The sequence below is a fragment of the Gossypium hirsutum genome, chromosome D01 (assembly GCF_007990345.1).
Source record: "Gossypium hirsutum isolate 1008001.06 chromosome D01, Gossypium_hirsutum_v2.1, whole genome shotgun sequence".
Classification (NCBI taxonomy): domain Eukaryota; kingdom Viridiplantae; phylum Streptophyta; class Magnoliopsida; order Malvales; family Malvaceae; genus Gossypium; species Gossypium hirsutum.
The window spans coordinates 61,108,608-61,163,628 of NC_053437.1; the positions used below are offsets into that span (position 1 = coordinate 61,108,608).

The window sequence follows — 55,021 nt, forward strand, 5'->3', positions numbered from 1 at the left end:
TCAAAAGCTGAAAGATTTGAAGGAAAGAGAATTATCTATTTCAAGCATTAGATCGTTCAATCCTTGAGACAATCCTTAATAAGGATACATCCAAAAGTATATGGGATTCTATGAAACAGAAATTTCAAGATGCAACAAGAGTAAAACATGCACACCTATAGGCTCTGCGAGAGGAATTTGAGATTCTTGAAATTGTTGGGTATGGGTCCCACTATGTGGGAAACCCATATTTTCTGCCATAATGTTTTGTCTTTCTATTATTATTGAGTGTCAAATTCTCAATTTAAAAGAGAGAAAAAAACAGAGAGTGAGATTGAAGCTCGTTGGAGAAAAAGAGAGAATAGAAAAAAAAAATCAGTTTTTCAAGCTTGGTGCAGCAGTGATCAACTCCTCGATCGAAGGTCCATCCGTGGTTCGATTGAGCTGATTTTTGGACAGCAGCTAGGTGATAAGGTGTTCTTGACTTTGTACGGTCGGATTTTTCATCCGAGACTTGTAGCGTCGGAAATACCCATTTTTCAGCAGCTACGTTTTTGGTGATATTCTCTCATTTTTCTCTCTTTTGCTAAAGATTACATATTGTTAGCCTTGTCGGAGTTGAATGCTTGTTGTAGGCTTGATATTGTGATCTTGTAGTTGAACATTTGATGATAGTGGAACTCTTGATCGGACTCTAAAGTCCCGTGGTTTTTACCCTTGATTTAAAGGGGTTTTCCACGTAAAAATACCGGTGTCTCTATCTATTTATTTTTGTTGTGGTTGCATTAGTTGATTTGTGGTTGATTAAGGTTGCTAGAGAACATATATTGTGCTATTGTGCTTGCCATAATTTTTGACAGGAGTTATAAGGAGAGAAAGAACACCGGTTGTGCTTTCGCTTTGTTTTGGTTGTTCGGTTTCAACCCAACAAACTGGTACCAGAGCTTGGTTATTGTGTCAGGTAATTATGGAAATTAATACGAGCAAGATGATTATGTTGAATGGCACAAATTATCAATTTTGGCGGAATAAAATGAATGACTTGTTGTTTGTGAAGGCTTTGCATCTTCCGGTCTTTACTACTCAAAAACCCGATTCGAAAAGTGATGAAGAATGGGAATTTGAGCATCAACAAGTGTGAGGCTTTATTCGGCAATTTGTTGAAGAAAATGTTTACAACCACATTGATCAAGAGACACATGCTCGAACATTGTGGGAGAAGCTTGAAAGCTTGTATGCTTCGAGGTCGGGCAATAACAAGTTGTTTTTGCTGAAGAAAATGATGGCGCTGAAATATAAAGAAGGAATGTCTATAGCTAACCATGTTAGTGAATTTCAGAGTGTGATGAATCAGTTGCTTGGTATGGGTGTCAAATTTGATGACGAGATTTTAGGACTTTGGTTGCTTGCTACTCTACCAGACTCTTGGGAGACCTTTCGAGTCTCACTCATTAATTCTGCCCCACAGGGTATTATTACTTTGGATTTGGCTAAGAGTGGTGTGTTGAATGAAGAGGTTAGAAGAAGATCTCAGGGTTCTACATCACAGTCCGAGGTGTTGGTTATCGAGAACAGGGGGAGAAACAGAGACAAAGATGGAAAGGGTAGAGATAAAAGCCGAAGCAAGTCAAGATCGAGATACAAGAATCTTGAGTGTCATCATTGTGGTAAGAAAGGTCATATCAAGAAATATTGCTTCAAGTGGAAGAAAGAGAACAAAGGTGGTGGTGATAAACACGATCGGAATGACGATGAAAAATCCGAGCGTGTTGCTACTGTTACTCGTGAAGATCTGTTAGTTATTTGTGATGAGAATTTGGTCAACCTAGCATGCGACGAGACTAGTTGGGTGATTGATACTGGTGCATCACTTCATGTCACGTCGAGGAAGGAATTCTTCACATCTTATACTCCTGGTGATTTTGGGGTATTGAAGATGGGTAATGATGGTTTGGTTTCGGTTATTGGTATGGGAGATGTTAGCTTGGTGAGTAACAATGGAACAAAGTTAACTCTCAAGGATGTCAGACATGCACCGGATGTCCGTTTGAATTTGATTTCTGCAGGAAAGCTTGATGATGAGGGATTCTGTAACACCTTCAGTGAAGGGCAGTGGAAGCTGACTAAAGGCTCCTTGGTTGTGGCTCGAGAAAAGAAGAGCTCAAATTTGTACTTGATGCAAGCTTTGACTTCTCGAGAGACGGTGAATGTGACACTGAATGACAACTCAACTGAGTTGTGGCATAAACGACTCAGTCACATGAGTGAGAAGGGGCTTAGCTGTTTAGCGAAGAAGAATCAACTTTCGGGTTTAAAGAATGCTACACTGAAGAATTGTGCTCATTGCCTAGCAGGAAAGTAGAAAAGAGTTTCATTTAGAAGCCATCCTCCTCATAGGAAATCAGAGTTGCTAGAGTTGGTCCGTTCAAATGTTTGTGGTTCGATAAAAGTAAGATCACATGGTGGTGCACTTTACTTTGTGACTTTCATTGATGATTGTTCAAGAAAGCTATGGGTTTACACTTTGAAGTCTAAAAATCAAGTCTTTGAGGTGTTTAAACAGTTTCAAGCATCAGTTGAAAGGGAAACTGGGAAGAAGTTGAAGTGCATTCGTACTGATAATGGTGGCGAGTACATAGGGTCGTTTCATGAGTATTGTCTGCGACAGGGAATCAGACATCAGAGAACACCACCAAAGACTCCACAGTTAAATGGGTTAGCTGAAAGAATGAACCGAACATTGATTGAGAGAGTCAGATGTTTGTTGTCAGATGCAAAGTTACCAAGATCATTTTGGGCTGAAGCTTTGAATACAGTGACACATGTGATAAATCTGTCTCCTAGTGTTCCTTTGAAAGGTGATGTGCCAGATAGAGTTTGGTTTGGTAAAGACGTGTCATATGATCACCTACGTGTGTTCGGTTGTAAAGCATTTGTTCATGTTCCAAAGGATGAAAGATCCAAGTTGGATGCCAAGGCTCGACAATGCATTTTTATTGGTTATGGTCTATATGGTGAGTTTGGTTATAGACTCTATGATCCAGTTCAGAAGAAACTCGTGAGAAGCAGAGATGTTGTCTTCATTGAGGATCAGACCATTGATGACATTGATAAGACGGAGAAAGTGGATTCACAAGGTAGTGGTGACTTGATCGATGTGAATCCGGTTCCCCTAGACTCTTCACCAGATCCTATCCAAGATGATGTGCATGGTGATGTTAGTGGTAACCATCAGACTATAGGTGACTTTGATACTCCCATGGATGATGTTGTGAATGATCAACAACAAGCACCTATAGCTCCACCAGCAGTTCCACTTCGAAGGTCTTCCAGAGATCGACGATCTTCTGTCAGGTATTCTCCTGATGAATATGTTCTTTTGACTGACGGGGGAGAACCTGAATGTTATGAAGAGGCTATGGAGAGTGAATGCAAAGATCAGTGGGTTGAAGCGATGAAAGACGAACTTCAATCCTTGCATGAGAACCATACTTTTGAATTGGTGAAACTGCCTAAGGGCAAATGTAACACCCCTTACTCGTATTCCGGCTCGGAACAGAGTATGAGGTATTACTAAGTTTTTTAAAAAAAATTTCGACAGCATTTCTGCTTAATTTTGCTTAAACCTCCTGCAAATTTAAATCACAATCCAATATATATATATCAACTAAACTCATTTATAATAATACTCACAATTTAACTATTAATGAACACCACATTTTAAATCAAACCATAACATATATTTACATGATGATTCCATATTTCATAGGTCGTCTATACATGCCATAATTTTCCGGAACGATAGTAGCAAAATACCCCAAGTGTGAAGGATAGTGTGGATGATTGTCTGACTTCGTTCCAAATTTCCGAGTTGTCGGAAGTCACTATAATCAAGGGAAAAATAAAATTGAGTAAGCATATAGCTTAGTAAGTAAACACATGATAAATAAGTAATTACTCACATAACTACACCAAAATATAAACTTATTCATGAATAACTTCATTGTTTAGGCAATTTCCAGCAAACTGTTTTTCTGCGTCATAGTCGCTAATTTATTTTTATCCGGAGCTACAGGGCTCCAAATTGAGTTTCGTAAATTTTCCCTGAAACTAGACTCATATACCATTTCACGATAAAAATTTCAGAATTTTTTACCCAGCCAATTAGTACAGTTTATTCATTAAAACTTCCCCTGTTTCACTGCCCAACGGTTCTGACCCTTCCTCAAAAAAATTCACTTAACTCTCTGTACAAAATTTTAAAAATGGTTTCGCTTGTTTCTATTAAAAATAGAGTCAATAATGAATCCAGGAATATAAATTTCACACCATAATTATTTTTGTACAATTTTTGGTGATTTTCCAAAGTTAGAACAGGGGATCCCGAAATCAATCCAGCCCTGTTTCAGTAAAATTCAGATATCTCCAAAAATACAACTCTTTTGCTTATTCTATTTATTTCATATGAAAATAGACACATTCAGCTTCAATTTCATATATTATTCAGCTTCCCATTCATTTTCCACCATTTATGGTGATTTTTCAAAGTTACCCATCTGCTGTTGTTCAACACAGTTTATAACTAAATCGTTCCTTTTTTCGTTTTTGATATTTTCTCCCATCTCATACATGGATCGATTTAGTATCCAACTCAATATTTGCCCCATAAAAATTTCCACCATATGGAAATATTCACCTTCCACACTTTTTCGTTGAGCACTCGGAATGTTAACCGTTATTTGTGGATCTCGCACTTAGCACCACCACTTAATCGGGGAATCAGCACTTAGCAACCCCTTGGGGGAATCAGCACATAGCAACCCCCTTTTTATTTCAGAGATACGGTGGATATCGCACTTAGCACCACCAATGAACTGGGGAATCAGCACTTAGCAACCCCTCGGGGGAATCAGCACATAGCAACCCCCTTTCACATTTCAAAGATACGGTGGATATCGCACATAGCACCACCAATGAATCGGGGAATCAGCACACAGCAACCCCTTTATGTACAACATACTTCGGCTTATTCCGAGTGTTCAACCCATAAATCATATATTGCAACCCTTTACCACCTTTCCCGATTTAACAACATTTTTAGGATATGGCCAAACATTTATTTTAATTCCAAATAAATCTCAACATATATCAATTAATGTCAAAATAATACATCAAGTCACGTGTTTACTTACCTCGGTGCAAAATATCGTAATATTGCACTTCACTCCACTATCTTTTCTTTTCCTCGTTTGAGATAATCTTCACGTCTTTCTTGATCTATAATAGCAAATTTAACTCATTTAATGTTCACATTCATTAAAATAATCCACCACCCAACTTTTTGAAAAATTACAATTTTGCCCCCAAACTTTTGCATAATTACACTTTTGTCCCCAAGCTCGGAAATTAAACTTCATCACTTATTCTTAGGTTTTATGACATTCTGAACATTTTTCCCTTCTATGGCAACATCAAATTCTCACTCTAACATACACTTATGAACAATAATTATTTTTACCGATTATGCCTATTTACCCGTTTTCGCTTAAAATCGCTTAGCAAAAGTTGTTTAACATAATTTATAGCTTCATATTCCACCATAAAACAGCAAAATAAACACATTTTACCTATGGGTATTTTTCCAAATATGAGCCCTAACACGAATTATTGCTAGAATAAGCTAAACCGAGTTACGAGGATTCCAAAAATGCGAAGAACATTAAAAACGGGACTAGGATGCACTTACTATGAGCTTGAGAAAGCAAAGAAACCTTAGCTATGGCTTCCTTCAAATTTCGGCAGCAACTAATGAGGAAGATGATGATTTTTGTCATCTTTTTCCCATTTTATTTTTTTTATTACCAAATGACTAATATGCCCCCACTTAAAAAAAATCTATTTCTCTCATTTCTTATGTCTATTTTTGTCCATCAACTAACTAATGGTCTAATTACCACATAAAGACCTCCAATTTAAAATTTCATATCAATTAGATACTTCTACATATAGAACTCAACTTTTGCACTATTTACAATTTAGTCCTTTTGACTAAATTGAGTGCCCAAACGTCGAAATTTTCGAACGAAATTTTTACGAAAATTTTCCGTGAAATTGTAGACCATAAAAATATAATAATAACCATATTTTCCCTCGTCGGATTTGTGATCCCGAAACCACTATTCCGACTAGGCCCAAAATCGGGCTGTTACAGCAAAAGAGCTTTGAAGAATCGGTGGGTTTACAGGTTGAAGCAAGAAGAGAAGTCTTCATCTCCACGATACAAAGCTAGATTGGTCGTCAAGGGTTATACTCAGAAAAAGGGGGTTGATTTTGAAGAAATATTTTCTCCGGTTGTGAAGATGTCCTCTATCAGAACTATACTGAGTTTGGCAGCTTGTTATGACCTAGAGGTTGAACAAATGGATGTGAAAACTGCTTTTCTTCATGGTAACTTGGAAGAAGAGCTTTACATGGAGCAGCCAGAGGGTTTTGTTGCACAAGGGAAAGAGGACTATGTGTGCAGATTGAAGAAGAGCTTGTATGGTTTGAAGCAAGCTCCAAGGCAATGGTACAAGAAGTTTGAGTCTGTTATGGGGGAGCAAGGCTACAAGAAGACTACTTCTGATCATTGTGTGTTTGTTAAGAGATTCTCTGGTGATGATTTTATTATTCTTTTGCTCTATGTTGATGATATGCTTATTGTTGGTCAGAATACTTCTAGAATTGAGAAGTTGAAACAAGAGTTGAGTAAATCCTTTGCAATGAAGGATTTGGGGCCAGCAAAGCAAATTCTTGGCATAAGACTGACACGTGATAGAAATGCCAAGAAATTATGGTTATCACAAGAGAGGTACATTGAGAAAGTACTTCAAAGGTTTAGTATGGACAAAGCTAAAGCGGTGAATACTCCCTTTGCTATGCACTTTAGATTGAGTGTTAATCATAGTCCTTCCACAGAAAAGGAGAAGGAAGAGATGCAGAAAATTCCTTACTCTTCAGCCGTGGGTAGTTTGATGTACGCAATGGTTTGCACGAGACCAGACTTGGCTTATGCCGTTGGTACAGTTAGTCGGTTTCTTTCTAATCCAGGCAGAGAGTATTGGAATGCAGTGAAGTGGATTATGAGATATCTTCGTGGCACTTCCAACATGAAACTTTGTTTCGGCAATGAGAAACCTGTTCTTGTTGGGTATACAGATTCAGACATGGCCGGAGACATTGACTCGAGGAGATCTACTTCAGGTTACTTAATCACTTATGCAGGGGGAGCTGTGGCATGGCAATCGAGACTGCAAAAGTGTGTTGCATTGTCCACCACCGAATCAGAGTTCATTGCAGCAACCGAAGCGTGTAAGGAGATGCTTTGGATGAAGAAGTTTGTGCATGAGCTTGGTTTTACTCAGGAGAAGTATGTCCTGTACTGTGATAGCCAGAGTGCTATTCATCTTGGTAAGAACTCAACTTTTCATGCTAGATCTAAGCATATTGATGTGAGGTACCATTGGATACGAGATGTTCTTGAAGCTAAGCTGTTAGAGCTTGAGAAGATACACACTAATGATAATGGTGCTGATATGTTGACGAAGGCCTTACCAAGAGGAAAGTTTGAAGCATGTTGTTTGACCTCCGGCATGGAGGCATTCCCCACATAGTTGGAGGGGGAGATTTGTTGGGTATGGGTCCCACTATGTGGGAAACCCATATTTTCTGCCATAATGTTTTGTCTTTCTATTATTATTGAGTGTCAAATTCTCAATTTAAAAGAGAGAAAAAAACAGAGAGTGAGATTGAAGCTCGTTGGAGAAAAAGAGAGAATAGAAAAAAAAATTAGTTTTTCAAGCTTGGTGCAGCAGTGATCAACTCCTCGATCGAAGGTCCATCCGTGGTTCGATTGAGCTGATTTTTGGACAGCAGCTAGGTGATAAGGTGTTCTTGACTTTGTACGGTCGGATTTTTCATCCGAGACTTGTAGCGTCGGAAATACCCATTTTTCAGCAGCTACGTTTTTGGTGATATTCTCTCATTTTTCTCTCTTTTGCTAAAGATTACATATTGTTAGCCTTGTCGGAGTTGAATGCTTGTTGTAGGCTTGATATTGTGATCTTGTAGTTGAACATTTGATGATAGTGGAACTCTTGATCGGACTCTAAAGTCCTGTGGTTTTTACCCTTGATTTAAAGGGGTTTTCCACGTAAAAATACCGGTGTCTCTATCTATTTATTTTTGTTGTGGTTGCATTAGTTGATTTGTGGTTGATTAAGGTTGCTAGAGAACATATCTTGTGCTATTGTGCTTGCCATAATTTTTGACAGGAGTTATAAGGAGAGAAAGAACACCGGTTGTGCTTTCGCTTTGTTTCGGTTGTTCGGTTTCAACCCAACAGAAATGAAGACTAGTGAATCTATCAATGAATATTTTGCTCAAACTCTCACAATAGTCAACAAGATGAAAACAAATGATGAAAATAAGACAGATGCTAAAGTGGTCTAAAAGATTCTGAGATCAATGACTTCCAAGTTTAACTATGTTGTGTGTTCCATTGAGGAATCTAAAGACACAAGCATCTTAACTATTGATGAATTACAAAGCAACTTGTTGCTGCATGAGCAAAGCATCAACATGAGTTCTTTAGTTGAAGAAGCAGAAACGTTGAAGATTTCTTCTAGGGAACAGTTTGGTTCAAGAGGTCGAGGCTGAGGTGGTTACAGAGGAAGAGGAAGGGGAAGAGGGAGGCAGAGTCTTGATAAAGTCACTATGGAATGCTACAAATGTCACAAACTAGGAAATTTTCAATGTGAATGCTCAAGCAATGAGGCAAACTATGCAGAAACTTAGGAAGAAATACTGTTGATGGCATTTTTAGATGCAAAGGATGATAATAAAGAGGATACATGGTTCCTTGATTCGGGATGCAGCAATCACATATGTGGAAAGAAGGAATATTTCGTAAATTATGATGAAAATTATAAAGATACGGTGAAGCTAGGCAGCAACACAAGCTTGGTTGTAACATGAAAGAGCAATGTAAGATTTACAGTGGATAGAATGGTGCAGATCATCAGAAGAGTTTTTTATGTGCCATAATTGAAGAATAATTTGCTGAGTGTAGGATAGTTGCAAGATAAAGGGCTGGCTGTTCTATTTTAACATGATAGATACAGGGTATATCACGCTAAGAAAGGGTTGATCATGGATACAAAGCTGGCTGCAAATCGAATGTTCAAGCTAATGTTGTTACTGCACTACCTGTTTTTTTCAGCACAACTATAGAAAAAAGGTTTAGTAGCTCTGGCATTACAGATATGGGCATTTGAGTTATAAAGGTCTGAAAACACTTCAGCAGAAGAAAATGATTAATGGCTTACTAGAACTCAAGTCTTCATCAGAGCTTTGCAAGGAATGTATGGTGGGAAAGCAGCACAGAACACCATTTCCAAAGAAAAGCACTTAGAGGGCGGCACAAATTCTTCAATTAATTCATGCTGATATTTGTAGACCAATCATACCTGCTTCAAATAGCGGAAAAAGGTATCTGATTACTTTTATTGATGACTTTAGTATAAAAACTTAGGTTTATTTTCTAACAGAAAAAGCAAAGGCTTTTGTTACTTTTCAAATTTTTAAAGTTTGTGTTGAGAAACAATCAAATTCAATTATCAAATGTTTGTGAACTGATCGTGGAGGAGAATTTACATCACATGAATTCACAAAATTTTGTGATGACAATGGCATTCAAAGACAACTAACAACTACATATACGCCGCAGCAAAATGGAGTAGCAGAACGCAAGAACAGAACCATTATGAATATGGTACGCAGCATGTTTTCCGCAAAGAAGATTCTGAAAACCCTTTGGCCTGAAGCAGTCAGTTGGACAATATATGTTCTAAATCGAAGCCCAACTCTTGTTGTCAAAGATCAGACACTAGAAGAAGCATGGAGCGAAGTCAAACCTTCAATTGAGTATTTTCGTGTTTTTAGTTGCATTCTCATGTTCATGTGTCTTATTCTAAAAGAACCAAATTAAATGATAAAAGCATTAGGTGTGTTTTATTGTGGGGTTAGTGAGGAGTCAAAGGCTTATAAACTTTACAATCTAAACTCAAAAAAAATATAATAAGTAGGGATATTGTGTTCAAAGAAGATAAGGCATGGGATTGGGATGAAAAGTATGAAAACACTGCTGTGTGTGACTTAAAATGAGGAGATCAGGAAAATACAGCGACTGGAATTAATGAGACTGAAGAGGAAGGTGAATCTGAAGTTGATGCAGACATAGGGAATCCTTCCTCTGATGTTTCAACTGGAGATGATGCTTCTAGTACATATGAAAAGAGAAACAGGGCACCACCCACTTGGATGAGAGATTATGAGACTAGAAAAGAGCTTTCTGAATAAGGTAATGAAGCTTATTTGGTGATGTCTACAGCTGACGATCCTATTCAGTTTGAGGAAGCTATTAAAAGTGAAAAATAGAAGAGAGCAATGGATGCAGAAATGGGATCAATACAAAAATAATAATACATGGGAACTGACAGAATTACCAAAGGGAGAAAAAAAGGTAGGAGTGAAGTGGGTTTATAAAACCAAATTTAATGAGATTGGAGAGGTGGATAAATACAATGCTAGACTTGTTGTGAAAGGGTATTTGCAACGGTATGGAGTAGGTTATACTAAAGTATTTTCCCTTATTACTCGTATAGAAACAATGCAACTGGTTGTAGCATTTGCAGCTCAAAGAGGTTGGACTATCTACCAACTAGATATGAAATTAGCGTTTTTGCATGGTGAATTAACTGAAAATGTTTTTGTGGAGCAACCAAGTGGTTATGTTCAAATGGGAAATGAGGGGAAGGTGTATAAACTAAAAAAAACACTTTATGGACTTAAGCAAACTCCACGTGCTTAGTATAGTCGAATAGATGCTTACTTTATGAAAGAAGGATTTGAAAATTGCGATTATGAACATACTTTGTTCATAAAAAGGCGAGACATGAAAATGGTAATTGTTAGTTTGTATGTTGATGATCTCATTATTTCTGTTAATGATGAGCAGATGATAATTGAGTTCAAAAATTCTATGAAGACTAAATTTGACATGATAGATATTGAGAGGATGAGGTATTTACTTGGTATTGAAATGTTGCAAAAATCTGATGGCATTTTTATTAGTCAAAATAAATATGCATTAGAGGTGCTGAAACGTTTCGGAATGGATAAGAGTAATCCTGTTCAGGTTCCATTAGTCCCTAGATTCAAGCTTACAAAGGATGAAGATAGAGTCAAAATGGATAAGACTTACTACAATATGACCGGACATGATGTTTGTGATGAGTCTTGCTAGTAGATACATGGAAAATCCTACTGAGATACATTTGTAGGTGGTGAAACGAGCTTTGAGATACTTGAAGGGTACCACTAAGTTTGGAATCTTCTAGGGAAGAGAAGATGAACTTGTTACTTACATTGAGAGTGACTATGTTGGATATATAGAAGATAGAAAGAATACATTTGAGTGTGTTTGGTTCAGTGTAATAGGTAATCCATTACGTCCCGATTACGCGCCTATTACATTACCGACCCATTCCAGCGTTTGGTTCGCTGTAATAGGTATTACGCGCGTATTACAATCCCGACCTAATCCCCAAATTCTCTGATTTTCTATTCCCTTCCCAAATCGAGGATTACCCATTACGTCCGGCTTCCCTTCCCAACTCTCTATTTTACCCTCCTTCCCCACCCGACCTTCTCATTTTTCTGTCTTCATCATTTCTCCTCGTCTGCCTTTACCGATTTTCTCTTTCGATCATTTTTTCCCTTTCATTTGTTGCAGCACGTTTGAAAGCCACTGCTTCATTTTTTTCTCTCGGTCTCGGCGTAAGGTATGAATCTTGAACTTTTCATTTTAGTTTTCTGTCTTTGCCTTGGATTGTGGCTGCTTTGCATGCTGATTTGTCTGTCTTTTCATTTCTTCATTTTTTCTATCGGTCTCTGTTTTCGCCGGCTTCACTGTCTCAGATCTTCAGTTCAACTAATAGGCAGAGTCTCTTTTTGAACTGATTGCTTCACTTCATCGTCCCCAAATTTCAGGTGGTATTTCCATTATACGGATGTGTATATATATTATTTTCATTTGGATGCTTTTGATTGACATGCAAACGGGTCAATGTAATTAGGTGATTTCGGTACTCACGAAACTGTTTGATTTTTTAAAACTGTGATAAATAAATAAATAAAAAGGTTGTTGAATGCTGTGTTTGACTGGCCTTTTATGCGTAATCTTATAAGCTATACATTTGGTGAGTGGTTGATCTGTTTGATAGAGTGATTTAACTTGGATATCTGTGCTTCGTTTTACTGGGGAGAGTTTATTGAATAGAATTTCTCATAATATATCGATTTTAAGTAGTAGGGGAACTTTTAGGTATTTAAAGCGGGTGAAATTGTAGATTTGGGTATTTTCGTTTTATGAAAAGTTGTTGTGGCTAAAAGCCTTACCAAACTTTGTTTCCAATGATTTCAAGTTGATTGTGAGCAATACTGCCTTGTGGTTTCTTTTGATGTTTGCGCATGCCAGGCTGCATTTTGATAACCCAATGAAAGTTTAACTCAACTCACCTCTCATTTCATAGGATATTATGTTTGAGAATGAAATGCCGCAATTTCATGAGTTTATGGAATTGATCTCATATGCATACCTGGAATAGTTTTTTTTTTATTTCCTTTCATTTCTTTCTGCTCTTATGCAAAACAAATGGGAGTTTGCTTTATAGCATGTTATTTGATTCAAGGAAAAATATTATATAACAAGATATGTTATCCGGTTTGCCAGACTAAAGAAATGCTCCATATGGACACAATGAAAAGACTTCCAGTTCTGTAATATCTGGACTACAAACTAGCAGATTGTGAAAAAACTAAATGCATTTTACTTCTGCAGTTTTTCCTGAAAATTGCTTTCATCTATCTAACCTAATATTTGTGCTCTGCGTATTTGCATTTTGTTTGTTTTGCGGTTTCTATACAAGAAATCTGTTTTTCTTTTTTGATATTTGTACTCACAGATATTCTTCCTTGAATTCCTAGATTTGGATCTTGCAAATTAGAGATAATTCGCAAGAGGAACTATGAGTTGCTTTGGCTGTTGTGAAGAGGATGGCATCTTGTGACAAAATTTGCAAAGTTCTGGATATTTATGAGGAGAGGCTGTCAAAGAACAAGTACTTGGCTGGTGATTTCTTCTGCCTTGTTAACCTGAGCCACCTGCCATTTACTCAGTACTTGGTGGGTCAAATGGGAAAGGAATACATGACAACCAGCAGGAAGCATGTGAGTGCTTGGTGGGATGATATTAGCAGCAGACCGTCCTAGCAGAAGGTTCTCCAGCTCTATGCTCCTCATTTCTAAGAATTGAAAATGATGCAATCTGGGGATGGGGTCTTTTTAATGATGTCTGCTTTGTTGTTTAGCAGTTTGGTTTGGTTTGGGGTCTGGTCTTTGACTGTTTTAAGAGGCCAACTAGTTATCCTGTGTTAGTTATACTTACAATAAAATGTTGGTAGGGGTAGGGGGTTACAATTATCGTTTTGTTTGCCTATGTTTGATATTATGAATAAAGATGAAGAAATCATGGAGATATCAAAGAGACCCAAGTGCACAATTGAATGTGCTTCAAAGGCAAATTTTTTCTTTTATTTTCTATGGTTTTATTACTTATTGATTTTCTTTTTGTTGGTTTAAATCTTCGAAATAATTGTCCAAAAGGTTTTGGTAGTGTTGGCATTGGCATCAATAAAAGTTTGAGCTTACTATGAGTATAGTTTGAACCCAAATGTGGTAGTGTTGGCATTGGCATTAATAAAAATTTGAGCTTACTATGAGTATAATTTGAGCTCAAATCACATTTGTGGTCACCCAAATCATATTTGAGGTGATAAATACTTTATCCATCAAGTTAATACAGGGTTCAAGTTAATTATGGTGTTTATTTATTGTTAATAATTTATACAAACTTATGATTATAAGTAGTGTAAAAAAGGTAAATTATTTACTATGATATCAAACAAGTGAAGTGGCTTATTATAAGCTAATTATGTTTATGCAGAATATAATTCTCAAGTTATATTATGATTTTAGTAAATTCATATAAGAATATTTATTCTTAAGAATTTTATGAAATTATATATCATTATTAAATTATATTTAATATTAATTATTTTAAATTATATATATTCATATAAGAATATTTATTATCAATAATTTTATGAAATTATATATTATTACTAAATTATATTTAATAATAATTATATTAAATTATACAAATTCATATAAGAAAATTTATTAGTAATAATTATTTTAAATTTTATTAAATCATATATTTTAATTAAAATATATTTAATAATAATTATTTCAAATTATATTATATAGTATCATATATTATGATTTTAAGTAAATTCATATAAGAATATTGATTATTAAGAATTTTATTAAATCATATATTTTAATTAAAATATATTTAATAATAATTATTTCAAATTATATTTTATAGTATCATATATTATGATTTTAGTAAATTCATATAAGAATATTGATTATTAAGAATTTTATTAAATCATATATTTTAATTAAAATATATTTAATAATAATTATGTTAAATTATATTTTATAGTATCATATATTATGATTTGAGTAAATTCATATAAGAATATTGATTATTAAGAATTTTATTAAATTATATAATTTTATTAAAATTATTTAATAATAATTATGTTAAAATATGATTAAATTATTTATTATTGATATTAATAATCTTATTAAAATTTAATAACAATAACAATAATCATTTACCAAAACAAATTTATGCTAAGGGTATTCTAGTCATTTTAGTTTTTTCCATTATGCTATTACACTTCTATTCCATTCAACCAAACACAAGATTACTATTACGCCTCTATTCCATTACATTCAACCAAACAGTTGATTTGCTATTACACCTCTATTCCATTACACCTCTATTCCATTACGTCTCTATTCCAATACAGCGAACCAAACGTGCTCTTGGTTATGTGTTTTTATTAAGCTCAGGAGCAATTTCATGGTCTTTTAAAAAGCAACCAATAGTTAGTTTGTCCACCACAAAAGCTAAATTTATTGCTGCAGCATCATGCGCATGTCAAGCAGTATGGTTACAAAGGGTGTTGGCGAAATTGGACAAGAATCATGAGAAATTGATCACTATTTTTTGTGATAATAGCTTGACAATCTAGCTCTCCAAAAATCCAATAATGCATGGTCGCAACAAACATATTTATGTGCATTTTCATTTCCTTCGAGACCTGACAAAGACTGACAACATTAAACTAGTGCATTGTCTCACAGGATCGGCTAGCAGATGTGATGACTAAACCTCTTAAGCTAGATCAATTTTGTAAGCTAAGAAGATTCTTGGGTGTCTATGCAGAAGCTGACATAATCTAAATGCTTAGAGCATTTTTAGTTTAAGGGAGGAATTGTTAGGATTTGATAGTCTGTTTTAGGTTGTTTGGATAATAAATCTCATTTCTTTAGGAATATTTATTTGTTTGATTTATTCAAAGTTGTTGAGTCATGGACTCCTTTTCTTTTTCTTTTAAGTTGTGATGTACGGCTATAAAAAGCCATTTTCTATTTCAATAATTGATATTCAATTCTTTTCAAAATTCTCTTACCTTACAACTCTGCTATTATGCTCAAGTTTGGCTAAGAAAGAGTTACGGGCTGTAAAACAAAAAAATATGCTTATTTTATTTTGTTTTGACCAATAATATTATATATAAAATAAAAAAATAAATATACGATAAATAATAAATAAAAGGTCACTCCATTTCCGAAAAAGACCCACGCTCAAATTCCATAACTTTGGGTCTGCTATCCTGATTGTGATTTTCCTAGCCCTAGAGGGAAAGGTCCTTCCCTTTTAGATCCATTGTGAGTGAGGAGGGATTTGAACTCCCGACACTGTGGTTCGTAACCACATGCTTAAATAAGTTTAAAATTCGTTAAAAACTAAATTCATCCCAATCTTTAATAAAAAAAATATTTTTATAAAAATATAAACCAATAAAAATTAATTTTATTTTTAAATATTAAAAATCAACCTTGAGAAAATATTCCTAATTATATTAGAAATTAGGGTAAATAACAGTCAAAAGTCATTTTAGAATAGGGTTTATTCTATTTTGATTATTTTAATTTTCTTTTCAATTTAATCACCCTAATTAAGATAATTGCTCAAACTAATCACTTCATTAAAAAAAAATTTTAATTCATTCACATTTTTTAATTTTGAATAAAATTTAGTTACTTTTTTTATAATTATTTCAAAACAATTTTTTTATAACTTACTGGTTAGGATGGCAATGGGTTTATCATTCAAGTCAAGGTGAGCGACTATGTCGGACTCACCGATACTCGCCTTTTGCGAATCGTGGATAGCTAATGCAATCGTGGATAACTATGTCGCCTTCGACAATGAAGTCACTTCCCTTCTCTTCAACTCTCGGTCCAGCTACGTCACGTGGAGGTTGACGAGTTTCTGGCCGTTCGGCTCGATCATACCGGGTCGGACTGATTAAATGCTAAAGTTACATATTTTATGTAATTAAATTGGTTATTTTATGAGAGTGCACCACTAATTTTTCCATGTTTTTGTTGAATTTTGTGCAAGGGTGCAATTTGGGGCTAAATAGAAGAAAAAGGAAACAATTGGGCTAGATTGAAGAAATGAGCAAAGAAGGAGGGCCAAAGCAGAATTTTTCCAAGATTAATTAGCTGAAATTTTTGGTTGACTTAGTGGGAGATTGTGTAGGGATTTTTAATATTTTATTCCTTAATTTTCTATACTAGTTGGCTCTTAATTTAGCAAAGCCACTAGTATAAATAGTGGACTACTTTGTTCATTTTAATCATGAAGTCTTGAATCAAGTCATTAATCAAGTTTTTAATTACCAAGTTTTTTTTAATTAAGTATCCATTTCAGCTTTAGGCTGGAATTAGTCTCGTCAAAACCCGTGAGTTATGCACCCGAGCAAATTAACTCCTAAATTTCAGTACTTATTATTTCTCCAGATTAAGAGTATGATTTTGTCAACTCACAAAGTCAGATCAACATTAAGTCAAAAAAGATGTCATTTGATTTAGTGTGGTTAGACGTACAGTTGGAATTCCGAAAGGAACGTTTCTAATCGGTTTTCTGTGAACATATTGGCGTGCCAAGTGGAGATTGTTGTTTGGTTCCATCAAAGGAAGTAGTAACCGAATTTAAATGCCCCACGTGGTTGAGGGCATTGGTTCGAGCTAGGCTCTTCTAGAATGCAAAGCTGCCGGAGTTCTAAATCACGAACGTTTCGTGGTTGTTCGATCGGTAAGGGTTAGTTATTGGACGTTCCATAACTAATTTACACAAGGAAGAGTTGGTGTCCGAGGCGTCCTTGGTAGCTATAACTAGCTTATTGGAAAAGAGGAGTTCATCTAATTTAGAGGGTCGGTTCAAAGACGAGGAAAAATCCGTACCTGAAGCTGAGCTTATTCTAATTAATTTTTCTTCATATTTATTTAACTATTTTTATTATTCTGTTTTCAACTTTTTCTTTTCACGCATTTTATTTATTTATTTCAGCTCTTCAAATTTTATCCCCTCGAACTTCTTGAGCACGACAACTGCCCTGACATAAATTTGGTCAAAAAAGGAACAATTTGCAGTAAACCCAGTCTCTGAGGGATCAACTCTACTCCCTATACTGCTTAAATTGCAAATTAGGCATAGGTTTATATTGGTGGAATCGACACCCATCAGTTTTGGCGCCGTTGCCGGGGACTGGCAACACTTACAATTGTTCTCGAGGAGCCCAGAATTTGAATAACAGGTTGTCGAGCTAATGACGTTAAACAAAGCGCTGTTGGGAGGCAACCCAAATTTTTCCCTTTATGCAAATAAAATTTTTGGTAAAACGGAAAATGAAAATGCATGTCGAGGATCAGTTCTGTCTAAGGAAAGACTTGGTACTTAAGAATGTCCATTGTGACTCACCTCTCTTTCCTGGGAACTTACTTGGTGCATGTATCACGATAGTTTTACCAAATCTCATAATCTTGGTTTTTAATAATTTATTTCTCGAGTTTATAGCTTAGCTAATAAATTCAAGAAATAAAAAAATGCACATTTTAATTTTAATTTTTTTCTTATTATTTATTTTTATTTTTATTTTGCAGGGAGGCATTCCAAGACAAAATTAAATCCCCCATGTCAGCCCACAAAATTCTTTTAATTTCAACAAAGGCCAAATCCACCTACCCACCATTTAACACCGTGGACAACCCTCCACGATGTTGAAATACATGGGGCGTTTCTTTTTCCTTTCCCTACTTACCTTTACTTTTTATCATTTAATTCAATTCAAATTACATTAGGGACAATGTAAAATAAGTAGGGGGAAGGGAACATATATTGGTTCTATTTTGCTTATTCGTTGTCGTTGTTTTTGCATGTTTTCCGTGAAAGGAAAATTTTTTCTTTTGATAAATTAGGATAGTACACTTATGGTTTGACCTATTTAGCTATTTAGTTCTTTACACAAACTTTTCAATAGCCTAGACTTAGTGGGTAAGAATTTTTTTTTTTTAGGAATTATGAGTTTGCTTGATTGCCTACCTTATATCACATGTCAATTTTTTGCCTTCTCTTCTTAAAAAAAAAGAGAGAAAAAAAGAAGAAATGAATAAATACTCCTCTGATACGAATGTTAAGAGTGAAAAATTGGGGTTGTACATCGGGCTGAGTAACCGGAATGTGGTGCTTGGGTTGTCATCACATCTCGCGCAAAAAGGTTCGTGTGACTATCTAATTTCTTTACACTCACTCCGCTAACAAGCTATCACGAGTAGGGCGAAATAACCCGCTTAGAGTCATCTGAATTGAGTAACTGGAACATGGTGCTTGGGTTGTCATTATGTTTCGTGTAAAAAAATTCGAAAATATCCTAAGTACAAATAATAAAATAAAATGAAGGATAAGTCTATCTCTGAAATATATTTACTTACTTCTTAGGCTAGGTTATTTGAGATGTTAATGTGCTAGGATTAAATTTTTGAATTGTGCAAACCATGGGGGTCAAGTCCTATTTTGGAGAAAATTTTTCCTTTTGCAGAAACATACAAAATGCTCGAGGACTAGCATAAGCTAAGTAGGGGGATTTGATTAAATGCTAAAGTTACATATTTTATGTAATTAAGGGTCTGTTTGATAGGGGGAAATGATTTTCCGGAAATGGTTTTCCCCATTTTCCGGTGTTTGATTGGAGGAAAATGATTTCCTTTTGGAAAATCAATTCCAAAACACGGGAAAATCAACCCTATATTTCCGGAAAATGTCTTACCCCTTAGAAATCGGTAAGACATTTTCCACAGCTCATCTTCTCACCGTTGAAACCATTTCCATAGCTCCTCATCATCTCTGCCTCATCTCCTCTGCTATTGTTGCTAATTTTACTGTATCCACAACATTATTGTTTTGTTTTACTGCCGACAGTCTTCCCTAACCCTATCTCCCCTCTTTCATTTTTTTTCCCAAATCCAAAATCAAGGCATCAAGCTACCTCCGTCCTCCATCGATCCACCTCCGGTCTACCTCCGGTCCTCCACCCAGTTCCAGTTCCAGAAAATCAAGGGTTTGTTTATTCCCGAATCGCCAACAAATTCGTATTTAAGGTAAACTCTTTGTTTACTCGTTGATGTTCATAATTTGTCTGTTTAGCATCACTTGTTTGTTTAGCTGGTTTAGCTTCTTTGCTAAATGTTTGATTTATCAGTGATTTATTTGATTCATTATTGCATTTGATTATGGTAACTTATTTTAGATTTCTGGGTTTGATTTCACGTCTTTGATGATGCTTCGGTTCTATTCGGCTTTATTTAATTCATTTTGAGTTTGTTATTAAAAAGAAAAAGAAATGATTGCTTTTCTTGGCATTATTATTGATTTTGGGTAGGATTTTCTTTTTATCTTTTGGGTTTGCATGGATGTGATTCAGATTGGATCGAATAAGGCCAGAAGATTAGTATTTTGGGTCTAACTGATTGTTCGTGTTCTGAATTTCATTTTGGAGGTTCGGTTTTTCTTTTTGGGTTTCTTGTTTTGGAAAATCAATAAAAAAGGAGCAACAATGGGATTGCTAAAGGTTCGGTTAGGTAATTAGTGTTTCATGTAGGAGTGAGTTTCATTGTTAGAATTGATTGGATCATACTATGTGGAGAGCAGTAGAAATTGTTTTATGATAGATTCTATAAAGCTCCTAATCTGATAAGAGCCAACACTCCTATTTCGATGAGGACTACCATTTGAGCGAACTATATTAGAAACTTTAAAATTCTAGCAAATGAGTACTCAGAAAATATTCTGCAACTTCAACTTAAAAGACATGTGAAAGGGTGATTTAAAGGGGAAAAAAATAACTAAAAATGACTAATCAAATCCCACTCTCTAAAGTGATAAAATTCTTTATAATAATACCTACTTAAGCACCCAACCTAGCATGCTTCTGAAGGATGGTAGAGGTTGCTGCCAGTGTTTGAGAGACCTAGTTGTCACATTTTTCTGTTGATCCCAATGGCTCTGTTTATCGGTCAAATAATGCTGTTATTTATGCCACCTCAAACCAACTACAAAATCCAAGACAAAAACCATTATTTATGCCAACCCAGAAGAACAATATGACATGTTAGCAAGATCCATAAACAGAATTCCCACTGGGGGTGATGCCTTTAAATATGGAATGATAGGGGGTGTATAAACCAATTCTTATCCCAGAATTTTCTCCTGCCAAAAAATGAAACAGAATTATTCAACTCCCAGAATCTTTACTTCAGAGAACAAAATGTCCTTACTAATGCATCTTACAGTCTAGAAGAGAAAAGTACCTTACAGAAAATTTATGTGATATTATTGAGGAGTTTTAGGTGACTCAAAATCACTAGATTCCCTCACAAAGCATCTTCAAAGCTGTGATGTTCAAATAATTGATGTTCAAAATCACTATATTCTGTACAGTAGGAGGGTAGCATAGAAAAATTTGGCTTCAAAATGTTTTTAGTTATCTAGGGAGTCATGAATCAGAGGCCAAAATGTTTTTAGTTAAAAGTAAGAAGCATAGAAAAATTTGGCTTCAAAAATTTTCTCAGGGTTGAAGATATTGATACTTTTATGTGTTGTAATATTATGCACTTGGACAATGTTGTTACTATGTGGTGTACTACTAATTATGTATTTGGATAATATTATTTCTAGTACTCATTATGGTTTCGAAGCAATTTATAATTATTCAATATTCTTACTAGTATTCATTGTGGATAATATTTTTTCAATTTATAACGATCAATATTGTAGCTTATTATTGAGTATTATTATAAATAATCATTGCAATATATGTAAAAACAATTTAAAATATAAAAATTTATTAATATATATTAATATATGTAAAAAACAACTTTTCCGGAAAATATTTTCAGGAAATCTGTCAAACAGCAGAAAATATTTTACACAGATTCAATCAAACACCAGAAAATATTTTCCAGTAAGTCATTTTACAGAAAAGTAAAACATTTTCCAGAAATCAATTTACGGAAAACATTTTACAGCCAATCAAACAGACCCTAAATTGGTTAATTTATGAGAGTGCACCACTAATTTTTCCATGTTTTTGTTGAATTTTGTGCAAGGGTGCAATTTGGGGCTAAATAGAAGAAAAAGGAAACAATTGGGCTAGATTGAAGAAATGAGCAAAGAAGGAGGGCCAAAGCAGAATTTTTCCAAGATTAATTAGCTGAAATTTTTGGTTGACTTAGTGGGAGATTATGTAGGGATTTTTAATATTTTATTCCTTGATTTTCTATACTAGTTGGCTCTTAATTTAGCAAAGCCACTAGTATAAATAGTGGACTACTTTGTTTATTTTAATCATGAAGTCTTGAATCAAGTCATTAATCAAGTTTTTAATTATCAAGTTTTTTTTATTAAGTATTCATTTAAGCTTTAGGCCGGAATTAGCCTCGTCAAAACCTGTGAGTTATGCACCCGAGCAAATTAACTCCTAAATTCTAGTAATTATTATTTCTCCGGATTAAGAGTATGATTTTGTCAACTCATAAAGTCAGATCAACATTAAGTCAAAAAAGACGTCATTTGATTTAGTGTGGTTAGACGTACAGTTGGAATTCCGAAAGGAACGTTTCTAATCGGTTTTCTGTGAACATATTGGAGTGCCAAGTGGAGATTGTTGTTTGGTTCCGTCAAGGGAAGTAGTAACCGGATTTAAATGTCCCACGCGGTTGAGGGCATTGGTTCGAGCTAGGCTCTTCTAGAACGCAAAGCTGCCAGAGTTCTAAATCACGAACGTTTCGTGGTTGTTCGATCGGTAAGGGTTAGTTATTGGACGTTCCATAACTAATTTACACAAGGAGGAGTTGGTGTCCGAGGCGTCCTTGGTAGCTATAACTAGTTTAATGGAAAAGAGGAGTTTATCTAATTTCGAGGATCGGTTCAAAGACGAGGAAAAATTCGTGCCTGAAGCTGAGTTTATTCTAATTAATTTTTCTTCATATTTATTTAACTGTTTTTATTATTCTGTTTTCAACTTTTTCTTTTCACGCATTTTATTTATTTATTTCAGGTCTTCAAATTTTATCCCCTTGAACTTCTTGGGCACGACAACTGCCCTGACATAAATCTGGTCAAAAGAGGAATAATTTGCAGTAAACCCAGTCTATGAGGGATCGACCCTACTCCCTATACTGCTTAAATTGCAAATTAGGCATAGGTTTATATTGGTGGAATCGACACCCATCACAGACATGGACGCATTTGGGGAAGGCAGCGATCCGGGGTTTGAAAGAGAGGGAAACGGGAAGTTTGAAGGAAGGAACGAAATGGGTATTCAAAGATTTGGATTGAAACGAAGTTTGAATGAAAATGGAGGAAGCCATTGATGAGAGCTTTGATTGTGTTACAAGCTTCTCTAGATTTATTAATATAAAAATTACAGAGAGGTCACCTTCATCATCTTCTTCAGGTGAAGAGAGTCAGGGGACTGGTTTTACCCCACAGGGCTCAACAATTAGCAATGAAGAAAGCTATTATACTCTGACTTCACGTTGATTAGTGGTAGTTTGGTTGTCCTGGTTCCAAAACAACATCTCCTAAAACAAAGCTTTTGGCTTCTTCACCCGAAATGAAGCATGTTATTATCTCTTCAATAAGCAGCAGCCTCCTCCTCCTCTTCCTTCTCCACCGCCACCTTTTTAACAATCTCAAGCGAGATTCAAAAACAATAATTATCTTAATTAAAGTGATTAAATTAAAAATAAATAAATAAAAATGACATGGATGTAATTTACCGAAAGAGGCGGGAAATATAAATCCTAAAAATTCGCAGAGTCGGTAAACACTGCCCCAATATTTCATCCACTTAATGTTCCAAATTTCTTAAAAAGAAAAAAATGGAGAAAAGAGGAAATTTCAACGACATTTTAATTCTTTGTGGGCATTTCAACTTTTGGTTCCGTGGATTCTCCCTGAATCTGCGAAATTCGAAAGTCAATTCCGTTTCCAACCGAATCCTCGCCAAAAAGAAACGTAAATTCTCCTCATCCAAAATTCGGATTTAGCTGCTTGGTTTCGGAGAGGAATCGGAAAATTACAGCAATGGGGACTCCAGAATTCCCTGATCTTGGAAGGCATTGCAGCGTTCAACATTGCAAACAAATTGACTTCTTGCCTTTCACTTGCGATCGCTGCGATCTGGTAAATATTCGTTTACCCTCACATTTATTGCATTTGATAATCTTTATTTCTTAAACAAAATTTAAACCTATGTTGGATATGAATATTGCTTTTGAATGTCTGGTAAAATTGTGGATTTATAATCTATTTTTTAGAATGTAAAATTAGAATTTATGTTATTTCTAAAATTTGATGCGACACATATGATCATGTATGTAATGTCATGTTAGTTTATTATTTTCACATATTACTACTTGAAAATTTAAAATTTAAAAAATATAGAGATAATGATCCAATTAAAAAATATAGACTAAATCTATAATCCTATGCATAGTACAATGCTAGTAATTGAATTTAACCAAATGGATTTAACTATTAATACATAGGTCCGGACTAAAATTTTAAAATTCAAAAAGTATAAAAATTAAAATTTCATCAAAACATATTATCATATGTATTATGTCATGTTAGCTTGTTATTTTCACATATTACTCACTAAAAATTTAATTCATAGATTAATTACGATAATTTGTGTTAAGATTGAAATTTTAAAATTTGAAAATAATCCAATTGGAAAATATGAGATAAATCTACAATTGCATGCATAATACAATGCTAGTAATTGAATTTAATTAAAATGAGTTAACTATTCAGACAAAAAATTCAAAATTCTAAAAGTATAAGGATTAAAATTGATCAATTTGAATAGTAATGAGACTAAAATTGATCAAATCAGAGTACATGGATTAAATCTATAACTTTCGTAAAATATAAAGATAACAAAATTTAACCTAGAGTTATCCATGGGTTGGGCCATCTGACTAGACCCGACGGCTTGTCCAAAAATTGGGAGGGTTTGGACAAAAATATAGGCCCAAAATATAGGCTTGGACAAAAAATGAGGCCAGTTCTCTAAACGGGTCAGGCTTTCGGTAAGCCTTTTTTTACCTGGGCTTAGCCCGAATACCTTAACAAAGTATTGGTACATTTCACAAAAGTATTGATACCTTGATTGGTATCGATACCGTTTTAAAGTTTGATGTTTTGATAATTAAAGAAAAATTGCATGATATCGATACCCTCCCAAACGTATCGATACTTCGTAGCAAGTATCGATACATTCCCTATTGTATTGATACTATAGTGTTTAATACGGGCCGGGTCCATCTAGGCCCGAATTTAGCATATATAATTTGGGTTGGACTTGACAAAAATTTAAGCTCATTTTTTGATCAGGCTTAAAATTTTGTTAGGACCCGGCCCTAATTTAACCTAAATGTTTGTGCGTTGATGGAATTATGGAACTATTTTCTTGACTTATCACGGTGGAATTCGTTCTTTACAACCTATGATTTTGCAACAGTCATATTGCTTGGAACATCGAAGCTACATTAAACATCAGTGTTCCAAAGCTGGCAACAACGACGTTACCGTCGTGATTTGCCCGCTATGTGCTAAAGGAGTTCGCTTAATTCCTAATGAAGATCCAAACATCTCTTGGGAAAATCATGTGAATACTGAATGTGATCCATCAAATTATGATAAAGTTACTAAAAAAAAGAAATGCCCAGTTCGTCGTTGCAAAGAAGTCTTGACATTTTCCAACACAATCAAGTGTAAGGACTGTAGTGTAGACCATTGTTTAAAACACCGGTTTGGGCTCGACCATGATTGTCCCGGACCTAAGAAACCTGCAACCACATCCTCGTCTTTTTGGGCTACAAGTTTGCTTAATGTAGCTTCTAGTTTTCGGGAAAACAGGCAAGTTGCGAGGGATGGGGCGGGGCTGCGACGTAGCAGCAGTGGCAGTGCTGGGCAAATGGAGGAATGCCCACAATGTAGGGTGAAATTTTCATCGGTTACCGCATTGGTGGAGCATGTGAAGAAGGTGCATGAGAGGAACAGCCAGTCTCGAGTTCTTAAGATGTCTATTGATGTTTGCCCCAAGTGTGGTAGAGGGTTTCGTGATCCGGTCTCCCTTGTTGAGCATGTTGAGAAGGATCATGGTGGCACTTCCAAAGCATAAAAGGATGTTTGGCTTCAAATGGTGAATCCATTTTTTTAATGATTTTTCAACATTCCATTTGTTGGTTTCTTGTGAGAATTTAAACTTGAAGTTAAATACAAGTGTTCATGACATAATTGGCATAATGTTAATTTTAGTTTTTAACCTTTTCAAAATAGTTAAATTTATTCATTAACTTTTCGAAAAAGAGTTAAAATGATGTTGTTTTAATGAAAATACTAACTAAAATGTTAAAATTTTAAACACGTCAACTTGCATGACAATCCACTCGTACTCTATGCTATTATATATTTTTTGAATTTTATGAACTATTTATAAATATTTTTTAATTTTAATTTTAAATTTTATAATTTTTGAATTATTTGTTGACATCACATATAAGACACAAATGGTTTTATTTTAGTATGATGTTAACACGGACTATTATACGAGTTGCCATGCTAATAACGTTTAAAAAATAATTTTTTTTACTTAGCATTTCCATTAAAAAAAGTGATTTGATTTTTTTTTTGAAAGTTAAGGGTTAAATTTAACTAAAAAAAGTAATGATCAAATTGACAAAAAATATAAACATTGAAGGCTAAATTTATCATTATACCTTCATAATTTAAGCATTACATTCCATTTCCTGAAAGAATATAATGGTGATGGTTGAAAGATTGTATACATTATTCAAAAACTTGTTTGATATTCATAATAAGACGAGAGATACATGTTGTTAAGATGACATTAATGAAAAGAATAATCATAAGCTTTGAATGATGATCTTCATAGACCATAAAATGGATATAAAAATACTCTTCTTTTGACATCTTTCATATCCATTTTACGATCTATATTTGAGATTCATGATTTCTGTTTCAACAATATCATCTTTAAGATTTTAAACTTAAATTATATATATATATATATAAAGAGAAATGTTCTATAAAAAAGATAAATATTAAGAAAACTATAAAAATAGCTAATTACCACAACCTCGTCTCTTAAATTTATTTTTATTCATTCATTCTCTTAATTTTTATTTTATTTAATTATTAACCATTTTTGTAACAGCCTGCTTTTCAGTGTTGTCGGAAACAATGGTTCCAGAACCATAATCCGACGTGTGAATCCGTAAATATTATTATTTAATATTTACGAGTTAAATATAGTATTATAGTAAATCTCAATCTCGTAAGTTTTGCTAATAGAATGATTAATTGTAGTACAAGTGGTGCGTACTGAAAATCAATGGTTTTTAAAAATTAGGTATTGTGATCTCGTTTATGTAAATCGAGCTCGTAAATATTTCTGTTGAATATTTATTGAGCTAATATATAGGTGAATTGAGTTTTGGTCCAGAATTTTTAATGATTTGATAATTAATTATGGAAAAAAGACTAAATTGTAAAAATAGTAAAAGTTTATTATTATTGAATTTTGGTTGTTAGTTGTAACAGCCCGTTTTTTAGTGTTGTTGGAAATAGTGGTTCCGAGACCAAAATTCCGACACGTGAATCTGTAAATATTATTATTTAATATTTACGAGTTAAATATAATATTATAGTAAATCCTGATCCGATAAGTTTTGCTAATAGAATGATTAATTATAGTACAAGTGGTGCATACTGAAAGCTTTAAAACAAGTTTAGGTCCCAATCGAGCTTTCAAAAGCTCTAAAATAAGTTTGGGATTAAATGAAGACCAAATTAAAATTTTTGCAACAAAACAGGGCAAACATGAAAATAGGGGTCACATGGCCTGACCACACGGTCATGTGATCCCTATTTTCATATTTTCCCTATTTTGTTGCAAAAGTTTTAATTTGGTCCTCATTTAATCTCGAACTTGTTTTAAAGCTTTCGAAAGCTCAATTGGGACCAAAACTAGTTTGTTAATAATGTTTTGCATAAATTATGAAATGAGAAATTGATTTTTAAGTCAAAATTGCATGTGATGATCTCTATTTTTTGTGGTAACATCTCGTAGCTCAGGTCTAGTAACTGGACCAGGTATTGGGTGTTACAAATTTTATATTATTATATATATTTTTACTTTGTTACAGATTTGAATCTAGTGTGAATTTTTCCAAATCAATTTCTATTCATTTTGAGTCAAATCGAATCTTATAGTTTGGAATTCTGCATCTCTCATTATGATGATCTCCTATATGCATTTGACTTCTTTTGAGTTGGATTTTGGTAAAATTATCATGAATGTTCTAGTACTAAAAATCAGATTGTACTTGTCCTCTTTACTTAAAAAAGAATAAATTAATCATTGTAGTTATACTAAAGAGTAAATTAGTTATTTTTATTAAAAATTTCATCAATTTCAACGGTTTAAATTTAATGCAGTTGATGGAAAAACCAAATAGCTATATACGGCTTGCCACGTTAATTTTTAATAATAGAAATACATGAAAATTTTAATATTGGTCAAGCCATTGATTCTCGATCCGATCAATTTGATATTCGGTTTAGTTCAATTAAATAAATTATTAAAAGTTACAAATTTTTAAAAATATAAAACTCAATTCAAATACTGATTCTTTTCCCTGCTCTGAATGAATATACTGATTGATTTCTAATTCAACTAATCAATCTATCCAAATTCAACAACTTTAATAATATATCACAACTTGTGATTTTTTTATACATAGATAATAGTAATGATAATTTCTTATTATATTATATTGTGACAATTTATCTCGAAATAAAATAGATATAAATAAATGTTATTATTATTTTTTTGATATTAAGCATGTTCATTTTAAGATTTATGTTCAGGGTTGGGGTTGTAATTGTTACTCCTAATAATATTATCTTTAATATTCGAATTATTTATTAATTTAAAAGAAATATTATTTTTTATTTGTATAATGATCGTATTTATAAGGAGAAAAAGATAGATTGGGAGATGGAAATTATAAAAGAGAAAAAAAAGATTCCAAATAATAATACCGTTGAGAGTGTTGAAAGTATAGGCAGGCTGTAGGTGTTGAACTCATATAGCGGTAGGATTTTAATTGTATTTTAGCATATATTTTTAGAAAAAACAGGTTAACTTGATTTCGCGGTTTGGGCAATGCTGGAAACGCGGTGATTGTTTTGCACGCCTTAGATTTCCAGCCTCAGCTCTGCTATTTCTGACATTGATTCCAGGTATCTTTAGAGTTTTTTTTTAATAATTTGTTTGATCAAAACCCCACTTTTTATCAGCCATTTCCCATTGGTTTGGGTTTTGATCAAATATTTCATTTTCCAGATTCCTTTATTTATTTATTTTAATTACTCGATCCAATTTTGTTGAGTTCTTCTTGAATTTGGATTCAACATTGCATTTTATTGATATTTTAGCCCAGGTTTTGATAGCAGTTAGTCATAGTTTGATCAAGTTGATAAACCAAAATGCAGGAGTTATAATTCATAGTATTTAGCTTGGTTTTGTATAGGTTAAAAGTTGTGACACCAGGATTTTTGTTCATAGGTTGGTGATTGGATTTTGCGGGTATCCTATTTGTTGTGAAGCTTTTCTTTCCCTTCTGGACATTCAAGCCCTACGCTTTTATGATTTAGAAGGGAAAGAAAGCACAGGGATACTGAAGTTTTCCTTGCTGTTCTTTATAATTTAAAATCATATTATAAAAGAATGAGTTTCATCTCTGGCGCCATTTCGAGGCAAGTCTTGCCTGCTTGTGGTAGCCTATGTTTCCTTTGCCCTGGACTGCGTACAAGGTCTAGACAGCCTGTCAAGAGGTATAAGAAGATGATTGCTGAAATATTTCCGCGTAATCAGGTTTGTGTTTTCTGTAAATTCACACATTTTTTAATCCTAGTAATAATATAATGGTTTGTCATATTTTTGAAGATGAACTCAAGGGTTAGTTAAGTTAGCTCATGTATCATGTGTAGGGCTTGATAGTGTTTTTCCTAGATTTAAATGCATTTGTTTATGTGCTACTTTATAATGCAACCACGCACGTGGCCACTGACAGATGAGTTAGAACTAATATAAGTCAATTGTTATATAGGGTTTAGCTAAGCAAAACTTAGTCATAAGACTGTAATTTAATCATGTTAATCATTGTCTAACTTTATTGTGGATGATATTTGTAGTATTAGCATTTATTTGTCTTTTGTTGTAAACATTTTCTTCTTCAGCCTTACTAATCATATAACTTGAGCTATGTTTCTTCTGATAGGAGGAAGGACCAAATGAGCGCAAGATAGGAAAGCTGTGTGAATATGCTTCAAAAAATCCTTTACGCATCCCAAAGGTACAATATATTTGCAAGCCTCGAGATAATGCTTTTGATGTAATTGATGATATTTGAAGTGTGCATGCATTTGTTGTTAACAGAAGAGATTATTAAAATTATAATGCTTGTTAAGATCTGGTTATGACAAATGCCTACACTTTGCGCTTTTTTTTTTCTTAAAATGAAATTTTAGAAGTACTCACTACGAACATAAAGTTCAGATAAAGTACAATGAGTTTTTGTAGAACTCTGTGTAATAAGTTAGAAGTTTTTGATAAATAACTTTCAGGTTTTTATTTGGTTTAAGAACCTGAACTATCCTCGTTGTCATTGGATCTAAGTGTTTTTCCTGTCATGTTGTGTGATAAAATATCTATCGAAGTGTTTTGAAAAGTAAATAATTTATTGGTTTAAGAAAGGCATTATTTAGCTATTTTTGCTGTAACATTTGTTCTGGGCATGCTTATCTCAACCTTTCAAAATGAAGAACTATTTCCTGCAATATGCAAAGTTTATAGCAAGTCAATTATGTTAATCCTTACTATAACTGATTCCTGCAAATTTTATGACCAGATCAGTACTTCCCTTGAGCAAAGGTGTTACAAGGAGTTGAGGAATGAGAAGTTTCAATCAGTGAAAATCGTTATGTGTATTTACAGGAAATTGTTGGTCTCTTGTAAGGAGCAAATGTGAGTTCCTTTTTATTTTTTTGCAAAATTTATGGGTTTCTATCTTACCGTTTTGGTCATGTGAAGACTATTGCATCATGAGATGTTTTACATTTTATATACATACATATATCTTGTCATTTCTTTCCCTTTCTAAGTGATTTTGGTATCCTATCTTTCTTCAACCACCATTAAAAAGAAAACAAGGAAATTTTATGCTCCAATTTGTTATCTGATAACTCTTCTTCTAGTCTTTGCTTAGGTGAGAGAACAAGTCTACTTCAACAAGGGAAATGCACCTATCCAATAATGAAAATGCCTCGTATAATTTAATTAAGTTCTTAAAAGACTAGGTGGATGATTAAACTCTTACCCTCTTCGTAAAGGACCAAAGACATGAAAACTTCCATACTGCTTTTCTCTGTAATAAAATACCCTTTGTTGAACTTAATGGACAACAACTTTGGGGATGGATAATGGATCATTATAATTTACAATTAACATGTTGCTTGAGTTGACTAGATATTTTAGCTAGTTGCAAGTTCCATGGTATTGCAAGACATTTTTCTATGGTATAGTCTATAGAGAAGATACTCTTATTGATTGAAACTTGTTACACCTTTATGACCTCTTCTCTGGAATTTGCTAATTTTAAGTATTGTATTATTTACATTGGTAAAATGTAAGTGATCATGTCTCTTGATCAATGTTGTCTTTGGCACTCCACAAATGATATGCTTGGAAAGATGAATTTGAAAGAGTGGATATGGGTTTAGTTTATAAAATGTGATGATGAAATGCACACACTATGCACAAATTGGTTAAGCCTTAATATGCCTATACATTTGAAAGATATAAAATGATGAACTTTAAAATCCCAAATACCTATAGGTACTGCAATCAATAAAGGCATTCAACTAATCCATGCGCTTTATACACAATTTATACACAATTTCCATATCAATAATGTTCATCCTTTTACCAATAGACAGAAATATCTAGATTGTAGTTTCAAGGGTAATATATCAAGCTAATGACTAAAATAATTTTAATTTGCTTATACTTGTAGTTTTTCCCTGAACTCACTTTATTTCTGGTTATCAATACTTTTGTAGGTCATTATTTTCTAGTAGCTTACTGAGCATTATACAGACACTGCTGGATCAAACACGGCATGATGAAATGAGAATTATAGGATGTCATACTCTTTTTTACTTTTTAAATAATCAGGTTGGTGCTTATGGCATTACTAGTATGCTTCTTACGTTGAATGGACTTCCAGTTTGCAGTGCATTTATTTTCAAAAGTTAGTATGTTTATGGAAACAGGCTTCAAACTCATTTTATCTTGCCAAATTTTGCAGAATGATGGCACTTGCATGTTTAAGTTAGAAGGCTTTATTCCAAAACTATGTCAATTAGCTCAAGAAACTGGAGAAAGTGAAAGGGAAAAAAATCTATGTGCAGCTGGGTTGCAAGCACTTTCTTCAATGGTATACATTCACATGGCTGCTTTTCTTTTGAAATTTATGATTATGTCAACTTTTAGCTGGGTTTCTGGGAAATAGATGATAAAATGAAACCTTAAATCATATAACTGATACTAACAATTATAAAGTTCTGGAAAACTAATCCTGAACGAATTAATATTCTGCATGTATAATGAAGGCAGAAGAAACTAAACCAGAAAGTTATGCCATGTATTACTATGAATGAACTTTGGTGGAGTAATGCTGAAGTATGGCATTTCCCCTTTTTTTGAAATTTATGATGCAGGACTCTGTGAGTTGGGTTTTTCAGCAAGGTTAACTTATTAGACTAATGGAAGTAGATTACTTTTTCCACTAATCAAGATTTAGTGTTAGTCTATCTTTCCAATTACAGTTGGAACTCCCCCCTCTCAGTTGTAGTGCTTAGGAAACTAGGAAAAGAGGAAAATAAATTCAAACCCAAATAAGATTGGAGAATATCCTGTGAACATGAGTTGTTTCATGAACCTAACTTCCTAGAATGATGAAAGTTAAAGTTCATTAAAGATTTATTGTTATAACACCCTTTCACATTAAGTTTTTGGAACTCCTAATAGTGGTCAATTGTAGACACCACAATGAATATTGTTTATTTATTTAACCTACCTTATTTTGCCTCAGCCCTTTAGCTGGTCCTTACCTTAAAACAGGGGCGAATCTAGGGTGGGGCTTGCAGGGGCCCCAGCCCCCCCTAAAATGAAAAATTTTCCATTTTGACCCTCTAAAATTTTTAAAAGTTTAAATTAGTAGTAAAATTGCACTTTAGCCCCCTAAAAATAATAAAATTTTGATTTAATCCTTTAAAAATTGCATTTTTACCATCGTAAAAATTACAATCTAATGTCGGCCCCCCTAAAAAATTTTCTGGCTTCGCCCCTGCCTTAAAATGGTCTCAAAGTTTGAGTTTATGTTGCCCCCTTCCTCTCTCTCAGTTGTAGTGCTTAGAAAACTAGGAAAAGAGGAAAATAAATTCAAACCCAGATAAGATTGGATACCTTCCTGTTGGTCTAAGCGTCGCCTTAGCTGGAATATAGATGGTGATGATATGTGGCATGGGAACTGAAACGTAGTATGGTAGTATTGGGCCTTTGACATTGACAATTGCATTTGGTCAAGCTCATTTAAATGGATTGTGTGCTCAAGCTTACTTATGGATCCAGCCTCATTACTAGTTCAAGCTCTTTTTGAATCCTTTTTCCAATTCATTTTGAATCCTGAGCATGATATCTCATTTAAATCCATAATCAAAGTGATAGAATCTCACATATTACAGAGCTAGGCACCCTTGTGAGCAATTCATAACGAGCCAAAAGAAATCTATATATTAGATAAAATGGTTAAACAAGCACAAATAAAGCTAGGCTTTAACCAGCACAGACGCAGTTTTGTTCCCTTGCAGTCTTAGACAGTAAATTTCTTTTGGCATGTTGTGACGATTCCAAATGAAGATGGGCGAAGTATAACACTTAGACTTTGATCCACTAATAGAAGGATAACAGATATTGGGGCAATATTGGGCTCGAACTCTTACATTAAATGGTAGTATTAACATCACAGAATATTAGAAGTCAGTCTTGTGATTCCTGCATCTAATCTTCATCTGATGTGTTCTTGACATGATTCTTTTTAGTCCAAAACCATATGACATAACAAATCTTATTTTTCCCCTACCTTTCCTTCCAAGAAAGAAAGGAAGAATTCTAAGATTGCTATATTTGGCTATTCAAAATGCAATCTTTATTTATTTCAATCTTGGATGTTCAGACAATAGCATTATTGCAACTCTGTGTCTGGCTTTTAGAAACTTAAACTAGAAATGGTTGTAAATGGCAATAATATTTTCCATTTCACCAATTATTTCTTTCCTCCTTACAGCTTATGTTTTCTCGATGTTCTATTGTATATATAAATATTCTAATGCATGTTCAATTATCTATTTTCTTGTCTAGATTTGGTTTATGGGCATACACTCTCACATTTCGGTGGAATTCGATAATGTAAGCAGATTCAGGCCCATTTACATGTCCTTGCAAGTTTATTGCTACGTTATTCATTTCATTAATTTTATTCATTGCTTATATTTGCATGTTTTCTGTTATAGTAATAGGTTTCATTTGTAAATCCTCAAATGAGGTAATTCATGACTTTCTGATCTGGGCAAAGCATCAAGATAAAAGTATGATTAAGTATGATTATTTGTTTCTTATATACAAATTGTTATGTGTAATTGTTAAGGTCACAAGTTATGAATTGAGTCACCGGACAAACTACGGGAAAGTTCACTTTGATTGAGGGAGCCTTCCCCTTGTTGCGATTTCTACCACGAGAATAACCTATAATGAATAATATTGTGAAACTCATCGAAGGGAGCTCCTAACCTTAGACTCATTAGAAAGATAAAGTCATAAACCTCTATAAATTAGAATAATTGCTGTCTTGTTTTATTACTAAGAATGGTCCCCTTAAATAGAGGTTACATAGGGTTTTATTCTTTTCAACTAATTAACTTGTAGAATAAGAAACTATAATTAACGAAATTAAAATGAAGCACTTTTAGGTGCAAGAAAATACTTCCTAAGTAAGTTATTCTAGTTAGGAATATTACTAAAATAATGTTATTTATCTTATTTCCATCTTTGGCACTTTTGACTTCTTGTCTTTCAAGGCATCTATAACAGTAATTCAAACTTATCTTCTGGCTATTTCCATGTTTGTTCCATTGAAAAATATTTGCATTGGTGATGCATATAATTAACCAACATTTTCTATGAACTTTGTGAATGTTGTTTAATCTCATTTTTGCATTAAAGCCATTTTCAATTATCAAAAAACAGATTGTTTCAGTAGTCTTGGAAAATTATGAAGACCCAAGGAAAAATTTGGAGAACCATAATGGTGGCAAAAGTCAGTTGGAAAAAGAAGTGGTAAAAGATGAGGGTCATGACTCTTCATCACCAGATGTCCCCATAACATTTCCTTCTTGGGACACAATTGTGAATGACAATGGAGAACTAAATGTCTCAGTGTAACCCCATGACACATTTATGAATTCTACCTATTTATTTTAAATAAGGGTAAACTATACCATTAGTCACTAAACTATGAATTTTTATTTTGGTCACTTAACTAAAAACACTTACAATTATTGAACTATTCAAAAGTTTTCATTTAAGTCACTGAACTATTCAAAAGTTTTTATTTAAGTCACTAGGCTATTGAGTTTTTTTTTTTTTTTTTTTTTTTAAGTTCTGCCAGCGAGCTTTAAGTGACAATTCAACGATTGGTACAGTGGATCAATACCCATCGACGAGTAAAAGAACATACCTTAGATCCAAGTCGGTCTGAAGGTCAATGTCAGAGATTGAAGAAAAAAGCTGTTTGGAGTTTGGTTTGTAGATTGTGAGGTTCAAAGTTGTTTTATGAAAAAACTAAACAGTAGAAGAGAAAGGGAAAGAGAGCTTTCGATTGGTGCAGGCAGTGTGAATAGAGAAATCCATATAAAATCGATTTTAACAGCCTAGTGATTTAAATGAAATCTTTTGCATAGTTCAATGACCAAATTGTAACTTTTTTTAGTTAAGTAACCAAAACGACAACTTACCATAGTTTAGTGACTAACAGTGTAGTTTACCTTTAAATAATTACCTTTGAATGGGTTTATTTCTTTTTATTCTCACAGGGAAGATGCCCAAAATCGCAGCTTCTGGTCCAAAGTTTGCTTACATAACATGGCAAACCTAGCCAAGGAAGCTACAACAGCAAGACGGGTTCTTGAGTCTTTGTTCCGTTACTTGGATAGTGAAAACTTATGGTCTCTTCAAACTGGTCTTGCCTTTCCAGTCTTAAAGGATATGCAGCTTTTAATGGAGAGCTCTGGTAGCATGCATTTTCAACAGTCAATATGTCTGACTTTTTTCTGTTTCAGTTTTCTTTCTATCAAATTATATATATATTATTTTATTACTAAATTTTTTGACTTGTAACGAGTTTGAGAAATTGATACTATTTATTTTTTCTCTGTTTGCAGGACAGAATACACATTTTTTGCTGTCGTTATTAGTTAAGCATCTTGACCATAAAAGTGTTCTCAAACAACCTGACGTGCAACTTCAGATTCTAGAGGTTACATCCTCCCTTGCTCGATATTCAAAAGTTGAGCCTTCTATAGCAATACTTGGTGCAGTTAGTGATGTTATGAGGCATTTACGAAAGAGCATACATTGCTCACTTGACGATGCAACTCTGGGAGTTGACACTATAAATTGGAACAAGAACTTTAAAGAAGCTGTAGATAATTGCCTTGTACAGTTATCGCAAAAGGTGGGATTACTCTCTTGTCTCTCTTGTGTTTTATTCTTGTTGGACATTTCAAATTTAGCTAGCTACTGTGAACAGGTTGGAGATGCAGGTCCAATTCTTGATGCTATGGCTGTGATGTTGGAGAACATCTCAAATATTACAGTTATAGCTAGAGCTACAGTCTCTGTTGTCTATCGAACTGCTCAAGTTGTTGCTTCAATTCCAAATCCATCTTATCTAAACAAGGTAACAATCATAATTTTAATGATTTTTTTTTCTTCATGAACATTTCATAGTGTTGAGTGCAGTATTTTTATTTGGTGTTTCTTTGTACCTATAGGCTTTTCCTGAGTCATTGTTCCATCAATTACTCCCAGCTATGGTCCACCCTGACCATGAAACACGAATTGGTGCTCACCGTATCTTTTCTGTTGTGCTTGTCCCAACTTCAGTTTGCCCTCAACAATCCTCTGTTCCTCCATTAACAAACAAAGTCATTCCAAGAACACTTTCAAGAACTGTTTCTGTCTTTTCTTCATCAGCTGCCCTTTTTGAGAAGCTAAGGAAGGAGAAATCTTTCTCGAGGGGGAATGGTTATATAGAAAAAGAAAGTATTGTTAATGAGGGAAGTAATAATATGATTCTAAATAGATTGAATTCATCTTATAGTCGAGCATCTAGTTCAAGAAATCTGTCTGTACCTTTGGAAACAGATAAAAATTCTCTGAGCAATTCAAATACAGAATCTGTGAGTCTTTGTCAAATGATTAACCCTTTGAAATTTGGTTTATCTGTATGTATTTTTTTGAAACTTTTTGTATTTGTTAAACACCAGGAGACCCATTCTCTACGGCTTAGTAGCACCCAGATCAGTCTCTTGCTTTCATCAATTTGGGCACAGTCTGTCTCTCCTCAAAATACACCACAAAACTATGAAGCAATTGCTCATACATACAGCCTAGTGTTGCTCTTCTCTCGAGCCAAGGTAATTTCTCAACTGATGCTACCTTAAAGGAATTTGTTTTTCATGAGTTGATTATTACAGGACATATTTGTTTTGCATGTAACTGATATTTATTCTTTCCTGGAGGTCTAATATCTGTATTTTCATTTTTTATGTAATGCAGAATTCTAGCAATGAGGCTCTTGTTCGTAGTTTCCAGCTAGCCTATTCTTTGCGACGTATCTCTCTTAATGAAGGAGGTGAGTGTTCAAAGTTGAAGCTGTCCTTAACCTCACATGGATTTTACTGGTGTCTGCTTCTCCTTGTCTTACTCTTTCATGACAATCCCAACAAACAAAAAATAAAACTAGAGGATAGAACATGTCTTGCATGAAAATGAATTCATGTAACGTGTAATTATAGTAGTAGTCACAAATGTTTAGCACCTACATGGATGACACCAAGGTTTCTCTCCTGCAGAAGACAAAAAGGAACCAATAATTCTGATGGATTGGAAATGCAAGAAGCTCTCTTAAGGACATAAAACCAGTAGGAAATATAGCACTGATCTGTTCTTTCAAATCTTACTTTTAAGTGAAGCATCTTAATCAAACTGCCAGCTTGCCACATATACAAACACTAGTCAGTATTTTGAAAGATTCTAGTTTTTGAGTCAAATTAGTAAACGGTCCAAACTTATGTTTTGCCCCTTCTCTTATAAATTCTTTTCATGAATGCTGCACATACTACAGTGAGAATGGTGAGGAAGATGTATTGGTTCATTATGGTTGGATTCTGATGAAACAACTAATTTGATATATGTTATTGAGGTTTCATCTCTTTAATCTAAATTTCCACTAATGCTGCAGGGCCACTTCCACCATCATGTCGTAGATCACTTTTCACCTTGGCAACATCAATGATCCTATTTTCATCAAAAGCATTCAATATTCTTCCTATTGTCTATTCTACAAAGGTTGCCCTTAGAGAAAGAGTGGTAAGGAACACTTACCACTTATCTGTAATGAGATGTAGTGTCCATATTTTCTTTTTTTCTGCCTTTCTTTCATTTCTTTTTTTAATTAAATTTTGGTGCTTTCCAAGGCAATTTAAATATCTCAAATCCAGATAGATCTTTTCATATCATTGTTCTATGATTAATAGGTTGATCCATTCTTGCACTTGGTGGAAGATTGCAAGTTGAAGGTAGTTGACACTGGGTCTGACCGACCAACAAATGTTTATGGATCTAAAGAAGATGACAATTTGGCTGCTAAGACACTCTCACAAATTCAGATTACCCCAGAGCAAGATAGCGAAAGCCTTGCTTCTGAGATCGTGAAAAGCTTGGGAATTTCGTCAGAAGTAAGCTTTTCTATTCCAAGAATCTTTAACTCCAATATATAATTGAAGAGCTAGTAAATTCTGTTGTAATTTCCTTACTCTAATATCTGGTGCATATATATGTATATGCAGCCTGAATTGTCCAATACACGAGCACAGCTGTTAAGCAAATTCTTGCCAGATGAAGTGTGTCCTCTAGGTTCCTACTTGACTATTGATCAACTGCATAAAGAATATCAAGCTGGTGCGGAAGAGAGTAAATCTACCAAGGAGGTAAATCTCTTCACTCTACCTTCCAAATTTTATCTTTCAATGCTTGGACATGTGATTTCTTTTGCTCTGCAGGATGATGCTTTTGCAGAACCATTTGAATGTCAAACCAAGGATGGTTCAGGGTTGTCCCAGGAAACTCCAAAACCCTTGGATGTTAATCAACTCCTTGATTCAGTATGTCAGCTATGCCAGTCTTTTTTACTTGTCTCAAAGTACAAGCGACACATTTTACATGATTATTTGCTCTACTACCACAGGTATTGGAGACTTCAGATCAGTTCGGAAGAATATCTGTCTCAACAGGACCTGACATGTCTTACAAGGATATGGCCCATCATTGTGAGACACTCCTAACCAGGAAACAGCAGAAGATGTCTGATTTGATGAGTGTCCACCTGAGACAAGACAGCTATTTTCAAAATCCTTTTCATGCAGAACAGGTAGCCTCTAAGTCCATGTTAGTAGGGATTCAACGGCCCTTGATTTAATCAAATTCATGCATGTTTAAATATTGGACTTCCCATGGGCTTATATTAAAACTGAGCCACACCACCTACAATAAATTGGTTTCAGATAGGATGCTTATTATGGTCTCAGAACTTTGGTTCTATTGTATTGTTCATCCTGTCTATAATACTATGCGAGCTTGATGACCCCTAGTGAGGGTGTCCATGGGTAGGTCGGGCTATATGTGAGAGTGTTAAGTGGTGTTATCCCACGTATTTTAACTATTGAGATTCCCATGATCTAACATCCACTCCCTAACTCTAAAACGCAGCCTGGCCCTGTCTTTGAGCAAACAAGTGGTACCAACTCATTGCAACAACCTGTTGGCACTCTTTCAATGCTGTGTGCAACTGAGTACCAGAACCATCTCCAGCCCTTCAGTTTTCCGTCCTCAACTCCATATGATAACATCCTAAAAGCTGCTGGTTGTTGATCCTGTAAAATCACGGAATTAAATTCCCCCCCAAAAAAAGCAAAAAGGAACATCCGGCAATTGTTCCCGTAGAAGGAAGAAAGTATCCATTTCCTATTTAAGACAAGGTTGAAAATGCTGCTGAACTGTCGATTTTAGAGCTCAAAGATGTTTCAGCTGCAACAAAAACTACCATCCTTGCTTCTTGGTATACAAAGTAAGGCTAGCGTTTAGTTGAGTTAACCTTTTTCAGCATTTAATCCATCCATTCATTCATTAATTTATTGTTTTCCCATTTGCTTTGATTATTTTATGAAGTTTTCCAGGAGATAGTAAGACTTCCCCTCGCTTCATATTGTAAGTAATCTACTTATTTTCAGTCATATAATATCTGTACATGAATGTATAAGTGTCTCATCAGTTTCTTGGTTTCTAACAACAGGTTTGACTGACTAGTTGGCCCAGTGGTTGAAGTCACTTCAATATGATTCGTCATTGTTTCTTTCCTCCTTTACACTCTTTTTTCTTTTTCCTAACTACGAGGTTGTTTATATATATATACACATTGTATATATATATTTAATATTTTGACTGAATTATTGTCACCCTGGGTTTCAACTCAATTGTAAAGTTACTAAAAGCTTCATATTTTTTAACAAAATAATATCAAAGATAATTTGTTTTTTCATATAAAATCTAAAAAAATTGCTTTTAACATTTCAACTTTACTATTTCAACCAAAATTATATTTGGTTGTTATATCATTTTTTTTAAATTTATCATATAAACTTTTCACCCACATCGTAAATAATAAGAATAAGAATAATAATATCCACATAGATGCATTGTCACGTGTTGTGATGCCTTTGCTACGGTGTATAATATTTTATTCACACTAAAATTGTCAGTGAAAAAAATATTTCACATATATTTTATTTTAAAAATAATAATATTGAGTTAATTGAGTCTTAATTTAATTGTTACAGTTGTTATTACTACCATTAAAATAATATGGTTTCAAGTGCATTTGAGAGCAAATTTATCAGTAAATAATATATAAAATAATAATATTGAAATTAATTATTTTTAAAATAATTTAAAAAGGCTAAATATTTTTTATTCATGTGAAATTACATAAATAATAGTAGTTCTTTACTTAATTATTTTTTGAAGTTAGTTTAATTAAAAAAAATTTTGAAGTTAGTAATTTCAAATATGTGAAAAATTTTAAAAAGTAGTAATTTATTTAAAACAACTAATTTTTTTTACTTTATTTTAATTTTTTTTTTCATGTATATTATGCATAGATATCAACATTATTCTTAATTTACTTTTACTTGTTTATGTAGATATGTTGTAGATTTTTGTTTTCTCATCTTGATTGATGTATAAAATTTGTAAAATATATACATATATTTTTTGTTTTAGTAGAAAGAAAATTATGTGTTGGTGAAATTTATCAAATTAGTTATATAATATAATATAATATAACATAATATAATATAATAGACGTAAAAACACCTCCAGTCCCTCTTAATTTCAATATTGAGTAATTTAATCCCTGTCAATTTTAAAAGTAAACAACTAAGAATAATTAATCACGACGTTAATGTTTTCCATCAATTGTATATAATTTTGGTTGGTTTAATAACAAATTTAGGTCTCAATGTTTATATATTTTCTGTAAATGTTGACAAGATGTGTAAATGTTACAGGCTAAATATGTTATAAATCAAGACCAAATTGATAAAAATGCATAAATGTTGCAATATAAATTTATTAAATCAAGACCAATTTGACATATTGTGCAAACTTGGAGAGCTAAATTTGTTATTATACCAATAAAAATATGTACAATTGATGAAAAATATTAATGTTGTGATTAATTGTACTTAATGGCACACTTTCGAAATTGATAGGATTAAGTCGGTTTGACTTTTTGAGATGGACTAATTTGCTCAATATCAAAATTGAGAGAGACAAGAGAGGTGTTTACCTATAATATATTAGCCAATTAAATTTTATCAAATTATTTAGAAATGGTTAAAATATACCATAAGTCCCTATACTTTTCAAGAATATAGAATTTAGTTATTTTACTTTTATTTTCAAAAAATTAGTCCCTCTAATTTTCAAATTTCAAAATTCAGGTCTAACTATTAACACAGTTAAATTCTTTTTTGTTACATTTGTTGGCATTACATTTTGAAATAATAATAATAAATTCACTTAGTAACCATATAATTAAAAAAATATTTTTATAATTAACCTTAACAAAAAATATTTTAAAGATGGTAAAAATTAGACCTAAATTTTGAAATATGAAAAATGAAGGGATTAAATTTCAAATTCTCGAAACGTACAGGGACTTTTAACAGATTTTAACCTTTAAAAAATACCACGTAAAGAGGTTTCAGTTAAAATCCCCGAAAGTGGGCCCTTTTTTCCCACTAAACTATACTTTGATTAACGCTAGCCGTCCGATGGAAAATAAGAAAATTAGACCGTTGGATCTAAAGTTCTATAACTAAATCCTGGGTTCACAAAGCAACAGCTTATTTGTTACTCTTTAACGCTCAAAGGCAGCTCCTTTACCCTTCTTCATCTCCAGCCTTCATCTGCTTCTCCTTGACCCGAGGTACGTATGCCCGACCCGTTAATTTAACGGGTAGAAAATCCTTTTCTCTTTCTATTTTTAGATTAATGGGTTTCGTTTCATGATCTTGATGGTGCTCCAGGTATTTTTTTTTCGTTAGTTCATTTTGCGTTTGTTATGAAAAAGAGATAGGAATTGTGTGTGTGCTTTTTCCGGTTTTATTTATTTTTTGGAATTAATATTTTTTTCATTTCACGATTTGAGTTTGAATGGATTTGGTCAAATATTGAATTGAATAAGATCAGAAGATTGATTGTTTCATGGGTCGAATTTGGTTGTTGATTTCAATATTTTATTTTGAAAGATAGGGTTTTTTGGGGGTTTTCCTTAAAGGAAAAAAGGGAAACAGAAATGGGATGGTATAGCATTCGCTAGGGAATTAGGATTTTCTGGGCTGTTTTTAATTCATAAGGTAGCAAAGGAAATTGATTTTTCCCCCTTTTTTTATAAGCTGTAACACTCCTAGTTCCATGAGGACTTCCATGGATCCCAAACTAGCATCTCATCATGGGGCTTGTACCTTTAGAACCGGCCTTTTTTTATCGGCCAAAGGAAAAAAATGAAAACTAGCTCAATTAACAAGAACTGGATTGAAGGGTTTGTAGTTTACCATATATCATAGAATCCTCCCTGAATTTGGTAATAGAAGATTGTTATTCAGTGTGTTTAAGAGAGGTCTATTCTTCCATTCTTTAGGATTGATCGCATTGGCTCTTTTTGTTCTAATCATGTTATGATAAGTTTTCTTTTTTTTAAAGTAAGATGGTTCTATATCTTGTCTTGTTAATGTCTTTATCTTTTATCAGTCAGTTATTTGCATGGGAACTTGGCTAAGCTGGTCATTGTTAGCTACTACTTAAATTTAAGTCCTGAAGATATTAAATTAAGACAATAGAATAGGGTACCGTAGATCTTTCTCTTAACCACTCTAGATGGTGATTTATTATTATGCATTTCTTTGTGATGGCCTTTTGGGATTCTTTTGCATTGTGTTAGAAGATGGTAGTTGTTGATTGAAAAGGAAAAGACAAATAGCAAATAAAGTTTTTAAATTCTGAATAATGTTTCAAATTGCCACTGATCTGATGGATGTCATTTTGAGGTGATGTATTGCACATTGTTGTGAATCTTAGAATATGAATAGGAGTCATTATTGTTTTCCCTTGAGAGGGAGTACTAAACAGTACCCCGTGAGGCCTCTAGTACTGCACTAGGACTATAAATGTCAGCTTATTTGAATTTCTTTTCCCTTATGGTTTTCAATATGCGAGGAAATACATTAGCTGATGAATACATTTTGATAATTATGTTCTAAATAAGTGTTCCTTTTTTTGACAATAAGTTTTTTAGCATACAACTTTTGCTACTGGTATTCTGGTTCTTTGTTAGATTGCCTGCCATCTAGTTGTTCTTTCAGAATATTACTTTCAAATTCATTATCATTGCACCAAATTTTACATCGTTTTTGTTCATGAGCATGGTTTCTCTTCTTACAGCTTGAAAATGGCAGCAAAGTATATAATTGCTTCTCTTGCGGGATCATTTGCCATTGCTTATGTATCTGATCTGCTTGTTTCTGATAGTAAGATTTTTGGAGGTAAGTTGCTGTTGTCTTTTGAAGCTTTTTATTATTTGATTATTGCAGAGTTTTAAGAATTGGTCTCTCCTTCCCAATTCAGGGACCACGCCTTCCACTGTTTCAAACAAGGGATGGTGGGAAGAAACTGACAAAAAATTTCAGGCTTGGCCCCGCACGGCTGGTCCTCCAGTCGTGATGAATCCCATCAGCCGCCAGAATTTCATCGTTAAGTCTGGTTCTGAATCTTGAAGACCTAAGTCTTGCATTTGGTTTTGTCAATGATTTCAGTTTTAATTGCTACTCCCTGTGAATAAATTCTGGTGCCAGACTTTGTTTAGTCTGGCTTTGCGTTTGGAGGCATTCTTTGTTCTTTTTATCATTTTTGAACTCAATCTGTCTAGAGGACGATATTGTTCATGCTTGATCTCAATAAATTTCTCTGAAGCAATACCAAACTGCCAATTTTTTTGAATTGGATGTAATTGAATACTTCAATTACTGAGAGAAATGGGGACTTACATTGGATTGATGACTTTTTATTTTTTATTTATAAAAAATTCTCTTTTTAAGATAAAATTATATTTTGCCTGTTAAACATGTCTAATGAATTAGAGTTCATTGTAATTATCTATAACCGATAATCAAGAAAAATAGAATATACTCGAGTACAAACTTTCGCTAGATTTTGACACAGTTTTCTCGTAATATTTGGATACGTGAAGTGTTGTCTAACATGTATATTTGTAGAGGAAAAATATACTAGAGCTCTAGTTTAGTTTAGAGTGACTTGCTTGTGGTTTAAGTAATCCCATGGTCAGTGAGCGCCTTCCTTTACTTGAGTGGCAAGCAGTTGGCCAATCTGCATTGGGATAACCTCTCTTAAATTTGATAATAATAAAAAGCCCAATAAATAATTAAATAAGAATTTCAGATTAATTTTGAATAATTTAAACAATCCATTTCAAATTCTATTAAAGTAATAATAATTTTATCCTATTAGAATTCATGTCAAAATTATTTAATTATTGATTATGTCTTTTTTGGGATAAAATTTAATTATAATGACTATTTAATTTAAGTTTCTTATTCGACTCAATTATTCAATTTATTCATCTTGTTAAATAATAATTAATTTTAAATCATTTCTTATTTTTTCAAGAAAATATAATTATTGAGGATAGTAAATCATGCAATCTATTCATTCTTTTCGATTTATAAATAAATTCTAAATTTTACGTGCAATCCATTCAAAATTCATAATGAGCTAGTGATGTGACCAATTGAACATATATAATTAGAGCTAAAATAAGTTGTAATTAACTTTTGGCTATTTGTCTATTAATCCCATAGCTATTTAATCATAGAGTCAAACCACTACAAGTAACATGATTGAATTTTCCATTATATACCATTACAAAAGCTAATTATATTATTAAGCTCTAATATGATAACCTTATTATATGTGTTACCCTCAAAGGATATTTGGAACATCTTAAGGTTAAATCTATTCATCTAGTTTGATCACTTTTATCTCATTGTCACCATTGTATTTACTATAATGAAAATGATCATTTTTCAAATTAGTTACAAGTAACTAATTTGTCCAGACAAATAGCTCGTGACAATGTTCTATTTTCATAAACCATACAATACCATTGCGAGGATAAATTTACTCTTAATTGAGCTAAGGTTCCACTATTATAAGTGAAGTTATGTTATGCATAAATCATATATTCAACATGCCAACTTTTAGCTTACTACATTGAGATCCAAATGATTTCAATACATCAAAGTATATAAGCATATGCTTACATAGTTATTCACTTTTTCAGGATTTAGGCAAGTCACACTATAAATGTCATAAGTGCACTAATGCTTTAATGGTGGGATCCATGTCTCTTTATTCAATTTCTATAGGCGACATCAAATGTTAACATCTCCTTGGGATGATGATAATGTTAGCTTTGGGCTTAATGAGGGCTTTATACCTTCAAAAGAAAGGAAAAACTACGACGCTATTAGAATTTGTACGCCGAGACATTCTAATGTTCAAACCAATAAAAGGAAGGTCATGAAAGTTTGAAAGAATATTTTTAGTATTAGTTGTTTCTATCTTGTCATTCTTGACATCATGAAAGGAATAATGTATGGTTGGCTAGAGTATGTGTCCTTTATTGGATACGACTGTGCCTTTAGCTGCTTTGTTGATTTTGTTATTCGATTATCATCAGGTGTTGTTAGATTTTGACAAATTATATGTTGCCTAATCATTTCATGTTATCTACGTTTTTTTATGAAATTTGAATCTTTTAAACTATTGATTGTCTTAAGTTAAAAATGTAATCAACTGACTTTGCAATCTAATTATTGTTAAATATTGTTAGATTTTGTCTAATCTTTTCATGCTATTTGTAATTTTTTGTAGAATTTAAACTTTTTAAATCATTAAACCTCTTAAATCTAAATTCTAAACTTTAAACCAATACATGAATCTAATTAATAATTAAAATATCGAAATTATTTCAAACACCAACCAAATAATTAAATTAATTCATTTCCATCAATTAATTTGCTTTAATCCAATTTATGCACACTCTACCAACGACCATGAACCATGAATACAACATCTCACCTAACAAATATTACAACAATTTATGTAGTGATATTTATTGATATTGAATGGGGTGCGACAAAAGGCAACATTAGTACACTATTATTATTATTTTTTGTTACTATATTTTCTGTTACTGACCTGAAACCTAAATATAACTCAAACCATCGACTCGTGATCCATATATTAAGGACTTGCGGGAAAGGCTCACGAGCCTAGTTTGGATATCCTTAGGTATTCGTCAGTAGAGGGTGTAAAGTCAAATGAGTGGATCAGCGAACACGTGTTAAGTTTAGGACAGTACAAGTGTTGGTATGCATAGAGCCTACTTAAAACGTCACTTCGATGAACAGTAACCATGTCTTATAAATACCCAATTATCCTCTCCTTAAAGAAATAGAGCAAAAACACTCAACATTATTATCATTATTATTATTATTATTATTATTATTATTATGCATCCAACAATAATTTTTAAAGTACCATTGCAATATGGTATATCATGTGACGGTGACCTAAAAGTTAAATGTTATGGGCTGTCCTTTTACAAGGTCTTTTATGAGCTGGCTTTTATCCTATTTTTCATATATATTTCTTTTTATTTTTGCTTTTAATATATATATATATATATTAGATGGGGTGAAACTTGTAAAACTTAGGGTCTTTTTGCTTTTAAAATTTTTAGAAATCTTTTTTATTCATATTCTTTTACATGTCATATATATTTTTGTGTTATATATTGGAATTATTTTATTTTTAAATGTGGTTTTTTTCGCCGTGCCTTTTTATTTTTAAATTTTATTAATCTAATAATATATTATTAAAAATTTTAAATAACCTGTTGAACACTAGATTATTTATGGGTCGGGCTATCCGTCCATGTCCGAAGATCCGTCTGAAATTTGAGAGGGTTTGAGTGAAAATATTATGCCTAAAAAATGGGTTTGGGCAAAAAAATTAGGCCCGTTTAAAATATGAGCCAAGCTCAGGCTTGAACATTTAAGGCTCGAGCTCGGTTTGACCTGACCTATTTTAAGTTTATAATATTTTATATTATGTTATTTTTATATATTATGTAATTTAGAACAAATTAAAAAAATAAACCTATATTAAATATATAATACTACTCTAATGTAAACATTAAAATAAAGTTAAGATGACTATATAAAAAAAATTTAACAAATAAAAAATGTATAAAATTATTAAATATTAAAATAATATAATAAAAATATTTTTTTTAAAATAATATAAGCGGGTATAAAATGGGTTTGAGTTAGTCTTTTGTAAATATGGATGTGTTTTGGACAAAATTTTAAACTCATATTTCGGGCCGGATCAGACTTGAGTAAATATAAAATATGTTAATAGTATGCTTAGACCCGGCTTAAACCCGACCCGGCCCATAAACAGTTCTATTGAACACTGATTTTATTTACTTAATTTATATAATAAATTTTATTCGACTCACGCCGTCATTAAATCAAATTTGTATATTTAGATGGAAGAGATTTGATGGAAGCACGTTATTCATCGTCACTCGTCCAATGTCTTTTTGGTACAAATTTTATTGTTAGAATAACACAAAATTTGACAACTAAAACGTTCTTGCCATTATTATTTTTTGTTCTCTTCGGATAAAATGACAACAAATGATATCTTTTTCATAAAAAAAAAGAGAGAAATTAGGCATAAATGTTAATTTTAGAAAATAATTAGGAAAATAGATCGATTTTATGGGTATAAACTGTTACATGGTAAAAAAAATGCATTGCACAATTTTTTAAAAAGAAAAAATATTAATCATTGGATCACAATAATTAAAAAATTTGGACAGTTAATTTACCCGCGATTTGAAAATTTTAAAATGAGAAGGAAATATCTAAATGGCTAAATTTCCCTAACCTATATAAACCCTTCCCCTTGTCTTTTTTTTTTCATTCTATTTCATCCGTCTTTTCTATCCTAAATAAAAATTATATCCTAATTTCTCAATTTTTTCTCAAAATTATTTTCTCTCAATTTTTTATCCTAACTATTAGTAATTATTGATTTTATTCGATTTTCATCATTAAAAAGATTTCAAGTAAAATAAGGTAATTTATTATTTTTTTTAATTTTTTAATAGGTTTAACGATTTTTTTATTGAATAAATTGTTAATTTTGTCACACCCCGACAATCGGGTTAGTAAAAATTAGATTAGTAAAACATGAGAGTGGTCACGCTTTGATTTTGAGTTAAGATTTTGAAAAGTTTATTAAGAAATTTGACTTGTTTCAATGGTTAAGGGCTTTGATTGTGTGTTTGAGGTTTTGGGTTCAAATTTTACTATTGGAAAATTTTGTTATTTTTGCCCTTAATCCTATCTTGTCCTACAATGGTAAGATTTCAGCTTACTCTTTGGTCTCGTGTGTGCAAAGTGGGAATTATTATTATTTTATTTTATTTATGTCAAATTTTTGGATGAGCTTGGATTTAATTTAAACTCTTAAAAAGAAATTCTGTATAGTTGTTGGATAGAATTTGTTTCCTTTTTAAGGTAAATAAGTTTTTTAATTAGTTAATTTTTTTTTTCAAAGTCTACCCACACATTCCCCTCAGCCATTTTTCACACCATTCACTTATATTTTTCCTATGCTAGCAATTTTGGTTTTTTTTTCCTTTCTATTTCTATTCTTTCTTTTTGCTCTTGTTCTTGATTTTTTTTTCTTTCTTTACTTGGTTTGTTGTTTTTACACCTTTTACTCCCTATTTACGATTCCATCTTCCTTATTTCTTTGCTTCTGGTTGTGAACCCGATGTTGTGGTTGTTGCGATTGTATTGTCAGGAAAGATTGTGAAATTTCATCGGATCAGGGTATGCGAGTGTATTAAGATTTATGTTGTGGTAACAGGGTTCAAGTGGTTGGTTTTAATTTATTTTTTAGTGAGCTGTCAAGAGAGGATCACGAGGTATTTGGTGCTCCTCCAGTAACTTAGTCATCAGACTGTTGTCGTTTTCTGTTGAGTAAGTGTTTAAACGACTTCTTGGAAGTCAATTGTGGACATATATTACTGGAATTTTTTATTTAGTTTTCGTTTGATGTCATTAAAATTAGTCTTATGTTTACTGAATTTAGTTGTTGGATTACACATTATTGAATCGACGTCAGAAAATATCTAGGTGTTTATTAGAAAACTCGAAAAAACAACGAACGACTGAAAGCCGAAAATTGATTGTCGATGCCACACGGCTGTATGCCAGACTGTGTCATATGGTTTGGGCTATTTGGGCCATGTGCACCACACGAGCATGTGTGAGGCCGTGTGGGCTATACGGGCTGGCCAGTTGAAATGTGTGAGCCACACGGATATGTGGGCCCAATTTTCAAAAATTTTCATTTTGGCCCGTTTTGATTCTTGAATTGTAGTTAGCCTCTTCGTAGGGTCCATACTGCTTAAATAATACTTAAAAACAAGGTATCTTTGAATATGCTTCTGTGCTGATATGTTTAAGTTATGTGTAATACATATTTGTTTGATCTGATACTGATAATTCTGGTGGTATGTTCTGATTCATTATGTTTGTTTATATGTGTAATGTACAATTATGTTAGGTTGTATTTTTGAATTTGTTATATAACCATGCATGTGACTTCATGGCAAAACTGATACGTTTCTATAAGATCTGATAAAATTATTTTGCAAAGTATGGACTTCCATGCCTTCTGTTTTTTGATATTGTACGTCACCATGTCTTACATGCTTATCATTCTGATTCTGAATATGCATGTCATGACACGTTGCATGGGATTTAGGGATAATGTTGAAAGGGGAAAATTTTTGGCAATTTAATGATCTGCGCATTTTGGTGGTTTATCCACATTTCTGTCTGGAAGCTTGTTTGTAATTATAGTGGCTCAACCACTCATATCTATTCTGGCAACTTTGTTGCAATATAGTGACTTAACCACATATTTTTGATCTGGTAGTTTTAATTGCAACTCTAGTGGCAATGTCCATAATTTTCTGTTTGTGTGATTTGGTTGGACAAAATCTGGGGAATTCAATTTTGGTGTGTAACGGAGTTGGATAGGAAGTTTTCTTGAAAAAAAAATCTGCATTATGATTTCTGAAAAATATCTCATTGACATAATCATGCATTCTCAGGTTTGTTCAATTGCACTTGATGAATTTCTTTGTGATACTCTAATTTGTATGTTGTGATATGTGTGTTATGTGTTCGAGATTCGTTTATGTGTTCGAGATTCGTTATACACTAGGCTCTATAGCTCATCCTTTTGTTTTATATCTGATTTTTTGGTAAACTTTGAGTTTAGGATCGAACGGCGTGCGGGAGCTCGGATTGTTTCTCGGTTAATTAAATATGATAGTTTATGTTTTTAATCATTTTGGTTCGTAAATTTGTTTAGACTTCAATTTTGGTTTTTGTTTTGTTTGTTTGGTTTTGAGTATTTTATCATGAAACTGCAAATCCTCGCGGATTAACAATTTAAAATTCGGTTTTCAAAATCAAAACTCTAAAAGTTTTTTTCGCTGCAAAATTCGGTAACCCTTAAAGAGTTTTTCTATAAATAAACAAATAGTTTTAATGAGTGTTTGTCTTTAAGTTGGAAATGATTCGCTAAAATGCTTAATTTCAAAACACGAGTTTGAATTCAAATTTTGGGATTCAAATAAATGACTCCGAATTTAAGTTTTTTTTCTAAACATTTGCAAAAGTTTTGCCAAATTTTATTTTTCCGAAGCACGCACTAGGTTTGATTTGATCGAAAGTTCTATAACGAGCTGATGTAATTCCTCCATATTCAGTCATAACATCTAGACCGGGTTTGTGGCGTTACAAATTTAATAGTAATTTAATAATATTATAAAGTTTTAGTTTATTTCATTTTTAAATTAATTAACCTTATTTAATTTGATAAACATTATAGATTTTAAAAATGTTAACGTCACTAAACCGTTCGGATCACAAACACAATCCAATGTCCAATTACAGATGATAAGAAAATATTATTATACATTTTTTTTACTTTTTTATGTTTATATCCTTATTAAGTTGTTAATATTATAATTTTTGTTTTTGTTATTATTATTAAGTTAATAATTATTAATTTTTTATGTTTATATAATCAAGATGAAGATCAAATTTTTGAAATATATATACACAATTTACGTGTGAGAGCACCACGTGTTATTGAACAATACTTAAAAGAGGCGGGATCCTCACGTGTCTTGTATGCTCGATGAGACTACATTGGAGCTTGCATTTCTCAATGTTTTACTAGAGATATGGAGACCTGAAACACACACATTCCATATTCCGTGTGGTGAGTGTACGATTACACTTAAGGATGTATCATTACAACTCGGTCTACTGGTTGATGGAGCAATCATTACAGGGTAGTGCGCATTGGGGATTGGAGGCCAATTTGCCATTAGCTATTAGGCAAAGTGTTGGACAAGTTTAGTGGTAATCGAATAGTTATGAAATGGTTTGAAGATAATTTATCATATCTCCACAACTCTTTTAGTGCGGTTGAAAGAGAACAATTCGCTCGAGCATTCATACTGAAGTTGATCGAAGGTCTTCTAATGCCAGATAAATCTCAAAATCTAGTACATTTAATGTGAACAACTAATCGATCTAAAAGAAGTCGGTTACTCAATTGGGGATCAATTGTCTTGTCTACATTGTATCAAAAGATGTGTCAAGACAACTGAAGCACAGAAAATTAAAATCGGTTGATGTATGCTCCTTTTTCAATCATTGGCATGGTATCACTTACTATTTTTAAGTTCCCAAGTAAACTTCCCTTATCAATTCCCACTTGTAATAAGGTAAGATTCATTTAATAATATAATTATCATTTTTATTATATTTTTTTAATAACATATTATTTGAACAGGTGAAACAATGATGTGAGTTATATGGGTATACCAAATGAGCTTGAAGATATCTGATTATTATTAAATCAACTATTAGAAGCCAAGGTTAATTTTTGAATTTATAGTTACATAATAATTACGCAAGGATTTAAAATTTATTTTTAGGTACATAATGAAATTTATAGTTTCATACTGCAGTTTGAATAGATGTCATACTTTGATCCAAGAATTAAAGAATGCATCCCCATCTGAATTTTTGACAAATCGTAATATTTGGCACATCAAAGTGTCATTGATAGTTTTTGTAACAGTTGAGATACATGAATATGATCAAGTGATGTGCCGGTTTGGCTTTATGCAAAATATCCTGCCCTCACCTTGGAACCTCAATGAACATCACAATATTGACATGCGGAGGAGAGCCGATAAAGATTGGCATAAATTTCATGTCAAGTATATCAACTTGTAGGAAGGTTGGTATAATTTTATACCTATATGCGAACAAATTGTCAAACTGGATTTGGAAACATCTTCGAATTACATGACATGGTTTAGACTTAATGGTAAGTCATACCTATTGTCGGAAGAAGAAAGGAATAAACAAATTCATCGAAGACTGTCAACACGACCCCATATGAGGCCGCAATTGGGAGTACATGCATCAACTTTATCATCATCAGTTCCGACATTGAATCTTATACCAACGAGTGCACCTCCCGGTTAGTATGGCTCATATTTTTCTAGTGCATATACTAACAACTCTATCTTTTTCACACAAGTACCAAATTATGTACCATCATCGATATATACCCCATCATCAATTCCACCATTATACTATGCATCAACACCTTCTCTGAGAATATTTTTTGCACCAGCTTCATCTGTAGGAGTATATTACATGCCAATGTCTTCAACAATACCATTGTATCCAGGATCGCCTACAATTCCAGCATTCTATACACAACCAAGTAGTTCGACATCATATATTTCTCCACCGATAGTGTCACAAACACCACTAGAATCATTGTTCTTCAAAGGTGAATCATCTTCTCAACCATCTACTAATACAACTGACGATATACGATGACAACTTAATATGCAAATACAGTCTTGTTGACACCATTTTTTGGATGAAAACGGGGTCTACTTGGATTTTGAAAACAAAAACGAAAACGGGAGTCGCCACCAATATTTTTTGATGAGGTGTGATCGGGTCACCTCGTAAAAGTGGTTATTTTTAATAAACAATTTAATTTTATTAAAACAATGAGTTTGGTCCACGAAATTCTGAAAAATGGGTTCGGGAGTCGGTTACGTACGAGGAAGGATTAGCACCCTCGCAACGCCCAAAATTGGTACCTAGTTGATTAGTTAATGTCTTAATGTCGAAAATTGAAAACTTTAAATAGATTTAAAAATACAATCCTTTATTAAAATGTTAAAATTTTTTGGGAAAATAGGCATATTTCACGTTAATCGAGAAAAAGAATCATATCCAGTAAGTTAAGACATGATGTCTCGAATTCCCGATACGAGAATAAATGCCGAAAATTTATTAGAAAAATCCTCATCTTAAGAAAACGACGTGTCATATCCAATGCGTTAGGACACAACGTATCGAATTCCCGATACGAGAATAAATGCCGAAAATTTACATATTTAAAAAGATATTTAATTATCTCGAGTTTAGAAAAGGGATCATGCCCAGTAAGTTAGGACACGATCTTTTTTAATGCCCGAGATCGTCTAGAACTTGAGTTTGAAAAGATTCGTGTATTTAGATTTATTGCGAAAATCGAAACCCAGTAAGTTAGGGTACGACCTTCTCGAATCTAAACACGAGATTTTGCTTATTCAAAAATCATAATTTATGCATCAAATAAAATTAATCTAACACGAAATAATAGAAATAAAACACAATGCTAATACTTGCAACCAAAGCAATAATGAATTAATAGTGTAGGTATGAATAATATGAACAATCATCAAAAATGAAATGAAATAAATAAATATAAAAGATATAATTGCAAGTAAGTAAACGAATAGAATTAAAACATTTTAAAATAATAATGAACATGCAAATAACTAAATAAAGAAAGAAAATGAATAAAAGTATAAAAATGTAGAAGATATATTCGTGTATATACATAAAGTTATGAAAATGTGAAAAGTGTATGTCTATATACATATTATAAAACTATTAAATATATATATATAAATTATATATATGTAAGTATATATATATTTACAAATTTAA

At 33.0% G+C, this 55,021-nt stretch overlaps 3 protein-coding genes and 1 long non-coding RNA gene across 6 annotated transcripts; all 4 read left to right on the plus strand.

The window, feature by feature from the left end:
- The first annotated feature begins 11,760 nt into the window (after positions 1–11,760).
- LOC121214008 (uncharacterized) lies at positions 11,761–13,615 on the plus strand. The gene is made up of 3 exons (XR_005909611.1): positions 11,761–11,861; positions 11,998–12,069; positions 13,066–13,615. It is a non-coding gene; the product is annotated as an uncharacterized lncRNA (long non-coding RNA).
- A 9,831-nt stretch (positions 13,616–23,446) lies between these two features.
- On the plus strand, positions 23,447–25,930 carry LOC107943172 (zinc finger AN1 and C2H2 domain-containing stress-associated protein 16). The gene is made up of 2 exons (XM_016876915.2): positions 23,447–23,809; positions 25,152–25,930. Exons 1-2 carry the CDS (start codon positions 23,711–23,713, stop codon positions 25,812–25,814), a joined length of 762 nt encoding a protein of 253 aa, XP_016732404.1. The 5' UTR covers positions 23,447–23,710; the 3' UTR covers positions 25,815–25,930.
- A 2,778-nt stretch (positions 25,931–28,708) lies between these two features.
- LOC107943168 (protein SEMI-ROLLED LEAF 2) lies at positions 28,709–40,736 on the plus strand. 2 transcript variants are annotated; one of them, XM_041087589.1, is made up of 22 exons: positions 28,709–28,960; positions 29,286–29,594; positions 30,001–30,075; positions 30,631–30,746; positions 31,841–31,955; positions 32,089–32,217; positions 34,203–34,250; positions 35,088–35,278; positions 35,933–36,129; positions 36,281–36,573; positions 36,649–36,798; positions 36,893–37,300; positions 37,388–37,537; positions 37,680–37,755; positions 38,365–38,492; positions 38,660–38,860; positions 38,972–39,112; positions 39,185–39,286; positions 39,370–39,552; positions 39,891–40,248; positions 40,350–40,388; positions 40,474–40,736. In XM_041087589.1, the coding sequence occupies exons 2-20, from the start codon at positions 29,448–29,450 to the stop codon at positions 40,050–40,052; spliced, it is 3,012 nt and encodes a 1,003-aa protein (XP_040943523.1). In that variant the 5' UTR covers positions 28,709–28,960; positions 29,286–29,447; the 3' UTR covers positions 40,053–40,248; positions 40,350–40,388; positions 40,474–40,736. The 2 variants fall into 2 exon arrangements, with proteins under 2 accessions (XP_040943523.1, XP_040943524.1); XM_041087590.1 differs by lacking the exon at positions 28,709–28,960 and having other exon boundaries at positions 29,458–29,594; positions 30,636–30,746; positions 40,474–40,712.
- A 1,799-nt stretch (positions 40,737–42,535) lies between these two features.
- On the plus strand, positions 42,536–44,738 carry LOC107943169 (uncharacterized). Of its 2 annotated transcripts, none has more exons than XM_016876912.2 (3): positions 42,536–42,669; positions 44,184–44,284; positions 44,367–44,738. In XM_016876912.2, the coding sequence occupies exons 2-3, from the start codon at positions 44,191–44,193 to the stop codon at positions 44,513–44,515; spliced, it is 243 nt and encodes an 80-aa protein (XP_016732401.1). In that variant the 5' UTR covers positions 42,536–42,669; positions 44,184–44,190; the 3' UTR covers positions 44,516–44,738. The 2 variants fall into 2 exon arrangements, with proteins under 2 accessions (XP_016732401.1, XP_016732402.1); XM_016876913.2 differs by having other exon boundaries at positions 42,589–42,769.
- The last annotated feature ends 10,283 nt before the right edge of the window (positions 44,739–55,021 follow it).

Coding starts and splice junctions, on each gene's coding strand:
- LOC107943172 (XM_016876915.2), top strand. CDS start 23,711: ATGGGGACTCCAGAATTCCCTGATCTTGGAAGGCATTGCAGCGTTCAA. Junction 23,810..25,151: donor CTTGCGATCGCTGCGATCTG/GTAAATATTCGT, acceptor ATTTTGCAACAG/TCATATTGCTTGGAACATCG.
- LOC107943168 (XM_041087589.1), top strand. CDS start 29,448: ATGAGTTTCATCTCTGGCGCCATTTCGAGGCAAGTCTTGCCTGCTTGT. Junction 30,076..30,630: donor ATCCTTTACGCATCCCAAAG/GTACAATATATT, acceptor TTTTATGACCAG/ATCAGTACTTCCCTTGAGCA. Junction 38,861..38,971: donor GCTTGGGAATTTCGTCAGAA/GTAAGCTTTTCT, acceptor ATGTATATGCAG/CCTGAATTGTCCAATACACG.
- LOC107943169 (XM_016876912.2), top strand. CDS start 44,191: ATGGCAGCAAAGTATATAATTGCTTCTCTTGCGGGATCATTTGCCATT. Junction 44,285..44,366: donor TGATAGTAAGATTTTTGGAG/GTAAGTTGCTGT, acceptor TTCCCAATTCAG/GGACCACGCCTTCCACTGTT.